General features: G+C 60.3%; 9 protein-coding genes and 3 non-coding genes across 20 annotated transcripts; 5 read left to right on the top strand and 7 right to left on the bottom strand.

The window, feature by feature from the left end:
• Positions 1–5,963: 5,963 nt before the first annotated feature.
• On the bottom strand, positions 5,964–6,684 carry LOC110579167 (neuropeptide W-like). Its single transcript, XM_021688710.2, has 3 exons — positions 6,674–6,684; positions 6,189–6,468; positions 5,964–6,143 (listed from the first exon to the last, which is right to left on the bottom strand). The coding sequence occupies exons 1-3, from the start codon at positions 6,682–6,684 to the stop codon at positions 5,964–5,966; spliced, it is 471 nt and encodes a 156-aa protein (XP_021544385.2).
• Positions 6,685–14,942: 8,258 nt separating this feature from the next.
• On the top strand, positions 14,943–25,616 carry LOC123323647 (E3 ubiquitin-protein ligase ZNF598-like). 3 transcript variants are annotated; one of them, XM_044912091.1, is made up of 12 exons: positions 14,943–15,220; positions 19,861–19,973; positions 20,528–20,657; positions 20,886–21,097; positions 21,194–21,411; positions 21,729–21,837; positions 22,440–22,630; positions 22,795–22,879; positions 22,979–23,760; positions 24,163–24,313; positions 24,427–24,577; positions 24,668–25,616. In XM_044912091.1, the coding sequence occupies exons 1-12, from the start codon at positions 15,005–15,007 to the stop codon at positions 25,019–25,021; spliced, it is 2,712 nt and encodes a 903-aa protein (XP_044768026.1). In that variant the 5' UTR covers positions 14,943–15,004; the 3' UTR covers positions 25,022–25,616. The 3 variants fall into 3 exon arrangements, with proteins under 3 accessions (XP_044768026.1, XP_044768025.1, XP_044768028.1); XM_044912090.1 differs by having other exon boundaries at positions 21,729–21,846; XM_044912093.1 differs by lacking the exon at positions 22,440–22,630 and having other exon boundaries at positions 21,729–21,846; positions 23,004–23,760.
• A 3,835-nt stretch (positions 25,617–29,451) lies between these two features.
• LOC123323653 (synaptogyrin-3) lies at positions 29,452–32,509 on the bottom strand. The gene is made up of 4 exons (XM_044912104.1): positions 32,411–32,509; positions 29,976–30,213; positions 29,741–29,883; positions 29,452–29,661 (listed from the first exon to the last, which is right to left on the bottom strand). The coding sequence occupies exons 1-4, from the start codon at positions 32,507–32,509 to the stop codon at positions 29,452–29,454; spliced, it is 690 nt and encodes a 229-aa protein (XP_044768039.1).
• A 2,590-nt stretch (positions 32,510–35,099) lies between these two features.
• On the bottom strand, positions 35,100–37,611 carry LOC123323651 (FAD-linked sulfhydryl oxidase ALR). Its single transcript, XM_044912102.1, has 3 exons — positions 37,263–37,611; positions 36,728–36,924; positions 35,100–35,845 (listed from the first exon to the last, which is right to left on the bottom strand). Exons 1-3 carry the CDS (start codon positions 37,521–37,523, stop codon positions 35,683–35,685), a joined length of 621 nt encoding a protein of 206 aa, XP_044768037.1. The 5' UTR covers positions 37,524–37,611; the 3' UTR covers positions 35,100–35,682.
• A 2,556-nt stretch (positions 37,612–40,167) lies between these two features.
• On the top strand, positions 40,168–42,450 carry LOC123323650 (NADPH oxidase organizer 1-like). 4 transcript variants are annotated; one of them, XM_044912100.1, is made up of 8 exons: positions 40,168–40,358; positions 40,450–40,530; positions 40,717–40,789; positions 40,902–41,079; positions 41,216–41,397; positions 41,493–41,597; positions 41,823–41,940; positions 42,030–42,450. In XM_044912100.1, exons 1-8 carry the CDS (start codon positions 40,293–40,295, stop codon positions 42,340–42,342), a joined length of 1,116 nt encoding a protein of 371 aa, XP_044768035.1. In that variant the 5' UTR covers positions 40,168–40,292; the 3' UTR covers positions 42,343–42,450. The 4 variants fall into 4 exon arrangements, with proteins under 4 accessions (XP_044768035.1, XP_044768034.1, XP_044768033.1 ...); XM_044912099.1 differs by having other exon boundaries at positions 40,717–40,797; positions 40,880–41,079; XM_044912098.1 differs by having other exon boundaries at positions 40,714–40,789.
• Positions 42,451–42,595: 145 nt separating this feature from the next.
• On the bottom strand, positions 42,596–49,527 carry LOC123323646 (transducin beta-like protein 3). Of its 3 annotated transcripts, XM_044912088.1 has the most exons (22): positions 49,361–49,527; positions 47,866–47,917; positions 47,688–47,783; positions 47,554–47,601; positions 47,299–47,440; positions 47,120–47,204; positions 46,866–47,036; positions 46,701–46,776; positions 46,529–46,622; positions 46,263–46,444; positions 46,027–46,168; positions 45,871–45,929; positions 45,682–45,785; positions 44,440–44,587; positions 44,128–44,358; positions 43,972–44,042; positions 43,736–43,892; positions 43,601–43,659; positions 43,235–43,338; positions 43,069–43,140; positions 42,831–42,989; positions 42,596–42,749 (listed from the first exon to the last, which is right to left on the bottom strand). In XM_044912088.1, exons 1-22 carry the CDS (start codon positions 49,399–49,401, stop codon positions 42,628–42,630), a joined length of 2,415 nt encoding a protein of 804 aa, XP_044768023.1. In that variant the 5' UTR covers positions 49,402–49,527; the 3' UTR covers positions 42,596–42,627. The 3 variants fall into 3 exon arrangements, with proteins under 3 accessions (XP_044768023.1, XP_044768022.1, XP_044768024.1); XM_044912087.1 differs by having other exon boundaries at positions 46,263–46,622; XM_044912089.1 differs by lacking the exon at positions 46,866–47,036 and having other exon boundaries at positions 46,263–46,622.
• A 300-nt stretch (positions 49,528–49,827) lies between these two features.
• Positions 49,828–54,229, bottom strand: LOC123323652 (RING finger protein 151-like). The gene is given in 6 exon segments (XM_044912103.1): positions 49,828–50,530; positions 50,532–50,986; positions 51,599–51,695; positions 52,012–52,157; positions 53,923–53,973; positions 54,170–54,229. Coding segments are annotated over 6 exon segments (855 nt in total). The 3' UTR covers positions 49,828–50,484.
• Positions 54,083–54,209, bottom strand: LOC123323656. Its single transcript, XR_006539508.1, has one exon. It is a non-coding gene; the product is annotated as a small nucleolar RNA ACA64 (small nucleolar RNA).
• Positions 54,230–54,442: 213 nt separating the features above from the next.
• On the top strand, positions 54,443–56,591 carry LOC123323648 (40S ribosomal protein S2). 2 transcript variants are annotated; one of them, XM_044912095.1, is made up of 8 exons: positions 54,443–54,477; positions 54,647–54,826; positions 54,913–55,002; positions 55,309–55,416; positions 55,680–55,853; positions 55,940–56,099; positions 56,296–56,387; positions 56,477–56,591. In XM_044912095.1, exons 2-8 carry the CDS (start codon positions 54,650–54,652, stop codon positions 56,555–56,557), a joined length of 882 nt encoding a protein of 293 aa, XP_044768030.1. In that variant the 5' UTR covers positions 54,443–54,477; positions 54,647–54,649; the 3' UTR covers positions 56,558–56,591. The 2 variants fall into 2 exon arrangements, with proteins under 2 accessions (XP_044768030.1, XP_044768029.1); XM_044912094.1 differs by having other exon boundaries at positions 54,469–54,497.
• LOC123323654 lies at positions 55,472–55,605 on the top strand. The gene has a single exon (XR_006539506.1). It is a non-coding gene; the product is annotated as a small nucleolar RNA SNORA64/SNORA10 family (small nucleolar RNA).
• Positions 56,107–56,233, top strand: LOC123323655. Its single transcript, XR_006539507.1, has one exon. It is a non-coding gene; the product is annotated as a small nucleolar RNA SNORA64/SNORA10 family (small nucleolar RNA).
• Positions 56,592–56,596: 5 nt separating the features above from the next.
• LOC123323649 (NADH dehydrogenase [ubiquinone] 1 beta subcomplex subunit 10) lies at positions 56,597–59,130 on the bottom strand. Its single transcript, XM_044912096.1, has 4 exons — positions 58,873–59,130; positions 57,480–57,618; positions 57,091–57,230; positions 56,597–56,872 (listed from the first exon to the last, which is right to left on the bottom strand). The coding sequence occupies exons 1-4, from the start codon at positions 59,018–59,020 to the stop codon at positions 56,769–56,771; spliced, it is 531 nt and encodes a 176-aa protein (XP_044768031.1). The 5' UTR covers positions 59,021–59,130; the 3' UTR covers positions 56,597–56,768.
• Between the last annotated feature and the right edge of the window lie 56 nt (positions 59,131–59,186).

Genomic DNA, 59,186 nt, shown 5'->3' with positions numbered 1-59,186 from the left:
GGCTGCCCACCGGCCGGCCACCGGCCGGCCACGGCGCTCACGCCTGCCGCGGGCAGGCAGGGGCGCGGGGGGCGGCGCGCAGGCGGCAGCGGCGGCGCTGGGGACCCGGCGGCGCCCTCGGCTGCTCCCGCTCGGCTCCCGTCGCCTTGGGCTCGGGCTCGGGCTCGGGCTATGGCACCGCCCCCGCGCCCGCCCCTTCCCCGCCTCCTCCGTGGGGCCGCCCCCGCCCCGAGTCCCGGCCGGTCCTGGCTGTGGCCTGGCCTCGGCACCCCGCCAATTCCGGGGGGTGGGGGGGAGGCCGCAGGGCCTAGGGACCACCTCTGTCTCGCCCCGACTCTGGGCAGCCTCCCTGGCGCCAGCATCTTTGCTTCCTAGTCCAGGAACATTTATTGAGCACCTACTGTATTTGTGACACCGAGGCGGGCTCTTGAGGTAGGAGAGGGATGGAGAAAGGGTCCTCAGGCCGAGGAATCCCACACAGGGGCAGAGGGTAAGAACAAGGGACACAGCTCTGTCCACCATCCTCGGGAACACACCCTCCCTTCCCCCCACCTCCTCCCCCGCTGTCCCGGTATCTGGATCTCTCCTGCACCGGGAGCTGCCCTGACCCAACAGAGTCCCAGGACGGTCCAGGAGGCAAAAAGAGGAGTTTGGAAGTAACAAGGCAGCAGCCCTCTCCTATATTCTGGAGGGCAGTGACGGGGGCTCCCTGACCTCCCCAGAAGATCGTTTGTGCCAATCTGTGCTGGGAATGTCTATTAAACATTACAACCCCCCCCCACACACACACACGCACGCACATACCTCTCTCTTTGCCAGGGCCCCTCACTTGTGCCCCTGCTCATTCCAGGCAGAGATGAAATGTATCCAGGACTTTGGCCTCTGACCTCTGGCTTGGGATCAGTGCTCACAGAAGCTGTTCCCATGAGCTGACCCCTGTGATCCCCCTCTGCCCCAGCCCACCCTTCCCTCCATCCTTCTCCCCTAGCATCTAGCCATCCCCAGCATGGGTGCCCCTTCCCCCAACTAGACAAGAATGACAAGAGAAAATCGGTTATGCTTTGTTGTGCCTCTGAGTACACTTTATCTGGAAAAACCCAAGGGTGCTCAGGCCATTTTGCAGATCAAGAAACTGAGTTCTAGAGAGGAACGAGACCCAGGCAAGGTTCCCCAGGTCCTCTTAGGCACTGCTGTGAGATTCCAAGTCCACACTTTATCATGGAACTCTTTCTCAGCCTCAGATACAGGAAGACAGCTGAGCTCCCCCTCAGCCTGCCCCCCCCCCAGCCTGCCCAGGCCCCTGCACATACCTGGTCTCTGGGGGTCAGGCATAGCCAGCCCAGACAGTTCCCCATGGGGGCAGAAGCAGGCTCAGCTCAGGCCCTGTCCTTGCTGCTCCTTCTCCCCTCTCCAGTGCCCTTAGCCTGGGTGCCCAGCCCCCACCCAAGCACAGGGCTCTCCTCTGGGCAGCCTCCTGGGCCGCAGCCCCTTGGGTGTCCACACCTGGCTGCTGCCCCTAAAAGCCACTTAGGCCAAGACTGCATGGCTGCTTCCCCACCCCCACCTCTAAGTTCCTGGCTGATGCTGCCATAGGTTCCTGCCTAGCTGGCCACCTCGATCTGTCTGTTTGCCTGTCCAAGAGGCTGCCTGTCTGGCCTGTGATGGACTCTCTGGACCCAGCCTGGTGCTGCTGCTCCTGGAGGCTGTGAGGATGGGTGCGGTCTACCATATACCACCCCAGATGGGATTTAGGGGTCACCCCATAGCAACCAGGACCAGCCAGGACCTGCCAGGCTCTGGCATGGGGCCACACCAGAGTCTAGGGAGGTAGCTGGATGGGAGACCCCCAGGCTGGGGGTAGAGAAGGTAGGAGCCCCTGGTCCTCCGGGTCTGGGTCGGGAGGCTTGGAGGTCTCCTCCCCCCTCCATAGGACAGACACTCCCAGGATCAGCCTCAATCAGTCAGTGAAGACGGAGGGGAACAGAACACCACTGGAGGGAGGGGTATGGGCATGTGGTCACAGCCAGGGGCCAGAACACTGCATCACAGCCTAACAAAGGAGGCTCCAAAGCAAAAAAGGAGCTGAAGTACCAGGAAGGTAACAGTAACAAAGGCAACATTAGAGAGTAACAAAGGGGGTGGCCAACAGCCACAGAATAAAGGCAGCTCGGAGGAAGTGCAGGTAAATTCCAAAGGGGGAGCAGGAATGAGTGAGAGGGAACAGGGTAAGTATCGGGCCCCGACGAACAGAGAGGCAGGGAAAGCTAACCCAGCTGCTCTCCTGGGCAGACTCGCCCGCGCCCTTCCTTCAGCCTCGGGCCTCGGGCTGAGACAGAAGTGGGAGGCAGAGAAACAGGCCAAGAGAACAGCATGGACAACGACCCAGAAGAGCGGACCGAAAGGTGCTCAGGGGCTGTAAGCTGTTTGGGGTCGCTGAGGAGTGGGCCTGAGGAGGTGATCAGCGAGGCCAGCTGCAGGCGGGGAGGACAGGTGGGAGGTGATCCCCACCCCCACCCCCGACGCCCTCGCTGCCACCTTGCTACACAGGCCTTGAGACAAACGGGAAGTAGATCTTTCGGGGCTTCCCTCTCCTGGGCTGTCCGAGGGTCCACCTGGGGTGGGGGCTGGCCCGGGGCTCCAGTGGCGGGGAGGGGGCTGTCCTCTGAGCTTTGAACCTACCTCCCAGCTGCAACGCCCCCAGTGATGGGCGGAGCCTGAGCCTGGGCGGGGACTCTGGGGCATGGCAGTGGGTAGAGGCCTGGTCACCCGCCAGGGGAAGGTTTGGGGGCCCGTCTGTGGGGTGGAGCCATTAGTCGGACGCCCGGGTAATGGCCCAGAGCTTCCCGGGCCGGCGCCGCCTCCCTAATGGGCATTAATGGCCCCACGGGATGACCGGGCCTCGCTTATGGCCTCCTCCCTCAGACTACCCCAGGCCTCTCTTCAGAGCCCGCAACTGGAGCAGGCGGGACCAGCGCGACGTAAAGAGAGATGAGAACACGACACCCGGAGCCGAGAGGGAGAGAAAAGGGGAGAACGGCGCGGACCACCGGAGGGAGGCGGTGCAGGGACCCGCCCACCAGCTCTGGGCCCGCCCACGCCCCGCTCCTGGCCCCTCCCACCGCCGCAGGCACCGGCTGGGGCTGCAGCCCGGAAGAGCAGCCGCGCAGCGCCGCCTGCCGGCTCGCGGTGGGATTGCTTCGTCCGAGGGGCTGGCCCAGGCCCCGCTCCTCTGGCTCCGATGCGGTCCAGCCTTGCCCGGCCTGGTGGGGATTGCGGGTGAGGCCCGCGCCTTGGGGCTGCTTGCACTTCAGGGGCACAGGGGTGCCATGAAGGTGGTAGGCAGAGAAGCCGGGCCTCTGCCAAGTCCCTAATCAGCACTGCTCTTTCGCCTTGGACCTGGCACCAACCTCCCTGGACTGGGGTACCTCCAGGCAACGTGAAATCCAGCGCCTCGCCAAGTGTCCAGCACTTGTGACCAAACATATGCAGACCACTTGGCACCCGGCGCTGGTGAGCACTGGAGAAACATTAGACCCCTGGAAATAGATTTATATGCCTGGGTAAGGGCGGGTCTAGGGCTGGTGCAGCCCTGAGGAGGGCATTTAACATGGCCTGAGGCCCTGGAGTCTTTCTTCTGGGTGGACCATGGGGCCGTTCTGGAATCTGCCCACAGGTCCTGCACTCTGTGTGAGGGAGGGGAAGGAGCAACGAGACTGGGGGACAGGGCAGCCCTGGGGCCCAGCCCTGGAACGTGGATTTTTGTGCCATCGGTGGTGCAGAGTGAGGTGTTGTGCCCTGGAAGTGAGGTCGTCAGGATGCCCGTGCTTTGAAAGGCCGAGTTTGGCAAGAAGCAGGAGCAGGAATGGACTCGGAGTGCAGAGAATGGGTTGACCTGAGGAGTCTGTGGCCACCCCTTCCCTCAGTGCAGATCCTGGAAACAGAGTCAATATAGTCAGGGGTCAGTCAGTAAGATTTGGGAGGGTGGAGAAAAAAGAGCACCCACATTAGGGGACAACATGGGGAGAAGGGTGCACCCAGGAGATGAGCAGGAATTGCCAGTAAGGAGAGGTGGGGGCTTCCAGAGGCCAAGGAGAACGTGGGGGCTGGTTCCATGTATCTTTTTTTTTTTTTAAGATTTTATTTATTTATTTGAGAGAGAGAATGAGAGAGAGCACATGAGAGGGGGGAGGGTCAGAGGGAGAAGAGACTCCCTGCTGAGCAGGGAGCCCGATGCGGGACTCGATCCCGGGACTCCAGGATCATGACCTGAGCCGAAGGCAGTTGCTTAACCAACTGAGCCACCCAGGCGCCCCCATGTGAGTATCTTGAAGCTAGCCAGCTCGACAGGCATGGGACCACCCCTCCTCTGGTCCTGGCTGGGTACCCTAGTGGAAGGCCTTGCCACATGGCCAAGGGAGGGCTCCAAGGGCAGACAGCATCAGGGCACAGTGACTAGGCGCATCAAGGCCCAGGACAGTTGTGGGAGTCAGAGCCCACACCGAAGAGGGTTGACGAGGAGGCAGAAGGGTGGAGGGGCCCACACACTTGTGAGCAGGAGCTGTAAGGGGGCCCAGGGGTCCTTATTCATGACAGCAGAGCATATTTTCGTGGGGGTTGGAGCCAATAACTGAAAATGCAGAGGGGATAAGAGGTGGAAGGGTCTCTGAGGAGGCAAGGGGCCCTTCCTCCCTAGAAGAGGAGCAGGACCTTGAAGAAGGGGGCCAGGGCTTCTCACTTCCTCTCCAGAAGCCATTGGCTGAGGGGAAGGAGGGGGGTGAAGGAGATCAGGTTTGAAATGAATCCTGGGAGACGTGGGAAAGGCTGGGTAGGCTGCTGGTCTTTTTTTTTTTTTTTTTTAAAGATTTTATTTATTTATTTGACAGAGAGAGAGAGAGCACAGATAGAGTGGCAGGCAGAGGGAGAGGGAGAAGCAGGCTCTCCGCTGAGCAGGGAGCCTGATGCGGGGCTCAATCCCAGGACCCTGGGATCATGACCTGAGCTGAAGGCAGACACTTAACCGACTGAGCCACTCAGGCGTCCCAAGGCTGCTGGTCTTAAGGTACCTTAAGGAAGACATTCTCCCCAGCCTGGTCAGGAGGCATAGTGAGGGGGCACTCTGGGGCTCCCGGGAGGCTGGGGTGGGAGCTCTGGCTCAGCTAGTGGTGTGTGAGTCGTTTTCCTCTTTCTGGTGGATGGCAGTGGGACCCAAGGTCTGACTTGTGCCTACCTCCCATGAGACCTCTCCTCTCCTGTGGGACCCTGGGACCTGGTGTGATGACCCCACCCCAGAACAGGAGGGGCAGTACTGGCAGAGAAGGAAGGGGACCTAGGCCCCAGCAGTGTCTCTGCCTCTGTCCCCTCTCCCCCACCCCGCCCCACAAGGACTTACAGATCGAGATGGTTAGGAGGGGGCATCCCCTGGCCAGGGAGAGGGCTCCTGTAATTGCCAGGGTGTGAACGCAGCTGTTTGCACCCCGAAGCTAGATGCCAAGTATACAGCGTGGAGGAAAAGGGTCACACGCGGGAACACATGAACCAGGCAGTTTTTATTGACCAGACCACCTGGCCTGGCCTGAGCTGTTCGCCCAGGAGGAGGAGTAGACTCCTGGGTCAGAAAAGGGGGCATCACCAGCAAGGGCTGCGTTCAGGATGGCCCTGGGGAGAGGTGGGGGCCAGCGAAGATGGTTCACTGCGCGGACCATGGCTGAACACGAGACACTCCGAAGGCTCTAGAAAGAACAGAGCAGGACCTTGGGGAGAAGGCTGTGCACCCTCCACTAACCCTTACCTCCCCCCCCCCCCCCAAGGCTCCTGGAAAGCTTTCTGGGCAAGAAGTGGGAGATAGGAAGGTCGTAGGGTGTCTCGTGGGCACGCGGGCGTGCGCTCCGGGCCCAGATCTCTCCAGATATCCTCCACCCGCTGCTGTCCCGGCCCCCTTTCTCTCCCCACATACCTGGCCTGCTTCACGGAGGTCCAGGAATGGGCGCCCTGCCGCGGCTCCAGTTCAGGCTCGGGCTGCGCAGTTCGCGCCCTGCGCGGGAGTACCTGCGTCCCATCTCCAACAGTTCCCGAACCCCCGAGGAGAGCAGGAGAGCACCGCGAGGGACGGGCGCCGGAGAGAGGGTGTCTTTGGCGGATAGCCCCTGGGGGGACGCGCCCAGGCCTTGGGTGTCCCAGGCAAGGGACGCGGCAGCGGGGCGCAGCGCTCGGCGCCACATGTAGGGCGAGCGGCGCAGCCCCATGAGCAAGCCCGCGGCGCGGCCCACTGTGTGGTAGCGGGGACTCGCCACGTGCTTGTACCAGGCGCCAGCGGGCAGCGCCAGCAGCGCCAGCAGCAGCAACAATGCGAGCACCGGCCGGCCCGCAGGGCCCCGCACGCCCGTGCCCCGCGCCAGGGTGCTCAAGTTGACGGCCGCCCGGCGGGGCAGGCCAGGAGCTAACTCAGATGGGGCTGGGCGCGCCGCGGGACTGCAGCGTCGGGGAGCCGGAGCGTCGGGGGCGCAGCGCGGCGAGGCCAGCTATAACTGCTCGCCGGCCCCGCCCCGCTCGCCCCCGCGGTACTCGCTCAGCTCCCAAAAGGTAGGGGGAGGGATGGAGAGGGAAGAGGGGTCCAGGCTGCTGGGGCAGGGGCGTGGGTTATCGGAGTATCTTCTCTGAGTGGGTGGGCCTTCACCTAGAGCTCATCTTGACGCTCCGCTGGGGGCGCCCCTGCTCCCCCTCAAGAAGAACTGAGGGGATGGGCGGACATGGGCAAAGGGATGCCTCCTTAGCCAGAGCTCTTGCAGGTTGGGCACCAGCAGAGGAAAGACTGGGGGGCTATAAGAACCCTAGTGGGGTCAGAAGCGCTGACTGGTGGGGGTCCTCTGTATCATTCAAGAACTCTCTGTGTATCTCCTCTCCTGAGGGCTGTCTCTTTTCCCCCCACCCCTCCCCCACCCTCTCCCACACTAGCAGGTGGGAGCCCTCCAACCCACTTCCCAGCTGTGGCTGGATGCTTGCAACCACAAGCTTGGTCACATGGAGCCCTCCCTGAGATGGTTAGTGGTTTCCCATGGCTTCCACAATAAAAAGTAAACCCCTCCTCTTACCCCAGCCCTGGCCTGGGCAGGAGAAGGCCCTGTGGACCTCCAGCCTACTCTCTGGCTGTGACCCCCCCCAAGACCACTGTCTCTGGCCAGTTTTTATCTTTCTGCCTTACCTAACAAACTGCGATTCTGCCCGCCTCTGTGTTTCTGTCCTCGAAACGTCCTTCCCTTCCTTCCCAACCCAGCAGACTTGCACTCATCATTCAGGATCCTGCCTACATGGCCCTCATCTGAATAGTCCCCTGGAGTATTCCTCTGTGGCTGTATGTGTTTAACAACCTCTTCCAGAGGGCAGAGCCTGACCCATTCTTGCCTGAGCCCCAGCCCAGGACGGATGCAAACCCCGAAATAATCAGGCCTCACCCCACCCCCAGCAACCACACCACTCATGGAACATTTTCTTGATCCCAGACGCCAGGGATCCTGAAATGTCTTTCTTCTTTTTTTTTTTTTTAAAGATTTTATTTATTTATTTGAGAGAGAGAATGAGATAGAGAGAGCATGAGAGGGGGGAGGGTCAGAGGGAGAAGCAGACTCCCTGCTGAGCAGGGAGCCTGATGCGGGACTCGATCCCGGAACTCCAGGATCATGACCTGAGCTGAAGGCAGTCGCTTAACCAACTGAGCCACCCAGGCGCCCCTTCTTTTTTCTTTTTTTAAAAAAATTTATTTGTCAGGCGCCTGGGTGGCTCAGATGGTTAAGCGTCTGCCTTCGGCTCAGGTCATGATCTCAGGGTCCTGGGATCGAGTCCCGCATCGGGCTCCCTGCTCCGCGGGAGGCCTGCTTCTCCCTCTGCCTCTCTCTCTCTCTCTGTCTCTCATGAATAAATAAATAAAATCTTTTAAAAAAATTTAAAAAATTTTATTTGTCAGAGAGAGAAAGAAGCTGGGGTGGGGGGGAGCACAAAACAGGGGTAGGGGCAGTCAGAGCAGGCAGGGGGAGAAGCAGGCCCCCCGCTGAGCAAGGAGCCTGACACAGGACTCGACCCCAGGATCCTGGGATCATGACCTGAGCCGAAGGCAGACGTTTCACCGACTGAGCCCCCCAGGCATCCCTGAAATGTCTTATTTTGATCTCCAAACAATGCCACGAGGTGGGATAATTTTTTTAAAAAGATTTTATTTTGGGGGGCGCCTGGGTGGCTGTCATTCAGTGTCTGCCTTTAGCTCAGGTCATGATCTCAGGGTCTTGGGATTGAGCTCCCTTATCAGCCTCCCTGCTCAGCGGGGAGTCTGCCTCTCCCTCCCTCTGCCTCTTCCCTGGCTTGTGTGTGCACTCTCTCTCTCCCTCACTCTCTCTCTCAAATAAATAAATAAAATCTTTAAAAACAATTTTAGGGGGGCGCCTGGGTGGCTCAGTTGGTTAAGCGACTGCCTTCAGCTCAGGTCATGATCCCAGGGTCCTGGGATCGAGTCCCGCATCGGGCTCCCTGCTCTGCGGGGAGCCTGCTTCTCCCTCTCCCGCTCCCCCTGCTTGTGTTCCCTCTCTTGCTGTGTCTCTCTCTGTCAAATAAATAAAATCTTTTAAAAAAATTAAAAAATAAAATTAAAAATTATTTATTTATTTACTTATTTTAATGAAAGCCCTTTCTAGGACTTCTGATCTTTTTTTTTTTTTTTTTTTAAGATTTTATTTATTCGAGAGACAGAGAAACAGCACAAGCAGGAGAGAGGCAGAGGGAGAAGCCGACTCAGATCATGATCTGAGCCGAAGGCAGACGCCTCACCATCTGAGCCGCCCAGGCGCCCTGATAAAAAATTTTTAAAAAGATTTTATTTTTTAAAGTAACCTCTATACCCAACATGGGGCTTGAACTCAGAAGTCCAAGATCAAGAGTCGCATGCCCGCCAGGTGCCCCGAAGTGGACGATTATCGACCTCCTTTATCAATGAAGAAAGTAAGGCACAAGGAAAATGGATTTGTTCAGATCACCTGTTGGGTAAGCAGTGGTGCAAATGGGGTCCAACCTAGATCCCCCAGCCTGACAGCACCAGTTTGGGGACCTGAACTGCAGTTCTCCATGGAAACTGCCCCTCGCCCTCTGCCTGTCTCTGCAGCAAAAGGGAAGGCGTGATTCTGGGAGTGAAGGGAACAAAGTCCTTGCTCCCAAGTCTCCCTATCGAGGGGCCACAGAGGGGCTGGGAGTACAGAGGATGCACCTCTAAGGCAGGAGGGGCCCAACTTGGTTGTGGGGAGCCCTGGGGGGGCAGTTAGAAGCAATGGCAGCCCTCCCTACAAAGGCCTTGTGGAACGGGGGAGAAGTGAGCCGAGCCCAGCGCCCTGGGCTTGGTGGTGGGAATGGGGGGGGTGTGCACCTCAACCTCTCCCGTCTGCTTCTTCAATTGCAAACTGGGATGATAAGAGCCCCTCCTCAGCTTACTGTGAGCATTAATCCAGGCACGGGTCTTGGCATTACGCCTGGCACACGGTAGCTGCTCAAAACATGGTCACTACCATCTCTTGCGGTTACTGTTCCCAAGGCTGACCAGCCTCCTAAGCTGTCAGTAAAAACGCTTTGATGGAGGGGTGACTGGCGCAGGGACTGGTGGGGTAGGGGATGCAGAGGGGGCTGCGGGCACACCTGGAGGGGCCTGGAGGACCACAGGGACCCCAGAGTCGTGTGGAAAGCAGCCTCCCCAGGGGGGCCCTTGGCCTGGAGAGCTGCCTGGAGTGTGCAGTGGGCGGGCAGCGCAGCACGACGCGGGTCACCAGGGTCCCCTGACGCTGCACATCCTCCGGGCTAAGAGTACTTGGTGGGGGTGGGAGGGGGGAGAAGCCTGCCTGGAGCCCCCCACTCCACCCAGCGCAGTGGGGGAGAGTCCGGCACCCCCTGGAGATGGCCCAGTAGGATCACTTGTGGCTAGGCGGTAACGGGGTCTGGAGCCATTAGAACACTGAAGTAGAGCTACAGATACCAGACGGATGAATCTCCAAAACAGTATTAAAGAAAGTACCCTGCACGATACTACGTTCCGTATCTAAAGTTTAAATACCCGTCTTGCTTGTTTATGGCTGTGAAACGCAGGGGATGATGAAGGCCCCAGTAAGATGGAGCGGGACTCCTGCTGGGTGACTGTGCAGAAGGCACGTGGGGAGGGAGCCCAGGGCCGGGCTGGGGGAGCAAAGCACACCCTAGTCCTGGGAACTCCCAATGTGGGGTACAGAGGAGGAGGGGCTCTGAGCCCCGCCCAGCCCGAAGCCCAAGGGTCCAGTGACAAAGGCCTCCCCCCTCTCCCTGCTGCAGGGGTCTGGAGCCAAAGCTCCACTCTGGGAGGAGGGGAGGAGGTGACGGGCCCATGAGAGCTGACTCTCCTTTCTGGGACTCACCTCTCCCTTCATCCACCCAACACCCTCCTAGAAACCAGGGGAGCGTGGCTTTGGGCCTGCACACCACCTTTCTCCAACGGCACCAGGCTGCCCGTGGGCCAGGACCATTCAGAGCCTGGCCCCAACAAGGACTCCATCCTAAGGACGCAGTGACCGAGCAAATCTGTTTTGTCTTTTTTTAAAATTATTTATTTCTATCAAGGTAATTTACATGATTAATACAATGCTAGCATAAGGAAGAAATTCAAACTCCCTGACCCACCCTTTCACATCCCAGTCGTGCTCTCCAGAGGCAACAGCTTCCAGGTCCTTCAACTGTTTCTTCTAGTATTTACCCCCTACTTAAAAACCATAAACTTAACTATTCTAAAAATCTGTGGTCTTTTTAAGAAGCCGTAACTAACGTACCCTGAGTAGTGTGCCCATCTCATGTTTTATGCATACATCTGCATGCCCACCGCCCAGAACAAGAGAGCAAGAGTTCAGCTCCCGGGGAGCTCCCTTTGCAGCCCCCCCGCCCCCCTCACCCGCACCCCAGCCAGAAGCCCCCAGCATAAGTTATGACCTCATCAGGGTCCCTACCCTCAGCCGCACCAACATGTGGGGGCGGTCCTGTGCGGTGGAGGACGGTCAGCAGCATCCCTGGCCGTCACTCACCTGTACAGGCAGAGTTAACAGCCCCTGCCCAAGATGTGCCCCAGATATCCTGGAACCTGGGCACACCTACTTGACGTGGTAAGCGGGGGGTGGGGGGACACTGAAGCAGATGAAATTAGGGACGCTCATCAGCGGACCTTAATGGAAGCAGATGGTCCTGAATTATGCAGGTGGGCCCAGCGCCACCACGTCGTTGGTGGAGGGGGGGCAGCGTTGGAGGAGGAGGGGTGACAAGGACGAGGCTGGCAGGGTGCACCTTGCAGATGGAGGAGGGGGCTTCAAAAGCTGGAGAGGAGATGGATTCTCGCCTGAAGGCGTGCACCCCACCTGCATCTTGATTTTATCCCAGGCAGACCTGTTTCGAACTTCCAAATTTCCTAACTGTAAGATAATACATCTGTGTTGTTTTGAAGCTGAAAAGTTTGTGGTCATTTTTTTTTTTTAAAGATTTATTTATCTGACAGAGAGAGAGACAGCGAGAGCAGGAACACAAGCAGGGGGAGTGGGAGAGGGAGAAGCAGGCTTCCCACGGAGCAGGGAGCCCGATGCGGGGCTCGATCCCAGGACCCTGGGATCATGACCCGAGCCGAAGGCAGACGCTTAACGACTGAGCCACCCAGGCGCCCTTGTGGTCATTTTTTAACAGTGGCCATGGGAAACTAATGACCCGGTAGATGTCAGTAATGCTCCCACTCTGCTGTGACCACCACAAACGTCTCTTTGGGGGTAAAACCACCCCCAATTGAGAACCACAGACCCTTAGATTATAAATCGACACTTTCTGATTTATCTGTTTTAGGCAGCACCAGAAGGCTTCCTACAAATTTAGATGAAGCTTTGGCCCTCTCACACCCTCTCCATCCTTCTAGAATTTTGTCACAAATTTTGGTTAACTCAGTAGCCAGCGTTTATATTGTTATGGCTGCGTAGATATTGTTCTCTGCTAAGTGTACTATGATTACATTTCCTATCTCACTGATTGCTTTTTTTACATACTTATTGTGCTATTTTCCCCCAAAGGTTCTGAGAGATAGGTCGAGTTCCTCACAGTACCTTTTCCAGATTCTCAAGCACGCGAGGGCACCCTGATCGGTTCCATGTCTGCTCTGGAGGCTCCCTGTGGGAGATGGTGGCCTCCTACTCCAGCCTGCACACCCCCTTTCCCACACATCCATGTTGGCGTCTCCACACGGGCATCATCCCACGCTCTGCTTTGGCTCTTGTCTGGGTTGGAATCCGTTTTCTGGATGCCAGGTCATCTTCCAACTGGTACTCCCTAACATTTTGGAGACACGAACGCTCTGGTAGTTTCATGTGAATGGGGACATAGGACCTAAATAATTTGTCCCTTTTATGTCAGTGTTTTTATGCCTAATGGAAAGATTTTCTGGTTGTAGAATTTGTGGATGGATATCCCACTCCTTCAGAAATTTGAGGGAATCTCTGGCTTCCAGTTCCAGGAGTAAAGTCCTATTCTCAATCCCTCTTCTAGGATCTTCTCCCTCCTTACCCCCTCCTCCCTAAAGCTGTCCGCCGTACGCCAGGATGATGTCACTTGCTGGGGGCCTTTCTTCCGTGGCTGGGCCCTTCCTTTCAGTGTGAAGACTCACGTTCTTCAGTGACAGCCTGTACTGTCTTATTAGTTCTTGGATAATTTGCGCCTCTCCACTTTCTGTTCTCTCTCACATTCGTATTAATTAGATATTGCACCTTCTAGATTCAAAGTTCCAGCTTCTTTATTTTGTGTTCTGCTTGCTGGGAGATTTCAACTGTATCTTCCCAATTTGCTCTTGAATTTTTACTTATATTTTTGATTTCTAAGAGCCCTTTCTTGTTCTGATTATTTTGTGCTTGTTATTATTCAAGGCATCCTATTCTCATTTCACGGAAGCAGCATCTCTTCTGGGAATATCAAATACAACTCTTTTTTTCCTTTTCTCAAGGTAGGCTCCCCACCCAACACGGGGCTGGAATTCACCACCCCAAGATCAAGAGTCATGTGCTCCACCGACTGAGCCAGCCAGGCACCCGAAATACAGTTCTTTCTAAAACTTCCTTTTGCTCCCTGGGTCTGCTTAGTTTGGTCCATCTTTCACACTGCAGGCTTTCCTCCTGAGTCTGGAGATCCTTGGCTGCCCGTCTGTCCCCATGTGTGAGTGAGACCTGATGCTTTTCTGTGGGGACATGGCTCTGCCAGGCAGTGGGCTTCACTGCAGGAATGGCTTTTCATTCTGTAATGGGGCAGGCAGTGAAGCTTTTCTCTGGAGCTGGTCAGTTTCTGGAACCTAAGCAAGGAAGGGGGGCGTGGACTGGATACAGAAGTCAGGGCAGGGGAGGAGGGCCCAGGTCACCGGGTTCCATGCACTGACTTGCAGGCATTTGTTTTCAGTGCCCTGCCTCAGTTCACCCTCAGTGAAACTTCTTATCAGGGTTCCCCCCAAAGGTCTTTTTTTTTTTCTTAAGATTTTATTTATTTATTTGACAGAGACACAGCGAGAGAAGGAACACAAGCAGGGGGAGTGGGAGAGGGAGAAGCAGGCTTCCCGCGGAGCAGGAAGCCCGATGCGGGGCTCGATCCCTGGACCCCGGGATCATGACCTGAGCTGAAGGCAGATGCGTAATGACTGAGCCACCCAGGCGCCCCCCGCAAAGGTCTTAAGGATGCTTTATAAAGTGAGTCACTCATCTTCCTGTCGTTCCAAAGTCTGTTGACACCTTTCACTAGCTGCCTCCTCCGTTCTTCTCTTGGCACTTGTGGATTGGCAGTCTTTTATTCCTTTGCTGTCATTTAGTGGGGTTGTGTGACAGTGAGAAGGCATGTGCATTGGCCCGTCCACCAGATTCACTTGGTGTGATGATGCCCACTTTCCAATTGAGGAAGTCAAGGGTTCAGTGAGCTAACCAAGTTCACCAGCAAATAAGTGGCTGAACTGGGGTTTCAAGCCCATTTCTGTCTGATTCTAAAGTCCAGGCTCGCTCCCCAACAACACACTGCCTTTTTCTAGAAGGCTTCAGATTTGACTTGCCTCCTTTAATGGCAGAAGGGAGGTCGGGAGTGTGCCTGTCCCCCAAGGATAGGGAGGAAGCCTACCTGCAGGGACCTGAAGCCCAGTATTCACCACCGTCCATTCAGCAAACCTGCCCTGAGGCTTCTCTGCGCCAAGCCCCTGAGCTCAGCTGGGTGTGCCCAGTGAAGAGCGCAAGTTCCCTGCGTGATTTTCCCATCAGGATCCGGGGAGATAGCCCCCAGCTTGGAGAAGGATGTCACCAAAAAACAGTATTTTCTGATAAGGATTTGCAGGAAGTTCTTATTTGGGGAGGCCGGGGCGGGCGGGGGGGGGAGGGGTGCGCCTGGTGACCAGGCCCGTGTACGCGGCAGATACAAGCGGTCTGGCTGGTCAGAAACGGTGGGCTCCCAATACGGCGGCTATATTTAGCACATAAACTGCAGGACGTGCGATTCAATCTGCATTTCAGATCAACGCAGGGTAGCATGTCAACACAAGGACGGCCTGCCTACAGCAGGGGCGTACTCACCGGAACCACAGAGTGCCGTCCGTGGTTGCTCTGAATTCCAAGCTACCTGGCTGGCGGCGCGGCGTCTCACCGGGCGGGCAGCCCCCGCAGAGGCAGCGGAGGGGGACCGCGCTGCGGACCGCGCCCCTCGCCCCCCGCCCGCGGTCCCGCCCGGGCCCCCAGTTCCCAGCCCGGGCTCCGAGCCCCATCCCGCGGTCCCACGCGGGCCCCCAAGCCGCCCCCCGCAAGCCCCATCCCGCGGTCCCGCCCGCGCCTCGCTGGGGCGGAAGTGGCGGCTCGCGCTTCCGCCGGGCGGGGCCGTTACTGAGCGGGGCGCTGACGTCGCCCGGAAGGGGCGGGCCCGCCGGGAGCCAGGCCGCGCCGCGCTGCCCCGGCCGGAGGGGTCCGGAGCACGGACCATGGCGGCGGCGGCGGGCGCCGAGGGGCGGCGCGTGGCTCTGGAGGCGGCGGCGGTGCCCGAGCGGGGCGGCGGGAGCTGCGTGTTGTGCTGCGGGGACCTGGAGGCTACGGCGCTGGGCCGCTGCGACCACCCGGTGTGCTACCGCTGCTCCACCAAGATGCGGGTGCTGTGCGAGCAGCGTTACTGCGCCGTGTGCCGCGAGGAGCTGCGCCAGGTGCGCCGCGCCGGCCGGGCCGCGCGTTCGGGGCGCCGGCCGGGCACGGGGCGCGGCCGGAAGGGGACTTTGCCTTCCTGGTGTCCGGCCGCGAGCCTGGCGGGGCCCCCCGGGGCGGGATCCTGACTGTGGGGCCGACTGTGGGGCTTCTGGGGCCGGCAGGCAGGAGCTGGCCCCGCTGGGTCGAAGAGGGAGCGGTCCCTATGGGGAGGTTATGGCAGTCCGGGAAGCAGAGGGTCAAAGTGGGTATTTCCAGCCCAGCTGTGTGTCTGGGCCCCTCGGGGTAACCCCGGCAAGGTCCTCCCGAGACTGGTGCTTTCATCTGTTGAGGGGCGGTGGCACTCACACCTGCCCACCAGAGGGGAGAGGCTGAACCATTGAGGTTTCCTTAAGATTGTAGGCGGATGGGGTTAAAAGTGTTACGAAGTTTTTCTCCTCCTTGCCAATTCCAACGGGGGGTGGTGGTGAGGGGGTCAGCTCCAGAGTGGAGGTGGGGAGGTGGGGATGTTTCTGACTCTGTCCAGATTTGGAAGCCCTGGAGGGGGTCAGAGGGCACTGTGGAGATTTCCCCCATCGTCCCCATAATGCCAGATGCTGGCTGGAAGCACCTAATTGGACCTCCCTTGGTTTGCTTTGAGATATGTTTGCTTCCAGTGTTGTGAAAGTCCTCTGGTTTGTTCATGGAAAGCTTGGGCTGGTGACATCTGCCAGGGAATCTTTCTTCTTCCTAGAAGTGACGCAGAAACGGCATTGTTGAGGAGTAGGTTTCTTTAGTTGTGTTGTTTTCCTTTTTTTTTTTTTAGGTAGACATTTATGTTGGGGGAGCCAAGACGATCCTGTAATTCCATGAGCTCTCCCATGAGCACCTATTCTGTGCTCTTTTCAAAAAAGACACTTGGAGACGCTGTTAGTCTGTAATGGGGTGGACAGAGACGGGCCTGGGAGAGATCTGGGGTGCACAAATTGTCGGGAACTCCTTGGGCCTGTGGCTTAGTGAGCGCCTCCCAGCTCTGCCCAAGGCTGCCATGCTGGCCAGTCTTGCATGGCATGAGGTCACTCTTGAAGGGCCAGGTTTTCCAGTGCACCAATAGTTCCTTCCAGGAAGGCAGGGGCTGCAGATCTCACTTGGAAGTGAGCAGACACCTCTGTGTGGCTCCTGTGGCCAGCACATGGCCTCTCTCGCTCCCTGTGGGTCCCACACCCTTCCAGTGCTCTGTGTGGCAAGCAGCTCTTGACACGAGCTGTCAGCAGGCTCCCGCTGGAGTGTGCTTTGGCACTGGGTGCCTCTGGCCGATTCTGGCGTTCCTCTTAGGCCTGCCCTGAATTACTGGGCAGCAGGAGGGTGTCCTGGGAACTTTGGGAGATGACGATCCTTTCGATTCATCTTGCTTGCTTCCCACTCTTGAACTTGCAGCTCCACCCTAGCTCTTCCTGTTCCCTGGCTGAGTCCTGCACTGTTCTCTGAATGTGCCATGCCCACTTAGGAATCCCACAGCTGCCTCCAGGGGCTGCCTCTGCTCTGTCCTCCCTTATGGGACTCGGTCTGTAAAAACCCTGAGGAAAGCATGCCAAGATGCTGTGCGGAACAGGCGCACACCTCGGCTCGGGGCTTCCCTGTGCCCGCTGTGGGGCAGGCGTTGCAAAGAGCAGACGCAGAGCAGCCCTGCAGCTGCTGGTCAGGCAGGGAGCCAGATCCAGCTGGATTGCCCAGCAGGTGCTCCGGGTGGAGGCCAGGCCGGCTCCCAGTCAAGACCAACATCAGCGCCCCCCACCTTTCTCCCTGGTCTCACCTTTCGCAAAGTCCATTTTCTTCTTTTTTTTTTTCCCCAGCCCATCTCTGTCAAAGAGGCCGGATGGGGCTGCTGTACAAAGTGGGGTGTGTCTGAGCTAGTACGGCCTCCCTTCCACTTCACAGGCAAGACGTGGGAAGGAGGCTGATGGCAGGTCAGGGGGTGGGACCTGCTGACCGCCCTTGCTTGTCTGGTGTCAGGGCCCCTCCCCACCAGCCTGGTCCACCTGGGCTCCTCTGGGGCCTGTACTTCCTAGGTGGGGCCCTCACTGCGCACCCTCACCATCAGTTCACTCTCACCAGGGGTCTCTGCTGTCACCATGCATCCTCTCTTCCACTCACTGAGTGCCCAGTGGATACTGGGAGTGGGGAGTAACAAAGCCCCAGGCAGGAACACACACCCACCCCTGTGGGGCTCTGAGTAGAGCCCTCATCCCATCTCCCTCTCTTCAGGGACTGGCCCAGCCATCCTGGGGCCCACCCAGGGGTGCCCTTTCCCCCTTGGACATCGACTGCCTGGCCGATCCAGGGGCTTCCCAAGATGGTCCATTCTCAAGTGTCTAGGCCTGGCCTGTGCCTCTGTCTTCGGATCCATGACCCTGTCCCATCGGGGAGATCACCAGGGTGGGTGGGTCTTGGGCCATGCTGGTTGGATCCCTGGTGGGTTCCTTCCCATCCCTGGTTGGGCCCCCATGCCCTGGTCCTTGTTCAGCGACTTGGTCTCGCCATGTGCCTCACCCTCTGCTGGGCCACACCGAGCCACACTGCTACCCTCTCGTGTACTCATTACTGGTCCTGACGCCGGCGCAGGCCTTCAGGGGCCCAGTCCTGGTCTTATAGCCTGTCTAGGAGGGGCCCTTAGCATTTCGCCATTCCCACCCCCAGCTCCAAACCTGCTCACCCTCGTTCTCAGACAAACGCAGCCTTTCCCTTCCTCAACCTCTTCCTGAGGTTCCCAGTGTCCCCCCTCTCCTGGCTTGGCTCAGGTGTGCCCAGAATTGGCTGCCCCATCAGACTGCTCAGGAGAGACAGACGCCCCTGAGAACGGCACCCTGCCTCTGTCCACAGCGAGGGTGCCGGCAGTAAGACACCCCCCGCCCCCCAGTGGATCCGAGCAGACCTCTGAAACTAAGGCGCTGGAGCTGGGGGAGATGGTGGTTGACAGTGGCATCGCGGCACGGGCTTCCTCTGGGGAAGAAGTTGTTCCTCTGCTGAGTTGCTGGACTGGCTGCTTTTTGGCAGGGGGCTCCCTCACGGGAGGACGCTGCCCCTGCTGCCCGTGATGCCTCAGTGTAAGCAGGGCCCTGAGTCCCGGCAGCCGATCCCACGACAGACCCTGTGATCTGTGGCCAGCTCGTGGCCCTGCGCGTGCAGGCGCTGGTCCCCTGGCAAGAGGCAGGAGGAACTGGGGTCAGGGCCAGGAAGGCGCCCTTGTGAGTGGCGTGGGGCAGGGCTGGTGTGGCCTTGTCCTGGAAGGGCGGGAACCGTGGGAAGAGGCCAATGTGAGGCCCAGGGGCCTGGGAAGGGAATGGGAGGGGGGGGGAGGAGGAGAAGCCATGGGAGCTTAGTTGCAGTGAAGCACCCACCCGAAATACGAATGGGGCAGGGGCGGGAGCGGGCAGCCAGTTCACCAGACAGGATGACAAGGGGAAGAAAGGCCTGCTGGGGCATTGCTCATCCTCCTCCTTCCCCCAGAATGGGTGTGGCTGGACCATGATGCCTCCCTTGGGCTGGAGGGGGGGGGTGCTTGGGGGTCAGCGTGCTCTCCCCACAGTAAAGAAGTGGAGACTGAGCTCCCTAGCTTCTCCCCCAGACCCCCAGGGAACCAGTCTTAACCATCCTGCTGCTGGGGACAGTGTGACCACCATTCTCCCCAGTCAGTCCCCTGCTTTCCCAAGTGCATGGCCATTGTGATCCCAGACATCCTCCCTGGCTGAGCCTAGCTGAGCCTAAACAGAGCAGGGATGACCTTGACATGACCCTTCCCAAGGTGAGGACGCTGAGCAGAGGTGAGCGACCAGGCCCAGACTGTGGGGGACAGTAGTGGAGTGGGAAGGGTCATGGAGAGAAGGAGACGGAAGGTGTGGTCTTGGTCCAGGGATGGGGAGTGGGGGCCAGAGAGGAGGGAGCCCTGGAGGGAGCTGTACTCTTGTTGGCACAGAGGGGGGACCTGAGCCTGTGAGAGGATCCTGGGGGCGCTGGGATGGGGGTCTGTGGAGGGGCAGCCCGGCAGGCTGTACCTGAGCGTCCCCGAGACCCCCTGGGAAACAGCCAAGCTGCACGGGTGTTTGCACCCAGGCCCCCCCCCCACGCACCCCAGCTCGGCACGTTGGCACCCTTGGTAGCTGGTTAATAGGCAGGAGGCAGCCAGGGGCTGTGACCGAGGCCTGCGGGGGAATCCCTCTCCTGTGGCATTGCGGGTGGACAGAGGGTGGCCTGGCATGACGTGTGGTCACCTGGCTTGTCCTGGTGGCGTTGTTTCCATAGCTTCTTCTTGGACGTCATCTCTACCTTTTCTGCCCTGTGCTCAACACCCATGTGTGGTCTCTGTCAACTGCCCCCGGGGGTCACTGCTGACCCCTGTTCCTCTGGGGTGACCTCCCTGGATGAGTGGGGAACCTGCTGCCCCCTGGTGGCGAGGCTGGGTGTTGTGTCTCCACATGGGTCACCCCAGGCGCGGGCTGCAGGTGAGGAGAGGGGCCTGGGCAGCCCAGGATGGCAGAGAGTGCTGCCTGCGGGGCCGGCCTCGGCCTTCTCAGCAGGGGCTGAGTGCCTCCCTCTTCTCAGCCCGACGGTGTCCTCCACTGGGTGCCCACAGTCCTGCTCACCAGCCCCCCTCACTTGGTTCTAGGTGGTCTTCGGGAAGAAGCTTCCTGCCTTTGCCACAATCCCCCTCCACCAGCTGCAGCACGAGAAAAAATATGACATCTACTTCGCTGATGGAAAAGTTTTTGCCTTGTACAGGTGCGAGAGATCCTTAGCCCGGGATTCCGAGGGCCTGTGGCCAGCCCTGCACTGGGGATGGGCACATCCCTGAGCCCTCCTGTGCTCCTCACAGCCCTGGGGCGCAGATGTCAGGGCCCGTGCTCCTGTTTCCTCTCCTGTAACAGGGATCTCATAGCAGCCCCCTGGGGTGGCGGTGGGGACAGGGGCAGCACATTCAGGGAAAACACTCTGGTGGAGTGCACAGTGCCTACTTTCTGGGGCTCTGTGAGGTGCACTCGAGCTCCTGGGAGTTGGGCTCTTAGTCTGTGGCAGGAAAACCCCATAAAGTGGTACAGTTGTCTCGGGAGTGATCCTCCTCATCCAGGTGAGGGTGTGGGCCCAGTGTTCGTGCCCCGCTGATGCGGAGCTCAGCCCTCCTGGCCAGGAGCAGCACTGACTCTGGGCGGAGCCCTGGTGGGTGCGGGTGGGAGTGCCCGTCCGCCGGCCCCTGCTCCTGAGCGCATGCAGGAGCTCGCTCCGGACGGTGACACTGAGTGCCTGCGGGGTCGGGGGGGTCCTCGGTGTCTCTCCAGGCAGCTGCTTCAGCACGAGTGCCCGCAGTGCCCTGAGCTGCCGCCGTTCGGCCTCTTCGGGGACCTGGAGCAGCACATGCGGAAGCAGCACGAGCTCTTCTGCTGCAAGCTGTGCCTCAAACACCTCAAGGTGCGCCCTGGGCCGCGGAGCCCGCCCGGGGGCCCGGGGAGAGCTGGGTGCAGGCGGTTGGGGGTAGGCCCCTCGTCCCCTTAGCTCTCCGGCCTCACCCAGCCCAGGCAGGGGGGTGCTCCTGGTGTGTACGGTGCTGTGTGTGTATGGCCGGGGGGACCGAGGCAGCCCTTTGTTGTGGGGCCATGGGAAGGGGCCTGCCCACGCCCAGCACCCTCTTCCCTGCAGATCTTCACCTACGAGCGCAAATGGTACTCGCGCAAGGACCTGGCGCGGCACCGCATGCAGGGGGACCCCGACGACACATCACACCGTGGGCACCCGCTCTGCAAGTTCTGTGATGAGCGCTACCTGGACAACGATGAGCTGCTCAAACACCTGCGCCGCGACCACTACTTCTGCCACTTTTGTGACTCCGACGGGGCCCAGGACTACTACAGGTGGGCGCGGGCCTGGGGCACCAGAGCAGGTTGGGTGGGGCCGCTGGCCGGGGTGGCAGGGCCTGCAGATTCCTGCTGACACCCTGGCCCCGCCAGCGACTACGCCTACCTGCGCGAGCACTTCCGGGAGAAGCACTTCCTGTGTGAGGAGGGCCGCTGCAGCACGGAGCAGTTCACCCACGCCTTCCGCACTGAGATCGACCTCAAGGCCCACAGGACAGCCTGCCATAGCCGGAGCCGCGCCGAGGCCCGCCAGAACCGCCAGATTGATCTGCAGTTCAGCTACGCGCCCCGGCACTCGCGCCGCAGCGAGGGTGAGTGAGCGGGGCTCCATCGGGCTCCAGCCTGGCACTCCCCAAGGCCCGGAAACCCCACAGCCGGGCCCCGGTCTGGCCCATCGTGTGTCTCCCATCTGCCGGCTGCGGGTGGGGGGCTCCAGAGTTGGGAGCACTGTTGGGAGAGCTGCTGTATGGGGTCGTGGCTGCGGCATACTCTTCTCCCTGCCCACTTCTTGCTCTGAGCCAGTCCTCAGGGCTCATGAGCTGGGGGCGGGGGGAAGTCTCTGCTGGGCAAGCTGGAGCACCGGCCTCGGGCTGGCCCAGGCCTTTGACAAGCTGTGTCCCGGCCGCAGGGGTCATCGGGGGTGAGGACTACGAGGAGGTGGACAGGTACAACCGTCAGGGCCGTGCCGGCCGGGCCAGTGGTCGTGGAGCCCAGCAGAGCCGTCGAGGAAGCTGGAGGTACAAGAGGTGGGAGGATTTGCGTGCCGCTGACATTCTCCTGGCGCCACCCCTGGGGCGGCGGCGGTGGCCGGCAGCTGGGTTGGGACGGCGCATGGGGATCAGGGGACTTTGGCCTTCTGGTGTCTGGTGTCCTTGGCTTGGCGGTGGCGGGGCCTGCTTAGTGTCCTGAGTAAGCAGACATTTCCCTACTCTTTTACCTAGTTCTAGCCAGAGGCACCAGGACCCTGCAGGTGGGGGTGGGCCAGAAGGGCCTGTGTCACTGGGTGGGGCTTCAGTGTAGGCGTGCTATGAAATGCTCACGCTTCCGGCACATGCTCAGGCCAGGCGCTGTCCCCACTGTCCAGCAGGATGGAGGCATCTTGGACCCCAGACACTGGGCCCACGTGCTGCCTGGGGAGCCCCAGCCTGAGACCCGCTGCGTCGGCAGCGCCCTCTCCTGGCCAGTGAGGGCAGGCGGGCACCAGCTCCACTGGCCCCGGGACAGCTCCCAGTGGCCAGGCTTGGGTGGGTGGGGGAGGCTCCTGCCCAGCTCCTCGCCCTGCACGCCGCCGTGGTCGTGGTCCCTGGCCTTGCCCAGCCTGAAGGCTTCCCCCTCCCAGGGAAGAAGAGGACCGGGAAGTGGCAGCTGCCATCCGGGCCTCAGTGGCCGTGCAGCAGCCGCAGCAGGAGACACGCAGAAGTGAGGACCGGGAGGAGGGCAGCAGGGCCAAGAAGGAGGAGGCAGGGCTGCGGGCGCTCGAAGAGCTCCGCGGCCCCCGGCGTCTGCCCCGGACTCAGGGCGAGGGAGCAGGTGAGCTGGCTGTGCCAGCGGGCACCTGGGAGGGGAGAGGCAGGCTCCTGGTGAGCACGGTGCTTGGGAGTGACAGGGCTGAGCCCTGAGCTCACCCTGGAGGGTCTGCTCCCACCCCCTGCACGTTGCTCAGCCCTGACATAGGGTCCTTTCGTGCCTCCTAGGCCTCAAGGAAGCCTCGCCCAATGGTCCTGTAAGCCAGGAGGGCCTCCCAGCAACTGGCCCGGCCACAGGGGCCACGCCTCCGAGGTACACTCGTGCACAGCTGGGGGGTCTTCCTGCGGAGGGTGGGTGCGCAGTGGGCTAGGGCCCTCAGGCCACTGACGCCACTCCCCTCCTTGGGCTCAGCACCCTCCCACCTCCCACTTCGAAGCTCAAGGATGAAGACTTCCCCAGCCTCTGCGCCTCTGCGTTCTCCTCCACCTCATGCTCTGCTGCGGCAGCCCTGGGCCCCGTGGGGCTGGCACTGGCGTACCCCATCCCTGCCAGGGGCAGGAGCACCTTCCAGGAGGATGACTTCCCCGCCCTGGTGTCCTCCGCCTCCAAGCCCAGCACCGCCCCCACCAGCCTCATTTCCGCCTGGAACAGCAGCGGCAGCAAGAAGGTGGCGCATCCCACCCCAGGGGCCCAGACTGCTGGCGGGAGCAGCCAGCCCCCCAGGAAGGCTGGGAAGGGGGGCAAGGGTAGCAAGAAGTGCGCGCCACCGCCCTCAGAGGAGGAGGAGGAGGACGGCCGCACCGGCCTCACCGCCCAGGAGCTGCGGAGCGTGCCCACCACGGTAGCCGTCTCCTCCCTGCTGGCGCTGGCCTCCACCCATACCCTCCCCAAGGTCGGCAAGAAGAAGAAGGTGGGCTCGGAGAAGCCGGCTGCCGCCTCACCCCCCCCACAACCCCCTGACAAAGATGGGCGCCCTGGGGCCGAGCAGGCCCCCACCACAACTGCCAGCAGAGCCGAGGGACCCGTTGCCCTCATCGTCAATGGACACACAGAGGGGCCGGCCCTGGCTCGGAGTACGCCCAAGGAACCTCCTGGGCTCCCACGGCCCCTGGGCCCCCCCCCCTGCCCCACACCCCAAGAAGACTTCCCAGCACTTGGAGCCCCCTGCCCACCCAGGACGCCCCCTCCCCCAGGTATGTGTGTCTGGCTCTGGCCTGCTTCTGGGCATCTGGGAGGGGGCTGGGGTAGGAGAGTCAGACTGGAGCCCCGGGATTGAGGGGAGCACACCCTGAGGGGCAGTCACAGGCCAGCAGGTGGGGGGAGGGAAGCCTAGTGGCACCGCTGACTATGAGCAGGGCACTTATCCTCCACATCCCTTGCCTCCCTGTAAAAGGGGGCAATCCTAGCGCCCTCTGGAGATGGGGGAGTAAGTCGCCCTAGGCCAGGATTGCCGCGAGGGAGCTCAGCGTGTGCATCATCGGGTCCTGGTCCTGCTGGACGGAGCCCGACCTCGGTGGGCTGAGCAGCCTGGGAAACCACGGCAGCATGTGGCAAGCAGGGCTCATATTCGGGTCTTGCTGTGCCGCCCCCTGCAGGCTTCAACGCTGTGGTGCTCCTGAAGGGCACCCCACCCCCACCTCCGCCCGGCCTGGTGCCACCCGTCAGCAAGCCACCCCCCGGTTTCTCGGGCCTCCTGCCCAGCCCCCACCCAGCCTGTGTCCCCAGCACTGTCACCGCCACGAAAGCGTAAGTGGGGGTGGGCCGCCCGGCCTCGTGCCCCTAGAGGCCAGGGAGTGCCCTCACCTTGGTCCACCCCAAAGGCTTAAGCCACAACCTCCTGCCCGTGTTCCGACCCTCAGGCCCAGACTGACACCTGCAGCACAGGCCTACCTGGTGCCCGAGAACTTCCGGGAGAGGAACCTGCAGCTCATCCAGTCCATCAAGGACTTCCTGCAGAGTGATGAGGCCCGCTTCGGCAAATTCAAGAGCCACTCGGGGGAGTTCAGACAGGTCAGCCAGGCAGGGGTGTGGGGGGCCAGCACGGCCACTGCGGGGACTCAGGCCCGGGCTGGGCGTGACTGGTTTGGCTCTGGGTGGCAGGGCATGATCTCCGCAGCCCAGTATTACAAGAGCTGCCGCGACCTGCTCGGGGAGAACTTCCAGAAGATTTTCAACGAGCTGCTGGTGCTTCTGCCCGACACGGCCAAGCAGCAGGAGCTGCTGTCCGCACACACTCACTTCCGGGGCCGGGAGAGGCCTCCTGGCGCCAAGGCCAAGAAGAACAGGAAGAGCGCATGGCAGGCCAACACCCGGCCAGCGGGCCTGGACTGCTGCGTGTGCCCCACCTGCCAGCAGGTGCTTGCGCACGGTGACGTCAGCGGCCACCAGGCACTGCACGCCGCCCAGGACAACGACTTCCCGTCCCTGCAAGCCATCGCCAGGATCCTCACGTAGCTCCCCCCAGCATGGGCAGGAGCTGCCACACCCACGAGCCTCCTTCCTCCTCCCTCCTTCCTGGCTGCCCTGCAGCCAGGTAAGGCCCTGCTGAGGCCGCCGCTCAGGCCCCTCCTCCGGCCAGCCCGCCCGGGGTCGCCAGGAAGGCCCACCCGCCCTGTCCGCACACCATCACGTAGGAGTCCATCCAGTTTCCTCCTGGGAGGTGGGCAAAGACCCCTGCCTCCGTGCTGGGCTGGTCTGGGTTTGTGTTTTCCTGCTTTTGGAAGGTGCAAGGGGAGGGAAGGGTCAGGACGCAGGAACCTGTCCATGCTCTCAGAGCTGGTGGCAACAGCGGGCCCTCTCCAGGCCCCCTGAGCCCGAGGGCTACAGCGCCGCCGCCCCCGAGCCAGAAGCTGCGGGGCCACCAGGGCTGGAGTCAGATGTTGAGTGTGTTGTGTAAAGTTGGCTATTTCGTGATTCAAGAACGTTCAGGATTAAAAACAGACACGAAATTGTGCTACTTGAAGTGGAATCTTTGTATGAGACAAGCTGAATCTGGGATCTCAAATTGCCTCTGACCTTTTATAAGACCGTGTATCTTCAAATAAATTTATTTTGCAATAATGCACATAGCTGGTGTTCTGAGCTTCTCTGCCCTCCCAGGTCACCCTCAGGGAGGGGGGGGGGGCTCAGAGCCATCCAAGGCCCCAGCTCCGATGGATAGCCAGGTGCCAGCTGGGGTGGGGGACGACCTGTGTGCACAGCTGGGTAGCTGGGCTTTGCTCTCGGGACACAGCCGCCGGTCTGGGCCCGGGGCCCAGTCCTGGACATCTTGCACTGCCCAGGCTTTCCAGGAATAGACACAGCCATGTTTGACCTATGTTTATGTCCCCAGTAAAACCGTCCTTCCAGAACGTGGGAGTCCTACAGACTCCAGGTTTGCACCCACAGACTAGTAAAGAGCTCCTAACGATAAACAAGAGCGCTTCAGAAGCAGTGGAGGGCGCATCTAAAATTCTGCCAGAGAATAATTTGTGCTTAATTATTTGGATGCAGTATCTCGGGAGGGGACCAGACCGAGAAATCGCCCCTTTCTGCCCTAAACACACGTAAATAGTAGAAGACAGTTCTAAACACATAGCCACATCCAAATCAGGCAAAGGAAATGTCCTCACATGAGAAGAAACATGTCTTTGGAAGTGGGTACCCCCTGGGATGGGGGTACCCAGGACAATGAGGGCCAGAGGCGCATGGCCGTGGGGCTTGGCTGGCGCTTGGGGCCCGGCGCAGACAAGAGCCTTCAGACTCTTTACCCTCCCCTGGGCTGTGTAGAGGTCACCTGCCTTCCCCGGACAGGCCGGTAGCCCCTCACAGCCGATGCCCCCTTTGCAGACCTGAAGACAACCAGCCCCATAGAAGAGTAATCTGGAAAACGGGGGATCTTGTTGACAACGTTGAAAATAAGCTCTTAACGAAGCAAGAACCACGCTAACACACGGCAGTGCTGAGGTGGTGCTGGCCGCGTGCCAAACCCTGCTCTGGGCTCTGCCCCTGTGTTGGCCTGCCCCCCAGCCCACCCGCATGGCCGCAACCATTCTTTTGGAAGGGGAGCCCGGGGCACCGACGAGAGACTTGCCTGAGACAGCCCTGCCTGCTTGGATGTGGCATAGCCAGCCCTCCAGCCCCAGGGACGGTTCTCAGCCCCGCTGCCCTCAGCCGGGACATTATTAAATAGTTAGACGTGAACAAGTAACTGAGCTAAAAATCCCAGTGGATGGGTTCAGAAGCAAACAGAACCAAGCTGGGGAGATCTCCAGAGGTTGAGTTAGCTAGCCGGGGAACGTGGCTCCGGAAGCTGCCTGCAGCACCTGATGGGGGTCCCAGGAACAGAGGTGACACGTAGAGACATAATGACTCCTTTTCCGTGTGGTGAAGAAAAATAGAAAACTAAACAAGCACTGGACGCCTGGCTGGCTGTGTCGGAGGAGCATGGGACGCTCAATCTCAGGGTCGTGAGTTCAATCCCCATGTTGGGTGTGGCGATTACTTAAAAATAAATAAAAGTAGGGGCGCCTGGGTGGCTCAGTTTGTTAAGCAACTGCCTTCGGCTCAGGTCATGATCCTGGAGTCCCGGGATCGAGTCCTGCATCAGGCTCCCTACTCAGCGGGGAGTCTGCTTCTCCCTCTGACCCTCTCCCCTCTCTCTCTCATTCTCTGTCTCAAATAAATAACTTCTTTATAAAAAAATAAAAATAAAAGTAAATGGTTGTTTAAAAAAAAAACAGGACCCCTGGGTGGCTCAGTCGGTTATGCGTCTGCCTTCAGCTCAGGTCATGATCTCCAGGTCCCGGGATCGAGTCCCGCATTGGGCTCCCTGCTCAGTGGGGAGCCTGCTTCTCCCTCTCCTTCTGCTGCTCCCCCTGCTTGTGCTCTCTCTCTATCAAATAAATAAATAAAATCTTAAAAAGAAAAAGCACTAAGAAGGATAATTTTTTTTTAAGATTTTATTTATTTATTTGACAGAGAGGGCAAGAGAGCACGAGCAGGGGGAACATTAGAGGGAGAGGGAGAAGCAGGCCCTCCGCCAAGCAGAGAGCCCGATGCAGTGCTCGATCCCAGGACGCTGGGATCGCTTAACCATCTGAGCCACCCAGGCGCCCCAAGAATAATTCTTTAAAAAGCCACATCTCGACACAACACAACTTAGAAAAAAATCCCAGTAAGTTTTACCAAAGGGAAAAAACAGATAACCCGCTAAAGAATACGAATCATACTGTCATCACTGCTCTCGTCAACAGTATAGGATCCTAAGGAGAAAACAGAAATACCTTCAAAGTTCTAAGGAACAAGACTTCACATTTATAGTCCCAGCAAAACAATCCTTGAAGAACGTGGTAGTAACATGAAAGAAGTTCACATCCACAGACTGATGAAGGAACTGCTAAAGATGTGCGGCGACAAAAAATAATTCCTAGTCCTGCTGTTCTAAAAAGAAGAGGTGGGCATCTCCCCAGCATTTCCGAGAGTTGGCTCTGAGCAACCCAGGGGCAGCCCAGCGGGATGTGCAGTGGGGGCCTCAGGGACCCCCAGAATGTGGACATCAGCCTGGCCACCACCTGCTGCCCCTTCCTGGGTTCTGGGCCCCAAGGGGGCAGATCCCAACCTCAGGCACCCACAGGGGCAGGGATAGAAATGACTCGGCCAGCCTCAGCACCAGGTAAACTCACTTACAGTCTTTTATTGTAAAGAAGTTGCAGTTGAAACATGGGACACTGAAGATACACAGTCACGGAGTGTTCTTTCAGAAGAGGAAGAGAAAGATTCATATATACAAAAACTGTAAACATGTTCACTTCAATACCCACACAGAACTGGTCTATGCTACAATGTAAAGGGTAGTCACCCAACTGCAACTCCAGAGGGAGGTGCCTCTCTGTGAGAACGGAGCCCGGCAACTGCGTTTGGTATTAACATAACTTTGAGCGATGCATGAGTAGTCAGCTATGCAGAGGGACCCCAACCTCGGGCTGTGCTGTAAAACGGGGTGCAGGGCAAGTTGCTGAGGGGCTGGCCCAGGAAGCGGAAGGTAAAGGGGTTTGCACAGATGGGCCATGTCCAGGGCACTGTGGGCACACAGAGCCTCTAGGCCTCCCTCCTTGTGAGGCGCCTGTCTTGCCAGGCATCCAGGTGCCCCAAGCCTCCCTCAGGCAAGGTCTTACTGAAGGGGTGGGAGAGGGCTGGTGCCCAGGCCTACAGCCATGTTGTGCCTTCCTAGCCCAAAGTGCCCGCATCCGCGCAGACTCCTGGGCCGAGGCAGGTAGGGGCAGGAGCAGGGGCCACAGACAGTGGGGCTGCTTGCGGGGAACTATGAGGTGAAGCCCGAAGACCTGACCACAATCACAACATCAACAGGACCAGGCTACTCTAGCGAGCCCGTGAAAGCAAACGGATGGAGGCTCCAGACAGTGTGCACACAGCCCCGCAGGGTGAACCACCACAACTCCGGAGCAGGGACCGTCACTACCCCTAGGGACATGGGATGGGAGCAGTGCCCATGCTCCAGGGGACAGCCCCTGCACCTAGCTACGGAGGGCAGCTAGACCCCTGACTCCAGAGTGGACAGGTGAGCCACAGGCTAGCTGGCTCATGAGAGGAATGACCCGCTCGCAGGCTGATCCACTAGAGGCTGGAGGATACATGTCCAAGGCTGCACTGTCCCCTCCTCAGGACCTCAGGCCTGGGGTCAGCGACTAAGGGGACAAGGGGAACTTGGGGTGAGGGGGCAGCCTAGGCACCCTGGGAGCTACCGTCTCTCGGCCCCAGAGGGCCCACAGTGGCCACCCTCTCTGTCCCCGGCACTAGGCCAGGAGGACCTGAGGGAGGTCCCAGGAAACCCTGGACCCTGGCTTGGGGGCAGCCTTCCAGCCCCGGTGGGGGCCTGCCGGCCACTAGTAGGCAGGCACCTGGTACCCTTTGGGGCTGGTGTCCAGGGTCTCGGTGAAGGGAGGGCTCTGGTAGGTCTCGGTGCCCTCCACGCCGCTGCCCACCGGGTAGCCAGGGTAGGCCTGACCCGCCCCGGCGCCCAGCTGTTCGGTGGCAAAGAGCGACATGTCCGTGCCCAGGCGGAACCGCTTCAGGGCCTTCACAGTGAGCGCCACCTGAGGGGGAGCCCTGGGTCAGCCAGCACCGACCCCGCCCCACCCCGGCCCAGGCCCGGCCCCCGCCGGCCGCACTCACCCAGCTGAGGATGGAGAAGAAGCTGAAGGCGATGGCGGCCCGCGCCGCGTCTCCCGCCTGCAGCGTGGCGGGCCCGGGCGCCGTGCGCTGCCACTGGTTGGTGAGGAAGCAGAAGCCCACGAACCACAGGAAGGACCAGAGCCCTGCGGGCAGGCGGGAGGGTCAGGGGAGGCCCCGCCCCCCGCCGGGCCTCGCCCCCGCACGCGCGGGCAAGCCCCGCCCCCGGCCCGCCCACCTGAGAAGCCCAGGTCGAGCAGCACCGCGCGGCGGCGGTCGCGGACGCTGCTGATCTGCTGGAAGCGCAAGTCGAGCAGCAGGAAGGCGGCGCAGGCAAGGAAAGCCCCAAGGCCGAGCGCGACGCCGAAGCGGCAGGCGCCCGCGTTCCCGTTGAAGACGCAGCGCAGCTCGGGCCCGCTGTCGGTGTTCACGTAGCCCTCGTTGATGATGGGCCCGAAGACGGCGATGGAGAACACCTGCGGGCGGCGGGCGGCGCTCAGGGCCCTGCGGTGGTCCCCTTAGCCGCTGTCTCTGTCACCCACCGCAACTGCTCACTCCCTCAGGCCTGTCCCCACGTTCCCCGGCAGCACGGGGCCCATTTGTGGGTGGGGTCTTCGGGCACCCCTCCCTTAATAGCTGCCTCAGGTATTTTAAATTTATGGACGGCATTACTAGTGAGCATCTACTATGCCCAAGCACTATGCTTAAAACCGCTACTTTACATGCATTCCTCCTAGAATCCTCCCCTCAAACCACAAGGGGGCCGTTGTCATCCCCTTTATAGATGGGGAAATTGGGGCTTCAATTAGTGAAGTCACTTCGCTGATAAAAGACGGGGCTGACTTTCAAACTGGGTCACTGGCACTGTGTGGGGCCCACAGGGTGTCTGCATGGCCCCCTCGAAACTGTAAGAACAGGAGCCTTCACCTGGACCAGTGATTCCTAGGCTCCAGCGGGTGACGCTATGGGAGGCAGGTGTGGAGAAGGGGGAGGCAAGAGCACAGGGGGGAGCAGCGCAAGGACAGGGGCACAGGTGTCACCCAGCCCCTCATGGAACCCACCCTCAGCATCTGGGAGCTGTGTGGCCCTGCTTCCTAACATGCCAAATATAGTAACAGGTACAGCTCATGGAGTGTTGAGGCCAGAGAAAATAATGCCCACCCAGCATCCTGCACTTGGTGGGCACCCAATGGATGATAGCCCGTGTGACTGATTATTAGCATCATAAGTGTTTGGGCTCAAAGGCGATAGTATTGGGGCACCTAGGTGGATCAGTTGGGTGAGCGTCTGACTCGATTTCGGTTCAGGTAGTGATCTCATGGGTCATTGGATTGAGCCCCGAGTAGGGCTAGGGCTCCGGGCTTAGGGAGTATGCCCGAAATTTTCACTCTCCCTCTGTCTTCCCCCAACTCGTGCGCTCTCTAATAAACAAACAAACAAACAAGTCCTTTTTTAAAAAGGTGATACTGTTGAACTCTGGGGCTCAGCCAACTTCAGCATCCCCTTACCACAAGGGCTGAAAGGCAGGTAGGTGGTAGACCATAGTCATTTTACACTTTTTTTTTTTTAAGTAGGCTCCACGCCCAACGTGGGGCTTGAACTCATGACCCTGAGTTGCATGCTCTGAAAACTGAGCCAACCAGGCGCCTCTGGACCAGTCATTTTAAACCAGATGCTGCTCTTTTAGCTCTGGGCAGCCTGTGTTTCTAAAAAAAGACCTCCAGTTTCAACTTCATTTCTCCTCCCCCTCTCCAGCTCCTTGAGATGGAGTCAAGAGGGAAACCCAGGTGCAGGGCATGGACATGTGCCCCCGGAGTGGTCCACAAGTCGGACCAGAGCTGGCACCAGAACACAGGGTTCCTCCTTCCTAATCTGCACAAAGTCACCCCACCCTGGGCACCGCTCTCCTTGAAGACAAGCCAGTAGGTGCAGCTGGCTGGCACCAGGTGCCACCAGCTAAATAAAACCCAGAGATCGTCACCCCACCTTCTCATCTCTCCTGCCTGGAGAGGTGGGAAGGAGGAGCAGGCCACCTGGCCTAGGGATGCCCCAGTAGTCTAAGTTGTCCCCAAATCTGCCCCTCCCACACCACCCCCAGGAAACCCTCCCCGTGCAGAGCCCCTTCTTGCTGCCCCACCCAGAGGAATCCCAGCGCACCCCCCACATACACACACAATTGCAACTGGAGGGCCTGGGAAAGGGCCAGCTCCCTTGGAAGGAACCTGGAGGCTGTGTGTGCGGGAGAAGCAGGTGTAAGCGCTGCCTGATGGTACTCGGCTTCCACAGCCCCCTCCTCGTGCTGAGGCTGAGTGCTCAGACCCAATCCCGTCCCCGCCCCTGTGTCCGCTTCCAGGTCGTGAGAACAGGAAAAACGGGGCGAGGGCTGAGGAAGGGGACGGAGTTAGATCTAAGGAGAAATTGCAGGATGGGGGCGGCGGGCGGTGACCTCTCAAGGTCCCGGGCGGTTGCCGTCGGCCCCTCCCCCTCCCGCAGGTGGGCGCGCCCAGCCCGGTGACGTCACCCCAACCTGCGGCTGGCGGGGGAGGGGCCGGCGGGGACGAGGATGCGGTTGAGGGGCGAGGGGCGAGGGGCAGCGGGGAGGGACGAGGGATGAGAGGCAAGGCGGGACCCGGGACCGGGGCGGGGGCCGGGACCGGGACCGGGGCCACTCACCCAGGACGCGACCCGCAGTAGGGTCTGCGGCCGCCGCGCGAAGCTCACGGGGTCCATGGCGGCCCCCGCGCGGCCCGCGCCGAACGAGCCTCCCTCCATGGCCAGCCCAGGAGGGACGCGCGCCCCCGGCGCCCTCTGTCTGTCTGTCTGTCCGGCCGGCCCCGCCCGAGGCCGCCCGGGTGTGCTGCCGAAGGTGCTGGTGCTGGTGCTGCCGCTGCCTCCCGGGAGCGCGCGGCGGGGGCGCGCGGGGCGGGGCCGAGCCCGTGCCCCCCGCCAACTGGTCCGCTTGCGGGGCTGGAGCCCGCCCCTCCCTCCGCCGCCCCGCCCACAACCCCTTCACCTGCTAGACCCGGGTCTGAGATGCGAGACCACCCCCCAGGCCCCAAGAGGGGCAGGGGCTCGGGGCCTGGGGGCTGAGTCCACCACCGCCCGTCACAGGTGAAGTCAGGAGTCAGCAGGGAAGGTGGACGCTAGGCTCAGCCTTTGCGGCAGCCAGGCGAAGGAACAGATAAACCTGACTCCGCCCCTCTGAGCTGGGCCCTTTCGTGAGTAAAGGGGTAACAGAGGTCCAGGGGCTCCACGTTTTCCCAATGGCTGCAGCTCCCCGTTTCAGCCCTCAGGAAAGGGGAGCCCGACTCCCTGAACCTGGCTCCCCCTTAGACCAGTTATTGGGTCCTTTCCTATGAACCCCCCAATTGCACCCTAGCTTCTCCTTCAGAGGGTTCTAGCCTCCCTGACAGGGAGGGAGAAGGCCTCTGCCCCCCAGGGGCACTTGTCCAGGAGGGCAGAGCCCACAGACCAGCATGGGTGGGAGTTGGGACATCTCTGCTCCTTTCTTGTGGGCGGATGTTGTCATTCCAAGGGTGTTCACTGAGCCCTTCACACTCCTGGGTCTCCCCAACTGACATGTGGCTGGCATGTTTAGTCGGGGGCTGAGGGGTGGGAAGAAGCATGAGAGATGGGGAATTTGGCTAAGCTGGGGGTCCTTGCTGGGTCTCTTCCGCAGATCCCCCAGCCCAAGTTCAACAGGGTCCCTCCCTTGTGTTCCTGGCCAGCCTGGCAGGGTCCCGGACGACTGCTATGTTTCTGCCTAGGGCATTGAAAGAAACATTTGCATCTGTTGAGCATTTACAGTGCCAGGCGCTTCACAAGGCCCTGTGGGGGGTAGGGACTGTCTTCATACCACACACAGACAGCCGGTTGACTTCTTCCACCACATCAGGAAGTCAAGAGCTGGGACTCAAAGGGTCCCTGCTGTGCTATCCGTGTGGACGGAAGAGGACGCCTGGTCCACCCCCTGTGGAACCCGCCCCAAGGCAGGTGTGGCCAGATGTGCCACCCACGAGTCTTCCTGCAAGTCTCCGACACTGGGTATCCAGTCTGTCCTGAGCAGTAGCCACTTCCCCTTTGGTTGCCCCCTTTAGTGCTGGGGCGATCCAGACATAACCACCCTCCTGGAAATGCTTGTGGATGTCACCCTCTCCTCACGTCCCTCTTTCACCAGTCCTTCTCATCGCCCTTTCGGGGTTCTCTCTTCTTGTCCACCCTGTGAGCTCCTGTAACCTCTGAACCTTGGGAGCCCTAGGGTATGATCCTGGGGCTTTTCTCCTCCCTCTCTGCCCAGTCCCTTGGTCTGCGAGCTGACAGCTTGAGCCAGAACCTCACCTCAAACTACAGTCCCACTTGTCTTAGCCTGGATTAGGGGGTGAAATCTCCAGGAAGCCAGAGTCAGGGGAAGAGGGAAGGGAGGCAGGACAGGAGAGCACATCCAGGCGCTCTGTTCCTGAGCCAGGCACGGCTTCCTTGGAGAAGTTGACTGGTTCTCCAACTAGCGGCTGACTTCGGAGAGGCCAGAAGAAAACCACGTGTTGGGAACAATTCCTCAATGGGAGGAACGAGGAGCAATTCCTCTGTTGGCTGCTCCCTGCCTCCCATTTCTTTGCATCGCTGTCCTCTCTGGGGAAGGCCCTGCCGAAGCCAGAGCCCCTGTGGCGCCCGCTGGGTGAAGGTGCCGAGGAAGCCGAGCCAAAGGGAGAGGCTACGATGCTACCAGGAGAGAGACGACCAGTGCATGACGACCACAGGGAGGGCATACTGTTGCTGGTCCGTTTCAGCTGGGAGCCAAGCCTGGAAGCAGGTGTGGCTGAGCAGACCTGGCAAGGCCCAAAAGCTACATGCAGGTCACCCCTACGCCTGCCCCACCTACAGCGTTCTCCAGAGCACAGATCCCGAGAGCATCTTCATCCTCCCAGTGCTAGGGCCCAAACCCCCCAGTCAACCCTGGCTCCTTTCTCTCCGCCTGTCGATCTGCTCTGACCCACCCAGGTGCCACAGGGGTACCTGCCGTCCCTGCTCCCACCCATACCTGCCTCATCCTAGCTCAACAGCCAGAGAAACCTTTCGGAAGTCATCGTGCCATTCCTCAGCTCCAAATCCTCCAAGACCTTCCTGTCGCGGGAGGAGAGTATTAAAACAATGTCCTTGCTGGGACATGAAGACTTGGTGCCATCCGACCTCCCACTGATCTCTGACCCTCCCTCAGCTCCAGCACTCGGCTTCCCAGGCTGCCCCTCCTGCGGAGCAGAACCTGGATGGAAGGAAGCAGCAAGGGCAGGTCCTGCCCATCGCCGCAAGTCCCAGCACAAAACACACCAAAGCCAGATCCTCAGTCACTTCTCTACCATTTTATTTTGGTCTCCAGCTCTGAGAAGGCTGGCCCCGCAAAGCCTCTTGACAGGCCTGGTACAGATACGTGCAACTGGAAGCGGGCAGCAGCGCTGGCAGGCCCTCAGAGAAAGCCTGCCTGTGCTTTCCTCGTAGGCTCTGAGCCGGGAGGAGAGCTCAGCCCCCGGGCCTCTTCTGCGAATGGCCAACAGCACACGGCCTATGTCCCTTGCTATAGGGTAGAGAGACAGTGGCCTAGCCCTCCCTCAAGGAGCAGGACAGGTGACCCAGGCGGGCCTGTCACCTTCTTGCGCAGGGAAGTGGGCACCAGGGTGCAGGGTGGGCAGCAGGCCACCCAGCCCGGGCTGCTCCTGTCTCCTTCACCGGCAGCCCACGGGGAGGAGCACAGGCCGCTGGGGTGTCTGCAGCAGGCACCTCTGCTTTTCCTCCAAACCTAAGAGGGAAAGGGCCCCCGAGCAGTGTCTGGGACATCCAACTGACACACGACAGGCTCTGGCTCTGACGCACTTTAATGAGTGCCCCGTCCCCCTCTGGCCAGGCTGCCCGGAGGCCCCGGGCTGCTGTCCCACAGCTCTGCCGGCCACCATCTAGTCACAGGAGCCATCCTTCCAGCCATCCCGCCAGCGCTCGTCCACTTGCGAGCAGTCGAAGTCCGGCTTGCCCAGCTTGCGGTTCACTTCATTGTGCAGGCGGCACAGCCACTGGCTGAAGCATGCCCGAGTGCGTGTGTCTGGCTGGTTCCTGCGTATCCTGTGGCGGAAGCAGGTGGAAGGTGGGGACAGGCCGCGGCTCCTTGCCGGCTCCATGCAGGCGGGAGAGCTGGGGCGGCTGTCGGCTACAGCCAGGAGGGCCTTTGTGCTCTGAGAGACAGGCATTCCCAGAACAGGGCTGACCCTGCACTGTCCAACAGTGGCACACTCCTAGGCCTGCTCAACCCCTCACCTGGGGAGCTCGGCAAACCCGGAGGAGAACTCAAAGCAAGACAATAAGGCACCAATCATGCAACTTTACCACCTCATAACAATCAGGAAGCCTCACCCCAGCATCCCTGGCCCCAGGCAGTGTGTGAAGGGGTGGGGCAGCACAAAGGCATAACTGAAAACCAGACCTGTTTCTAGCACCTGGGGCCCGGGGGCCTCGGCCTAGCAAGAGAGCTGTTCTAACTGCCCAGGCTTCAAATGGCAAGGGCTGCTCTGGCCCCCACATTCAGCGCAGAAACACTTATAGGTACCAAACAACAGCTCTTGGGCTCCCCAGGGAGGAAAAGGTGGCTCCCAGAAGCAAAAGCAGTGGGTTCTCAAGGCCTTAAAATCAGCAGTCCTGCTCCAGAAGTCAGGCAAAGTGGACTCATTAACCTGCCCGAGCCTCCAGGAGTACCAAGCAAGGGACTCTGTAAGTGAAGCTGGGCCGAGAGCCTCTGGTTGCAGGAGCAGCAGCCCCAGGCAGCTTGGCCCTTGAGGGGAAAGGAGACCGCTTAGTTGATCCAGTGCCCACTGTTGGTGGTCCCTGCTCTGGGCGACCCTCTGCACCTGCTTCTCCAGGCTCCCCTTTATGACATCAGCCAGGGGGGCCCCAGACCCTGGCTCCAGGAGGGATGGCTCTGCTGCCCACAGACAATGCAGACACACTTACCTCTTCCTTATATCTTCGGCACACTCCTCACACGGATAAAACTTGGAAAATAAATGTATGAACTGCGCCATGTCTTGCTGCTGTTCAGGGGTGGGCAGATCGGGGTAGTAGGCGGCCAGGGTGTGGAGGACAGCCCAGCTGTGGCGGCCCAGTTCCTCGCGGTCCTGAGGACAATCTTCCCTAAACTTGCTGTCCCGCTGCGGAAGGAGGCCGACCAAGGGTCAGGTTCGCTTCCCCGGACCGGAAGCCCGCAGAGCTCCCGTTTTCCCCCGCCCCAGTCAGAGGCCAAATGACTCGAGACGGAAGCCCGGCGGCCGCCGATCCCGAACACGAGTGGCTGAAACCCTAAAGGCCGGGCCTCCCTTGGGAGCAAGGTGTAGGGACAGCCCACCCTGGTTGGGGAGGGGGCACAAGTCTGTGAGGCATAGAGCCCGTGAGACCGCTCGGCTTGGGCCTCCGGAGGGTCGGCGCAGACGCCTGAGAACAAGGTGTGGGGGCCGGGACCAGGGGAGGTGGCGGCCCCGGGCATCTGCACCTTCTGCTGCGTCCGCATCCACGTCTTGAAGTCCACGCAGGCCCGGCAGGGCCGCCTCCGGGAGGTGTCCTCGGAGACCTGAGGATCTGGGGTCGGCGTCGGGGCTGGCGTCGTGGCCGAGGCGGCGGCATCTCTCCGCCCCGCGCCCCGGCCGCGCGCGTCCGTCACTAGATCGTCCATCACCTCCGAGCGCGCGCCGCCGGGCAGGAAGGAGAAGAAGCTCCCGCCGCAGAAGCGGCCCCGCTCGCCGGGCGCCGCCATGTTGCCCGCGCAATGCCTGCCGGGCCAGCTCGGCCTCCAGATGGGCCTCCAAGTCGGTCTCCAGGCCAGCGCGCGCGCCGCTGCTAGGGCGCGGCCACAGGAGCCGGTCGCGCGCGCCGCGGGCGCGGAGGCCGTGCTCGAGCTGGGGCCGGGGCTGGGGGCGGGGGCGGGGGCGGGCGGAGGGGTGGGGCTCTGGCCCGCGGCGCATGCCCCATAGGCGGCAGAGCCCGTGGCCGGGGTCTGGGCCGGCGCGGGCGCGGGGCTGGAAGCCCGGGTCTTCGCCGCCCGGGTCCTGGCCGCGCCCCTGAGCCTCGATCCGCGTCCCGAGCCTGACTTGCGTCGCACGTGGCTGCGCTCCCGCTTCCTCCAGTAGAAGAGCAGCGTGTTGTGGAAACCACGCCGCGGCCGCGCCGTGGACTCAGGCTGCGGCGGAGGCGAAGTCCGTGTTCCGGCCCGTGACGCCCCCATCGCTCCGCTCTGACCGCCCCGCGTGCCCGCGGCCGGGCTCTGTGCCCTCAGCTGGGGCGCGCCCAGCGGCCGGCCGCACGGCGCCCTGGCAACGCGGGGTGGCGCGGTGAGCGCACAGAGTGGGGCGCGCGCTAGGGCCTGGGTCCCGCGGGTCCGCCCGGGCGACCGGCACCATGGCAACGGGCGCCGGCGGGTCTCTGGGCTCCTGAGGGCAAGGAGTAGCCTGGATCCCTATAGCCTGCCTGAAGGGGTTATAGCCACGTCGGGAGTGGCCGCAGCTTCTATACGTACATTTCATTCATCCTGCAAATATTTGTGTAGTGTCTAATCTGTTCCAAGTACTGGTCCAGGCGCTGGGCAGGGCGGGGCACAAGATCCGTCCCTGACCTCCTCTCTGGGCTCATTGTCCATTGGTCAAGACGGAAAAAGCAAAAACAAAACAAAAAAGGAGTCACACTAACAAATATTCCCTGACAAACGGGTGGGAACCATGAACAGGGGTGTGGTAAATCCGGGAGGCTTCCTTGAGGAGGTGACACTTAGGCAGAGGCCTGAAGGATGAGGAATCAGCTGAGGAGGGCAGTCAAGGCCACGGCTGGAGGTGGACATGGGCAGAAAGGCCAGTGGAACAGGACTTGGGGAAGGTGGTGAGAGGAGAGGTCCAAAGGTGGGCAGGAGCACATGGAGCTGCCATGGGAGCTGGGAATTTAAGGACCATAGGAAGGTGCTGGACAATTTGGGGCAGGTCCACCCCAACCTGATCCCCTTTGTGTTTTGCAAAGATTTCTCTGGAGGGTGGATTTCATAGGAGCTAGTGAGGAGTACGGGCGCAGGGCGGGGGGGGGGGGGGGGGGGGTTGCCCAGGGGTAAGATGAGCCTGTGGTCTATGGAGAGAGAGAGAATGAAAAGGAACCAGGGTTGCTGGGGGTGTGAAGCAGGGGCTGTCAGTTGGGGCAGGGAGGGGGCCTCAGCACCCTTTAGGAGGTCCCTGGCTGTGAATAAACAGGCCCTCTCCCAGCTTTTCTCCTGGTCTTCCAGGGGAGAAGTGTCTGCCCCACCCTGGACCCTGCCAGGCCAGGCCAGGCCACTGAGGTCGGGGAGAGCGTGATAGCTGGGCTGAAGGCACGCTGCAATTCAGGCCTATGTCAGCAGGTGTTTGTTGCTTGGGCCAAGACCAGGGAAGGTTTGAGAGCCGCTGGTTGGACAGGTGCACAAAGGCCCTTTGTCAAGGCTAGGGTGATTTCCGGGAGGGATGTCCTAGAGGCTAACCCCTCCCTGGACAGCTTAGGGTAGGAGTCCCAACCTAGAGCTGGTGGCCCCAGCAGCACGAAGAGCCAAAATATACCAGGGTTGGATGGAGCTCTGGAAGTCTTTCCTATAAGGAAGCAGCCCAGACATGTGGGGCACCTGAGCATACGCTCTCTGGGGATTCTAGGGTCCAACCCCGCTTCACCCCAGTTAGTGGGGGAATTGTGACTTCTGATCTCAGGCTGTGTTTGCAGTAAATTGTGATAAATCATAAACTTAGAGGCAGCTCTCAAAACAGTCCTAGTCACCAACCCCCCTCCCCAAGTGCCAGTGACTGCAGAGAGGGACCCTCTTTGTCCTGCCCCAAGTCCCCCCACCACAGGGGAACCTCTGGGGTGAGCCTGTGAGGTCAACCCCCACATCCAGAAAAACTGACATTAATTATCTATTTAATACAAATTTCCTCCTCTGTGATTTGGAAACATTAAGAGACCTTTCCTCCAATGTGAGCCAAACAAAGTACATAAAGCTTTTAGCACTGTGTCCTTGGTTCCTGATGACAACAGCAGTCAGCTTCCAAGGTGAGTTCAAAGACAGAGCCATGGGGGCATGCCCTGGAGGAGGCTCCGCTAGTCCCAGCATCACACCGGGTGTGGGAGAGCCAGGAGAGCCGGGCCAAGCCTGGCGGCACTTTGAGGACTCTTCCTTTTCCTCCTCCTCCCACAGGCCAGACTCATGCCTGAGGGACTCAGGCCGCAGTCCCCACCCTCCACCGCCTCTCTGCCCCCCCCCCCCCCCAAGCCCTGTCCTGTCCCTCTACCCGGATCTACTCTGGGCACGTGAGGAAGCTGGGAAAGACCCAGGGGCAAGGCAGCGATACAAGGACCTGCCAAGTCTGGGGCGTAGCCGGGGAATTCCAGTCAGTCTTCCGGGTGCCCGGAACCCCCTGCCTTCTCCCCCCACCCCCCACCGTGTGAGCCAGGACGCAGTGGGACCCTTGGCCACAGTTTGCCAGCTCCAGAAGCCCAGAACTGGAACCCGTGAGGCACAGCGATGGACGGCCCCCGGTACCCAGTGTCAGTGTGCGCAGCGGCCCTAGTGCAGACAGCGCGGCTTCAGGTATGACGGGTGGGGTCCCTGCCAGCCCCAAGGAAGAAGGAAGGAATTCCTGGCCCAGCACCTCCAAGGCGCCCCAACCTTTCTCCAACAGACATTTGCCTTCTCTGTGCACTGGTCGGATGACAGCGACACTTTCGTGCGCAGGAGCTGGGATGAATTCAAGACGCTCCAGGTGAGTGAGCCTGGGGCGAACCCGACTGCCCCCGCTGCCGGAGGGACCAATGGCCCGCGCCTGGGCATTTGCCCTTGAGCCCGTGAGGGCGTCTAGCCCCTACGACCCCCATCCCGGCAAGGAACCCTCACCCTCCCAACGGAACCGGTGGACTCTGAGACTGATTCGCTGGTTCTCCCTTAGAAGACCCTCAAGGAAACCTTCCCAGTAGAGGCGGGCCTGCTGCGGAGATCTGACCGCGTTCTCCCCAAGCTTCCCGGTGAGGCCGTTAGGGAGGCCCGCAAGGATCCCGGGAGGGGCAGGGGCACCAGCGGCCTGGCGGAGGGAACCCTGGGGCGGGGTCCCACAGTCCGTTCCTGTCGTGTCCGCAGACGCATCGCTGTTGGTACGCGGGGGGCGCACGGGCCGCGGCCTGGCGCGCCTGCGGCTGCTGGAGACCTATTCGCGGGCGCTGCTGGCTGCGGCGGCGCGCGTGTCTCGGAGCCCAGCGCTCACCGGCTTCTTTGCACCGCAACCCCTGGACCTGGAGTCCGCGCTGCCACCCGGCAGGTGCCTGACTCGTCCCCAACTCCCTGCCCGCAAAAGCCCTTGGAGGCTGGGGGAGGAGCGAAGGCTGGGCGGACTGGGGAGGGGTGGCAGGCCCTCACCACACTTCCCACCCGCCCCTCGCCTGTACCCTTCCCAGTCTGGTGATCCTGCCCGCTCCTGAAGAGCCTCTACCCCGCCCGGCTGACAGCCTTGCCATCCGTGGCCTGGAGACTCAGAGCCTGCGCTGCCTGCAGCCCTTCAGCACCCAGGACACACAGGGCCGACCTTTCCATGCACGGGCCCAGGAGATCCTAGACGTGCTGCTGCGACATCCCTCAGGTGGGCCTGGACAGGACTGAGAAAGCTTGCCCATTTGCCCCCAGGACCCAAGAGGGCTTGGGGGGTCTGAACCTCCGGCCACCTCTTGCGCACAGGCTGGTGGCTGGTGGCAAACGAAGACCAGCAGACAGCGTGGTTTCCTGCTCCCTACCTGGAGGAAGCGGCCCCGGGCCAAGAACGACGACCCCTAGGGAGTAGTGGTAATTACCCATCCCACCCCCGCCAAGCCAGCCACCACCACTGGGCAGTGTGCGGCAAAGCTGGCTACAGGAAACAGCTGAGCGAGCGCTGGACATGGGGACAGAGTGTTCTTGGTCCCATCATCTGGGGGATGCCTGAAGGTGGTGACTCCATGGGCGGAGGAGATAGAGGTGGGAGTCCTGGTCCCTGAGGCCTCGCAGTGACCCCCAAATACCCACTCCCAGGGTCTCAGTTCTGCGCTTTTCAAGCCTATGAAAGCAGCCACTCAGATGAACTGTCAGTGCCTGCGGGGGCGCGCGTGCGCGTGCTGGAAACTTCGGATCGTGGCTGGTGGCTCTGCAGGTGCGTGGGGGTGGGACTTGGGCGGGGCCCAGGATGGGGGGAGGATCCAGCAACCGCCAAACCCCACCCTCCTCCCCGCCCCCTCGCAGGTTCGGAGGGCGCTGCGGTCTCCTCCCCGCTGTGCTGCTGCGACCCGACGGGCTGGGCGCGCTCCTGAGTGGCGCAGGGCTCCACCGCGAGGAGGACCGTGAGGAGGACAGGGTGGGAGAGGCCCAAGGCTCCCCAGAGAACCCCCAGGCCACAACCCCTCCCCCTACCGTGCCCACCCGCCCTCTGTTGAGCGCCATCCAGAGCCGCTGCTGCACCATAACCCGCAGGGCACTGGCACGCAAGGACCCCCGCGAGGGCGTGTGGAGCTGCACAGAGGGCAGGCCCAAAGCCCCAGACCCCAGGGATGACTGACACCAGCCATGCCGCCACCACCACCACCACCACAGCTGGGGGAGGAGTATTTGAGGGTGGGACCCCGTGGCTGGCAGGGCCAGGAAACCATACTCTCCCATTTCCAGAGTAAAGCTCTTCTGACTGAGGCACAACCCAGTGTCTGTGCTGAGAAGCAGGGCCTTCTGGGTCTTGGCCAGGCCGGGGCACCCGTGGGGCAGGTTAGGGCTGGGGGCTGGGGACCTGGAGTGAGAGACAGTCCACACATGGGGAGTCTGGATAGAAAAGGACAGCCTTCGGCATGTTTCAGAGAGCTGAGGGAGCCACAGAGGGGGCCGCAGGGAGGGCGGGCAGCTTCATGTTGTGCCACAAGAAGTCCAGGAAGGTGGCTGCCTGCAGTGTCCGGCTGAGCCGCTGAAAATGTCGCTCTGGGGGAGGACACAGGGACGTCAGGGGCTTCGTGGGGGCTGGCCAGCAGCTCCCACCCCGCCCAGGGCCGGCCCATATACCAGTGTAGGGCAGTAGGGCCTCGAGGGAGGTCTGCACGCCAGGGTAGGCCAGGAGCTCTTCCGGGGCCTCGTGCCGCAGGAGCACCCCCAGCACAGCCTGTGCGTCGTGACAGTGCCTCGAGTTGGTGTTCCACGTGACACAGAAGCGCAGCAAGGCCTCTGGGGGGACAAGGACAGTCAGACCTGCCCACTGGCTGCCCTGCCTGGCCATTGCCCCGCCTGCCCACCTGCCCCTGACCTTTCTGATCTCGCCGCAGCTGCAGCACCGTTGCTCCCAGCTTCTCGCAGGCCTCAGGGTCCCTCCGGATAGCTGGGGGGGGGGGGGGGGGAGACTGAGCCCCACGGAAGGGCACAAGATGGACCCAAGACCCCCGCCCCCCTCCACGGTCCAAGGCAGCACTGACCTTGGATGACAGTCAGCACAGTGTGGGGCCGGTCCAGGGAGATAGCCAAGCCCAGTGCCCGCAGGTACCGTTTCTCATGGAGCAGGTTGTCCAGTTCTTGCTGCCTGGTGGGGGAAGGAGGGAGGACAGGGTCACTGGGGGACCTGGCTGGGACTGAAGGCAGAGCCATCAGGGGGCTGGCCCAGGAGTCCACAGCCTGGCCCTAAGCATCCACTGGTGGTGAGCTGTGTTGCACTCCTAGCCTCAGTTTCCCACGCCATAAAGCAGAGGTGACAGCTGTATGTCCCCACTCCAAGGGTGTGACGTATGGGATGGTAGACATATGCGTGGCACTCAAGGGGACTGGGCAGGGACCCCCAGACTTACTTGACCACCTCCTCCTCCCGCTTGGCCTGCTCTTCTGCCTGCTCCACCTCGGTCACATCCTAGGGTCAGAGCGAGGTCAGATGGGCACCCTGATGCAGCCCTGCACAGTCCCCATGACCCCCCAAACCTCCATACCTTCCAGAGGATGACACAGGAGTCACCAGCACCGGTGAGGGCGCGATCGTCCAGCCGGCTACAGTGCAGCCCCCAGACCTTGTCCTCGTGGGCGTCCAGAGTCTTTACACACTCGTTGTTTTTGATGGTCCAGAGCTTCACGAGACCATCAGAGCCACTGGGTTTGGGATCGGGAGGAGTTCAGTGCTAGGGCCCATCCTGCAGCTCATCCCAACCCCTATCCCCAGCCCACTCACCTGGACAGCAGCTGGGTACCACGGCTCACGAAGGCCACCTTCAGCACAGAAGCATCATGCCCCTCGAACGTCTGCAGGATGGGGAGGGGAGAACGTGAGACAACCCCAGGGCGGCGGGCAGGGCCTGGGGATGAGGGGCCTGAGGCAGGCGCTCACCTTGAGGCAGCTGAAGTCCTGCAGCGCCCAGAGCTTGACCGTACCATCAGCCGAGGCTGTGGCCAGCACCTGGTCCGTGGGTGAGAACTGGACGCACCAGAGGCCGCGCCGGTGGCCCGAGAAGACACCCAGCAGCTGGCACTGCGGCAAAGCCCAGAGCTTGGCTGTGCGGTCCTGTGAGCCTGTGGCCAGCAACTTGTTGTTGGGGGCGACGGCCACACTGTTGATGTCCTGGTGATGGGAGCAGGGGGCAGCTCAGAACCCCATCCCAGCAAGGGCCCTGGCCCTGCCCCTGCCCCCGTGTCCCATCACCTTGTCATGGCAGCGCTGTGTGGCCTGAGCCTGGAGAAGGACAGGACTGCCGTCTGGGGCTGCACCCTTGGAGAGCAGGGCTTCAGGGACGGGCCACACCTTCACAGTGCAGTCCTGGCTGCCCGTCACCAGGAACGTCTCCTTCAGCCTGAGGCCAGATGTGGGGGAAGGGAGACCCCTGCTGAGCCCCGGGCAGCCCTGTCTGCCAGGGCATCACAGCCTGGGCCTGCAGGACCATGGTCCCGACCAAGGAGGGGCAGGGTGCACTTGTCTACTTGAGCCCCCACCACCCACCCTTGGTCCACCATACCTGGTGACTTGGTAACAAGACCTCAACCCCCCTAGCAGGGAATGTCTTTTCTTTTTTTTTTTTTTTTTAAAGATTTTATTTATTTATTTGAGACAGAGAGAATGAGAGAGAGAGAGCACATGAGAGGGGGGAGGGTCAGAGGGAGAAGCAGGCTCCCCGCCGAGCAGGGAGCCCGATGCGGGACTCGATCCAGGGACTCCAGGATCATGACCTGAGCCGAAAGCAGTCGCTTAACCAACTGAGCCACCCAGGCGCCCTCTTTTTTTTTTTTTAAGATTTATTTATTTATTTGACAGAGAGAGACACAGCGAGAGAAGGAACACAAGCAGAGGGCGTGGGAGAGGGAGAAGCAGGCTTCCTGACCATGAGGGAGCCCGATGCGGGGCTCGATCCCAGGACCCTGAGATCATGACCTGAGCCGAAGGCAGACGCTCAACGACTGAGCCACCCAGGCGCCCCAGAGAATGTCTTTTCTGCCTGAGCTTTGTTCAATGTCATTCTTTCTGCTCTAAAGCCTCTCCCCCCAGCCTTTTTTTTTTTTATTTGAAATACAGGGAGAAAAAGCACGAGCAGAGCAGCGGGGAGGGGCAGAGGGAGAGGGAGAAGCAGACTTCCCGCTGAGCAAGGAGCCTGACACAGGGCTTGATCCCAGGATCCTGGGATCGCACCTGAGCCAAAGGCAGACATTTAACTGACTGAGCCACCCAGGCACCCCGAGCCTCTCCCCTTTAATTCCCCCAGCCCCAAGAACAGTTCTGAGGAGCCCCTACCAAGAGAGCAGCTGGGTAGCCCTGGCATTCTGTTACACATCCCTAGCCTGGAGCCTCGAAGACCAAGGCCGAAACCTCCCCCTCCACATCTCCCTGAGCTGGAACCCCATTAGCAGGGTCTGGGCCTCTGTAACACCACGGACCCCAGCCCTGACCCCCTACCTAGAGCAGCAGATGGTTCCCACGCTGTGTGTGTGCCCGGAGCCCTGAGCCACACAGGCCACCTTGCCAGCCTTGTTCATCCTCCAGATACAGATGCTCTGATCCTGGGAATCAAAAGGGTGAGGACAGAGGCGGGGCTGGGCTTCCTCCACTGGGACCCATACCTCCACACCGCTCCAGATGACTCACCTTGGCACAGCTGGCAAAGAGCCACCCCTTCCGGAACACGTCCAGGGCCAGGACAATGTCTGGGAGAAAGTAGAGAGAAAATGGCCATCAGTTACAGTAAAGGAGGGCATTCTAGTCCAGGATAGAGTGCTGGGGGCATCAGCTCAGCTCCCTGACCTGTGTGGCTGTGGAGAATCTGGCAGGCCATTGTCTGCAGCTCAAACACTTTCAGGCTGGGGCTGTTGGAGGCCACGACAACGTGGGAGTCCTCGGGCCCAAGAAATCGGACGTCCAACACCTCCTCGCTGTAGCCGGCAAACTGTGGGGGCGGGGGCCGGAGGGACACAAGCCAGAGCCTGCATGAGTGGAGGGCTGGCAGCCCCACCTCTGGGCTGAGCAGGGGCAGCGCTCACCTGTTTCTGCAGCCGCAGGGAGTGGGCCTCATAGAGCAGCAGGTTATGGTCGGCAGTGACAGCGAGGAGCAGGCCGGCACGGTGGGCCAGAGCGCAGTGGGTCAGTTCCTGCCCGGGGCCTGGCAGCCGCCGTTGTATACACACGCACTGCCCAGAGGCTGCCTCCCACACGCGCAGCAGGCCTGTGAGGGGACACAGGCTGCTGGCACTCCAGTGCACGGACCTCCCCCAGCCTCTGCTGCCCACCCTGGCCTGGACACACATACCTTGGTCTCCGGCTGTCAGGAAGTGCAGGCCCTTGGACTTCACACCCAGCCCAGGTGCTGGCTCCTCTGGCAGCAGCACGGCCGCCTCCACACTCTGAGGGTAAGCGGGTCAGAGGCAGCAGCCCACCCTCCCCCTGCCCCCTCGATTGGCCCGGCCCCCTGGCATCCCCACCTCAAACACTGGCACCGTCCTCGTAGCCTGGTGGCTCCGCACGTCCCAGACGACACAGATCTTGTCGCGGCCTGAGCTGGGGGGCGGGAGGGACAGCCACCTCAGTCCTCGGCCTCAGCTGCGGCCCTCCCCTTCCTGCCATGGCCTGGGTGGCTGGCCGCTGACCTAAGCATGGTGTGGCCATCAGTGCTAAAGGTCAGTGAGGTGACGGCACTGTAGTGGGCAGTCATCACAGCCAGGCACGACTGGTCCTGCAGCGACCACGCGCGGATAGTGGCGTCTGCAGCTGAGGAGAAGAGCAGCAGGCGTGCGGGGTCCGGGTGGAAGGCCACCAAGCTGCGGGTGGCGGGGGGGGCGGCAGGTGAGTTGTGCGCCCCTGGGCATAAGGCCCTGTCCACCCTCTGCTGCCCTCTACTCACTGTACAACCCCTGGCGAGCCCCGAAAGTGGTGTGTCCCATAGTGCCGCACAATGTCCCAGACACGAACTGCCCCGTCACAGCCGCCTGTGGGAACGTGTTCAAGGTGAAGGGGCTGGTGTGCCTGAAGACCCCTGACTGTGTGCCCTCCGGGGGCCCAGCCACCCAGCCAGGGCCCTACCTGTGGCTAGCAGTGTGGAAGTGGGGTCAAATGCCATGGTGGCCACAGGGGCTGTGTGTATCGCCTTCCACAGGCGGGTGATATTGCCCTCTCGCCAGGCCCACTGAGCCAGAAGCAGTGCCCGGCTGGCTGTTACCAGCACCTAGAGAACGATGCAGTTCAGCTGGGAGGGGAGAGGCACGGCCACATGTCCTCAATGGCTCAAAGTTTGGCTGAGAGGTACCGAAGCCCGCCTCCTATCCCTGCCCCGTATACCTCGTTGTCAGGGCTGAGATCAAAGGCAGTGATGTCCTCCTGGTCCTCCTAGAGGTGAGAGTTAGCACACAGAGCACCATGAGAACAGACTGCCCTCCACACTAGCCCCTTGCCCTGGCTCTCCCCACCCTCACCTGCTCCAGGCTCCGCAGCACGGCCCCTGAGGCCACATCCAAGATGTTGACTTTGGTACCACAAATGCAGAAGAGATGCTGCCCAGTCTGGTCCAGCTGGTGACAGAAGGGTCTCAGCCAAGATAACTCTGTGCAGCCCCTGCCTGCCCCACCACTCTGCCCCTCCCTGGGCTGGTACCTGCACCTTCCCGCCCTTGTAGAAAGGCTCGATCTTGCGCTCCACAGCATAGCTAGAGAGAGAACAGGGGGGAGAGAGTGAGTCACCCACCCCTTGGTCCCCAGTGCCCAGCTCTGTGCTGGGTGCTCTCCCAGAGCTCAATCCAAAAGGCCCCTGCCTTGAGGAGTTCCCAGGCAGAGGCGGGGATGCAGGAGGTTGGAGATGGCTCTTCTCACTGTCCTCTCTCTGCAGCACTGTGAGGTGGGTGTCACAGAGGATGCGAGACCCAGAACTGGGCAGTGATGCACACCAGGTTCTGAGGCAGTACCAGCAGGGTGACACCCCTGTCTTCCCAGATTCCCCCAGAGTGGAGTAGGCCAGACCTCAGGGGCCCTCTGCTGGCGGCGGGAGGCCAGCCCAGGGTACCAGCCCAGAGCAACACCCCCTCAACAGCTTCCTTCTCAGCTGCAGCCTGCCCCCTCCTCAACCCTAGCTCTTTCCTCCCACTCCCCAAGTAACCCTCATTTCTGCAGCCTCATGCCGTCCTCATCCCTCCCCTCTCGGCTGCCTCCGCAGTGGTCCAGGCCACCACACGCTCATCTGGACAGCCGCTCCAGCCTCTTCACCAGGCCCCCTCTCTACCATCTCAAACCCTGCTGCCAGAAAGACCTTTCCAAACCTAAGTGTTTTACCCTGTCTTAAAACCCTCCCCTCTCCTTATGTGTTTCTAAGACCCTGACTTGGAGGAGCCTCTGCTATCCTTTTGTGTCACACAGGCTATTCCCCGTATGTGGCTTGGGTCTCTCTTCCCAGATTTCACTGGTGCCTAACTCCACTAGGGGAGGCTTGGCTACCAACATGAGATGGAGCCCCCAACCGTGGAGCCCTGGTGACTATGCCACAGAGACGCTCTTGACCCCAGGCCTTCCCTTTGGTATTGCTCATCACTCCCACTGATGAAAATGAGCTGCTTAGTATGCTTATTCCATGAGACCGAGCTCACTGGCAGGGAGGAGTCCATCCCGTCCTGGGCCCTAAGCACTTAGATGTTCCCCAGAGTCCTTGGGGAACTGAATCAGCCCAGGATTCAGGGTCTCCGGGGCCACAGCAGACCGCCCATCTCCTGACCTCTCTTCCTGCTCCATGTGGAAGAGGGACAGGAGGTGAAAGCCCCGGGGCTGCCTGCCCAGAAGTGGTTCTTCTCCCAGTACCTGAGGGTGGGGGCCTCCCGCTGTGGTTCAGGACCAGCCTCCACCTGCGCTCAGCCCGCTCCTTCCTCCTTTAGAATTCTTCACCCACAACCCCCAAACCAGCTCCTAATTTAATAACGGACGCTGGCTCTCTCACTTTGTAATAACGCAACCAACACGACTCCCGCGGGCCAGTTCGTACACCGCCCTCAGGCTCTGCCCAGACCCGAATGGGCGCCCGGTTCAGGGCGGGCACATTTGCCACTGGGGCTGCGAACCCCGCTCCCTCCCTGGGTGGCACCCACAGCCGTAGCGCCCCAGCTCACTTGGCCTTGAAGCGGCCCACTCCCGCCACGGGCTCCGCCATGTCGCCGCCGCCGCCTCCGCCGCCGCGTGAAGGAAACAGAGGCGCCACTTCTCACTGCCGGCGCGCTGCAGCTGGCGTCACCGCCCACGACTACTGTGACGCCATCAGTTGCGCGCTCGGCGCCATCTTTGCTGTGGGCAGTGCCTGCTGTGGCAGGAAGCGGAAACTGGTGGCGGCGTTTCTGGCCTGGAGGCGGCTGGGGCTTCTGGGGCGGAGGACTGCGGGGCACGGCGTTTGCCCGCTGTTTGCCTTTTAGTGGAAATTTTAAAAAAGGAGTCGTAGGAAATGTTTACTAAAGTCATCCCGAGACCCTTGCCCCTCGGCCTTCTGGGATTTGGGTACAAGCGCAGTCAGGTGCTCATGGTCTGGTGTGATATATATTGCAGGTAAATGAATAAATCGGGTAACTTCAGAGACTCTCAAATATTTATTGATCACATTCTATGTGCAAAGCACTGTTGTAGATATTTGGGAGGCACAAGAGCAGGAGGTGCTAGAGGAGAGAGGGCTGGCGGAGGACGGGCAAGGAATAATCGGGAGCCTTCAGCGATTAGTGCTGTGGAAAGAACAGATCAGGGTAAGGGGCTTTTAAATGGGGTGGTGGGGGAGGTAAGGTGTCGCCTGAGTGAGTAAAGCGGGGATCCCTGTGGCTGTTTGGGGGGACAGTGCTTGTGGCTACAGGGAGTACTGAGACGACAGGGGCAGGAGGTCAGAGATAATGGCAGTTCCCTGTGAGTCATTGTGAGGCGTGGGCTTTTCCTAGGAGTTCAGGGTTTTGAGCTGTTTGTGTGACTGGCTGGGAAGTTGGTTAACAGACAGGTAGAAGTAACAGGAAGGAGACTGGGAGGGTTTCAGGGATAACCTCTGCGAGGAAGAGGTATCTGAGGGAAAAGAAACCAGGCAAACGGAGAGCAGGGAGAAGAGCCTTCCAGGCAGGAGTGGCCCAGGGAGAAAGGCCAGTGTCCCTGCGTGGTGAAAGCAGTAGTGCCTGGGGCGGGGCGGGGGTGGGGGTGGCAAATGGGATAAAGCTGTGAGGCCGGCAAGCACAGAAGTGGCAGGGCGGGCCAGGCCTGGGCTCTGCGTTTATTTACCCCTCTGTTTACAAGGTATCGTGGCCCTGGGCCCCCCACACCTCGGCCCCAATGCTGCCTTCTGGGGTGGCCTCGGACTCCCCTTGCGGGGCGCCCACGAGCAGCGCGTCGTCCTCCTCCAGGAAGTCTCCGAGCTGGGCCAGCTGCCTGCGGATGAGATTGGTGGTGCGGTGCACTTTGCGCATGCGCCGCAGCAGGCCCAGCACCAGGGTCCGGCTGCGCTCCTGTCGCTGGGTCCAGGCGTCGCGCAGCTCACGGTAGCAGTTGTGGCGTGCACGCTCCACCGGGCCCAGGGCGGCCCCACAGCCCAGTGGGCAGCGCTGCTGGGCCCCACGTTGGCAGTGCTGCCAGTGCTCAGCCAGGGCCCCACGTGGCACCCGTGCCGTGCAGCCCTCATTGGGGCAGGCCATCAGCTCAAAAGGGCATGAGTCCTGGTGCCCCCTTCGATGGGCCAGGGGGCACGTCACCAAGCAGCCAGCTTCCGCGTTCTTGCACTGAGGGTGGGGGGAGAGCACCATGTGAGCCAAACCAGGTCAGACGTGGCCAGCACTGGAGCAGCCTACTTTACCCAGAATCCCCCATCCGGGATGTTCCTAATCCGGGAGCCTGCCAAGCCCTAATGGCATCAATGATATGGAGGGGGAAGAATCTAGACCTCTGAGACCAGGTGCACAGGGCCAAAGGCTTGAGGGATGGGGGGTGGGGGGAGGTACATGGCTGGGTTGATCTTACAGTTGTACACAAGCCAAGTTTGTCTGTTTTTTTTTAAACCTCAGTTTCCTCATCTATAAAATTAAGGGACTGGGGTGGTGGCCAGCACAGCAGACACTTCATCCTCTAAAAATCTTGTATAATCCCCATTTTACAGCTGAGGCCCCAGGGGCTCAAAAAGGTTAGGTAACTTGCCCAAAGTCACACAGCAAGTAAGTGGTAGAGATGGGACTCAAACTCAGGCAGGACTGATGACCCTGAGGCTGCAGTCAGTGTTGCTGGAGCAGAAACCCTCAGTTCTTTCTGAGGATAGGATTCTCCTTACCCCCTCTCCTGGCTCTGTCCCTCCCCTGGCAGGAGCGAGAAGGGCGCTGGGAGTGGGTGCTTCAAGCTACCTTGACTTCCAGGCGGCCGATGGTCCTCCGGAGTTTATTTACATGGACCATCTTTTTCCATTTCACCTCTTTCCTGCAGCATGGACAGGTCTTCTGTCTAGGAGGCAGGAGGAGGGGGGTGGGGAGTGTTGGGAGTGGAAAGGGACCAAGAGACAGCAACATGCCTTCCCAGGTGGTCCCTTCTCTCAAGCTGGAAGAGGCCGGAGTACTTCCTGGGGAACTCAGCTCTGAGGTTGGGGCCATGGGCTGTAAGTATCCCAGGGTGCGGGGACACACGTACTTTAGTGTCCTAGATTTGGAAGCTCTTATGCCCGCTGTGACCTAATGCTTGGCCCACCTTCCTCTGTTCTGGGCCACAGGGATGGACACAGCCCTGCCCTTGTCCTCCCAGCCTCTTGGGTGCCCACTAGCACCTGGCTAGCCACCGGAGGATGCATTTCTTGCAGAAGATATGGCTGCATGGCAACCTCACTGGCCTCTTGAGAACCCCGTGGCACACGGAGCACAGGAAGTTGCAGTCGGGAGGGCTGGCGAAGAGGTTGAGATCATATCCGCCACTCTGCAAGGGCCAGGCCAAAATCAGTGCCTGGCTGGACCAGGTTCCAGCTACATACCCCAGGGAAACCCCAGGATGGGGAGGTGGGCCCCCCAAGTGGAGGGTTGGGTCAGGACCCACTTTGAGGGGGCAGCTGTGAGAGGGTCAAGGCCTTCCAAGACTACCAGTCCCCAGCTGGAGAAGCTGGCCTTGGTCTGGAGTTAGACGTGGCCAGAACCCTTGCAAAGGTTGGTTTCCTTGTCTTGGGGAGCCTGTAACCCACTGTTCACCCTTTCTCAGAGTGAGGAATGGGTTCCAGCTCTGGACAGGTCTCGATTTAGGAACACATTTAAGGGCCAGAGGCAAAAGGGTCCCAGGCTCACCATGATCTGTGTCTGGACAGCAGCTCCACTGACCCCCAGGGCTCAGGAGCCTCCATTTCACAGTAGGAGTGGACCGACCTCACAGTGGCATTGTCCAGCTCAGGCCAATCACAGCCCTGGCTCAGGGCCCACTGGGATCCTGTACCATCTGGCCCTTGCTCAGAGTTGAGGGATAGGTAGTCTGGACCTGGGCAGGTCCCTGAAGCCCCCGTCTTGGGAGTGGGTGATAGCTGATCCCCAAGCAGCACTAGGCTGGGAACTAAACTTCTGAGGACTCTTTCCCCAAAGCTGAGGCTTTGGCAGGAATGTAGGAATCATTCCCTTTCCCTCCTCAAAATAGTGCTGCCCAGGCCAGATCTCCAAAGCCCAGGGACTTTTGACATCGACCCACCATCAGGTCTCCTAGGATCTAAGACTCATGGCGCTAGCTCCAGAGTACAGATCGGAGGGAAGTGAGGACCAAATTCCCATGCAACCTGTGGTACCACCATAGTGGGGGGCCTAGTATGTGGGAAAGCTTTCCAGAACAGGTAGGCTCTGACGATGTGGGCACGCCTCTGAGAAGACATGGGGAAATCAGTCTCCACCTGGGAAACCAGCAATGTTCCCACGCATGAGGCACATAATACAGAACTGCACGTTCAGTAGCACCGAATACCAAGGTCACCAAATCCTATCCCAGACCCTATCCCCCTCCTGAGAGCAATATGGGGCCCATGCAAGCCCTTGAGCTGGGAATCTTAAACTCTCATTCTTGGGTTAACTTTAAAAATAAGAGTCCATTATTTCACTGGCAAAAGTATGTTTATTTGGGAATAACCAGAACTGCAATTCAGGACATGCAAAAAGACTACAAGCAAGCCCCCAACAAACAAAGGAAAGGAACTTTATTTCATGGAGAAAGAAAGTTGGGAGGGATCGAAGTCCCCTGGAGAAAAGCAAGAGTTCAGAGTGATGACAGTTTCTCACAGGCTGAGTTGCAGGAGTAATCAATCCCTACATCCTTCCCTGTTGGGGTCTGTAATTGATGTTGAGCAGCAGAGCTCCCCCTTCTAGCCTTCCAACTCCACCTTAGGGATGTTTCCCTTCATTGTCACACTCGCTAGTGGGTTGGTGACCCAGCTCAAAGGTACTTTATCTGCTACTGTGGAAGCTATCTGGTGTGTGAAATACACCAGGGTTTCAAATCTGGCCCTGCCACTCACGGGATGCCACGGAGGAGTCACCTGCCAGCCCCTGGGACCCAAGTTGTACCCCTTTGTGGCATCCGACGCGGAATCCGGCAGGCCGGCAAGAGGTGTCCCATAGGGTCTCCCCTCCACTGCACACCTTGCTCCCCGCGCCCACAGATGCACCTCCAGGCGGATGGGTGGGGGGCCAGGAACACCCAAACATGCAGGACTCACACGGACAACTTCACTGGGCGTTGGGAGCAGAGCTCCCCTCTCCCCGCGGTCCTGGCGGCGTGGGCCTCACGGTCGGGGCGTCGGCGTCCTGCGGGCAGAACACGGGGTCAGGGATCAGAGGCCAGAGGCCAGAACACACGCGGGCCGGGGCCGGCGGGGCGCGTGTCGGGGCCTGGGTTTCACCTGCCCACACGGACGAGTGGGCGGTAAGCTGAGGCCCCCGGTGGCTGTAGGCGCCGAATCTCACCCGCGGCCACGGCCAGAGCCGCGGGTGATTTTCAACCAACGCCGACCTCCCAGCTACCATCCAGGGACGCGGCGGGGCGCGGGCCTACCCGCAGCACCGGGTAGCTGGGCCGCCGCGGCGCCCGCACTCAGAACCGCACACGCCCAGTCGCACGCGGAGCGCGGGGAAACCCGGGAGTGCGCTTCCACGGTTCTTATAGGCCCGTGGCGAACTCGCGCCTGGGGCGGGGCAGCCGAGATCTCGCGGCACTTGGCCGTGGTATAAATACTCCCTCCGCGCGGCCTCGGTCTTCTTTTCCGAGAGAACACGTGAGTTTCCGTGATGGTTGGTGCGTGCGCGGGCCCGGGCGCCAGGGATCCGCGGCCATCTGGCGGGGCTCGGTTCGGCGCGTTGGCGCTTCTGGGCGGGAGCCCTGGCCCCGGGCGGCCGCAGGTGCCAGGGCCTCGCTGACTGGTCCATTCTCGATGTTCTTTTCAGCAAATGGCGGATGACGCCGGTGCTGCGGGAGGGCCCGGAGGGCCCGGGGGCCCTGGAATGGGAGGCCGCGGCGGCTTCCGCGGAGGCTTCGGCAGCGGCATCCGGGGCCGCGGTCGCGGCCGTGGTCGGGGCCGGGGTCGAGGCCGTGGAGCTCGCGGAGGCAAGGCCGAGGACAAGGAGGTAGGTTCGGGCCCTTGCACGTGAGACGGGCCCGTGGGCGGCGCCGATCGGGCGACCGTAGTTATCGGCGCCTTTTCCCCCTCCAGTGGATCCCCGTCACCAAGCTGGGCCGCCTGGTCAAGGACATGAAGATCAAGTCCCTAGAGGAGATCTATCTCTTCTCTCTGCCTATCAAGGTAACGAGGGGGTCCTCCCCCCGCCCCACCTCCGGACAGGGCGTTGGCAGGTGGAGTCCCCGGGAGGCTCATTTGGCCTTGGGTCCAGGGATGGGATCTGTCCACCCCAGCCAAGGCTCCACGTCTGAGGAGGGTGTGAGTGCCTAGGTGCCCTATCTCTGACTTAGGGTATTCGACTTGGAGACAAAATGTGGACAGTTGGAAAACTAGTTCTAGGATCCGGGTGGAGGTTATCTAGGGAGAATGGTTACAGACGGTTCCTGAGCTTTCTAGTGAACGGTTTCGTTGCAATCTCTCATCCCATAGGAATCTGAGATCATTGATTTCTTCCTGGGAGCATCCCTCAAGGACGAGGTTCTGAAGATCATGCCTGTGCAAAAGCAGACCCGTGCTGGCCAGCGGACCAGGTTCAAGGTATCCTAGTCACCTCGTGTGTTCCTGGGCTGCACCTGCCAAGGGGCTGGGTGAGACTCTCTCAGCTCTGCGTGGTCACGCTTGTCACTACACGCGTGGCTTTCGTAACGGGGAGAGAGAGAAAGGATCTCCTCGGGACCTCAGAGTGGCCTCACGGTGGCCACTCCTTCCTCGAGGGGCGCCACAGGCCCAGTTGGTGGCTGTTGGTGGCTGCTGGTGCCGTGCCGGTCAGTGGACTCCTAACCATGTCAGGTTCCTCACAGGCGTTTGTTGCCATCGGAGATTACAATGGACACGTCGGCCTGGGTGTCAAGTGCTCCAAGGAGGTTGCCACTGCTATCCGTGGGGCCATCATCCTGGCCAAGCTTTCCATCGTCCCCGTGAGGCGAGGCTACTGGGGGAACAAGATCGGCAAGCCCCACACTGTCCCATGCAAGGTAGGCTTGGGGGGTGGGGGGGTGATGGGGCCTGCGGTGGTGCCAGTTCCCCCTAGGCCATCTCCTGACTCCTCCACGTTTTGCAGGTGACTGGCCGCTGTGGCTCTGTGCTGGTGCGTCTCATCCCCGCCCCCAGAGGCACTGGCATTGTTTCAGCCCCTGTGCCCAAGAAGCTACTGATGATGGCCGGTATTGATGACTGTTACACCTCGGCCAGAGGCTGCACTGCCACCCTGGGGAACTTTGGTAGGTGGCCCTCATAGCTCAGCTTAATCATACTCAGTGTGTGCTTGGCGTATTTTGAGAGAGAGAGGAAGGCCCTCCTAAGGCACGGCAGACTGGCCCCAAGTGGCCTCTCTGTCCCTAGGAGCGCAACATCTTTTATTGTATCTGGGGTGTTGTGTCCTGTGTATCTGCCAACCTTCTATTTTCTCTCTTCCAGCTAAGGCTACTTTTGATGCCATCTCCAAGACCTACAGCTATCTCACCCCTGACCTCTGGAAGGAAACAGTGTTCACCAAGTCTCCATATCAGGTACTGGCTGCCCAGCCACCCCCTTAGCCTGGACAGGTGCACCGGGTGCTGAGGTGTGGCTCCAGCTAAAGTCTTGTCTCTTTTTCTAGGAATTCACTGACCATCTTGTGAAGACCCATACCAGAGTTTCTGTGCAGAGGACCCAGGCTCCAGCTGTGGCCACCACCTAGTTTTATACAAGAAAAATAAAGTGAACTAAAGCTTGTTAGTAGTGCCTTTTGTGTATTTCTCTTACGAGCTTAGTTGTAGCTGGATTTAAAGGGAGATGGGACCAGTGAGGTCAACAGGTCCAGGTTGGGAACTAAAGGTGACACCAAAAACAGGTTTCTTAATTACTCTTTATTTTAATAGTCATTTTGTGAAGGTGCTCAAGGAGCTGCTTTAGGCAGTGGCGGCCTCTTTAGCCGCCTTCCTCTCTGCCAACATCCGCTGCTTCTGTTTTGCCAGGCACTTCCTGGCAGAATAATGAGCCCCCAGGTCGTGATCTGGGAAAGAGATAGGGGGAGGGAAGTCATGGGCCAAATCTACCAGGATATAGACCAGAGTCTTCTTTAAAAGTGGGGAGGAAACAGCTAAGATACTGAGCAGAAAAGGAATCTGGGATACAGTGATTCTCTTAACCACTCTCTCCCCCAACCAACTGACACAATTTGGGCAGTGAAGTTAGCGTTGAAGGATCAGGCCAGGGTGGGGGCTTGCTTACAGCGGTCCTGGTAGGCCTTGGCCACCTGGGTGAATTGCTCCAGCTCCTTGGCACAGTTCTGCCTGTAGCTCTCACCTTCCCTCTGCTGACAGGCCTTCAGCCTTTCCTGGATAATGTTGACGATTTCTTGATCAACTTTACTGGAAAAAAAAAAAAAAAAGGCGGTTTACGAGGAATCCTTTCCCTGTACCCAGAGATAGCAGAATGAAAGCAAGACCTTAGGGCCCTGTTGTCTGGCCCCTCCACCCTCAAGATCTGGGCGAACCCCAGGAGGCCTTCTTGGCGGCTGACCACCATCCCATGGTATCCCTGGGGGATAAGAGCCCAACAGAGGTGCTCACTGAGTGAGGCTCAGTGTTTCCTAAGGGACACACACAGGCAGGACATACTAGTCTCTTCTCCATTGCATTTCTGCTTCGAACATGCACAAGATATCCTTTTCCCGGCACTCGGTGACGTCTGGCACACGGCGGAACTCCCGGTGATAGTAGTAATACCTGTTCTTCGCGTGCTGCCGTTCTATAAACTCTGTAAAGAAAAAACCCCAGACTCAAAAGGCCCCGTTGGTTTGGACAGGCCACAGAAATTGCTCTTAGCTCTCTTCTTTCTCACAAGCCACGGAAGGGGCAGACTGCTTTTACAAACACTGCTAATTAGACTCTCAAAGAACAGGTGTGGCTGGTTGTCCTGGGTTACTAATGGTGAGGTCCACCGTTTATGGTTTACGGAGGGCTTCCTGGGAGCCAGGCACCATGAGTATTATACCAGGGGTAGCTCCCGGTAGAGTACGTAGGCCCAGAGAGAATTCAGGATTCTGAACCCATGCTCTGCAAGCCCACACCCTTCTATAGGTCCTACCTGCTGGCCAACCTCCCCACAACACAGGGTCTTTCCGTGTAGGCAGAGGCCCCAAGCCAGTTTTGCTGCCACTGACCTTCTGGCCTCAGCATCCCCACCCAGAAATTGATAAGTTGGAACCAGTGAAATCTTTCCAGACACATAAAACACTTTCTAAGAAACAGTGGGTTCACTGCTGTGCCTTTTCCAGATTTGGGGTTCTGATCTGCTGACTTTATCCTAAGAAAGGAGCCACCGGGGCATCGCAGCACGTCGGTGGCTGGGTTGTTTGAACGAATGAATGAGTTAAATGCATGGATGAACTGCCAGGCAATAGTGACTGAGGGCAGAGTGTGCTCCTGCTGCTGCCTCTACTGGGCTAGCTGAATAACAAACTGGGCCACAAAGAGCGGTTTTAAACATCTGCCTGGTTTGGACCAGAGATGGGATCTGGACAGTTCTTAAGCATAAGCACACACGGAGTACAAGTCACAGCACATCTAGGTTGAGGGGACCTCGGCCAGCACTTGACCACCCCGGTCATTTTGCAGCAGGTGTGCAGAAGGCTGGCAACACCCGTTTGCTGACTGCCTTCTGTGCACAACGTGGGATGCAAAGCGTGCAGGGAGAATGGGGTTTATTAAGCCCCAGGCTAGACTGCGATCCGCTAATATTTGGGCGAGGCCGGAGACCAGGGGTGTGTGGAGGGTTCCCCAGGCGGCGGGGGCCGGAAAGCAGTGAGTGGTCTTGGTGTAGGAGTGAGGGGCGTTCCTAGAGTGCAGTGAAGGTGGGGGGCGGGGCGTCCAAGGAGGCGACGCGGCCCGCAGGTGCGGACGGCGGGGGATGGTCACGGGGCGAAGCCCGGGGTTGCGCGAAGGGGTGCGAGGATCGCCGAAGGGCGGCGAGGGGCCCTGGGGAGCGGCGAGGCCCGGATAGGGTCCGTACCTCTCGCTAGGGTCACGGGCCGGTCCACGAGGAGGTCGAAGGCCTTCGTCAAATAGGTTATGGGGTTGGGCAGCGAGGTCTGCGGCGAGGGCGCCGGCGTGCGGCGCGGGGGCTCGGGGTACACGTCCTTGTCCCAGCTGTCCGGCATGGCGGCCGCGCGCAAGGGGTATCCGCTCTCGGACGCACAACCCCGGCCTCTGCCAGGGTCCCACGGCCTACTTCGCCCGCCGCAGAGGACGCCCTCCGGGGCTGCGCCTGCGCGGGATTGGGGGGGCGGTGCTCGCGAGGCACCATGGGACTTGTAGTTCCCTCGG

Source organism: Neomonachus schauinslandi, unplaced genomic scaffold (assembly GCF_002201575.2).
Source record: "Neomonachus schauinslandi unplaced genomic scaffold, ASM220157v2 HiC_scaffold_135, whole genome shotgun sequence".
Taxonomy (NCBI): domain Eukaryota; kingdom Metazoa; phylum Chordata; class Mammalia; order Carnivora; family Phocidae; genus Neomonachus; species Neomonachus schauinslandi.
The sequence above is the reverse complement of the archived record's forward strand: the minus strand, read 5'-3'. Positions and strand labels throughout refer to the sequence as shown.

Excerpts from the sequence above, each read along its gene's own strand:
- LOC110579167 (XM_021688710.2), bottom strand. Across the intron at positions 6,144-6,188 it reads GAGCGCTGCGCCCCGCTGCC|GGGCTATCCGCCAAAGACAC; the intron begins GCGTCCCTTGCC and ends GCGTCCCCCCAG.
- LOC123323647 (XM_044912090.1), top strand. The coding sequence starts at position 15,005 with ATGGCGGCGGCGGCGGGCGCCGAGGGGCGGCGCGTGGCTCTGGAGGCG. Across the intron at positions 19,974-20,527 it reads AAAGTTTTTGCCTTGTACAG|GCAGCTGCTTCAGCACGAGT; the intron begins GTGCGAGAGATC and ends GTGTCTCTCCAG. Across the intron at positions 21,098-21,193 it reads GGGGCCCAGGACTACTACAG|CGACTACGCCTACCTGCGCG; the intron begins GTGGGCGCGGGC and ends TGGCCCCGCCAG.
- LOC123323653 (XM_044912104.1), bottom strand. The coding sequence starts at position 32,509 with ATGGAGGGAGGCTCGTTCGGCGCGGGCCGCGCGGGGGCCGCCATGGAC. Across the intron at positions 30,214-32,410 it reads TACTGCGGGTCGCGTCCTGG|GTGTTCTCCATCGCCGTCTT; the intron begins GTGAGTGGCCCC and ends CGCCGCCCGCAG. Across the intron at positions 29,662-29,740 it reads TCTTCTCCATCCTCAGCTGG|GTGGCGCTCACTGTGAAGGC; the intron begins GTGAGTGCGGCC and ends GCTCCCCCTCAG.
- LOC123323651 (XM_044912102.1), bottom strand. The coding sequence starts at position 37,523 with ATGGCGGCGCCCGGCGAGCGGGGCCGCTTCTGCGGCGGGAGCTTCTTC. Across the intron at positions 36,925-37,262 it reads GGATGCGGACGCAGCAGAAG|CGGGACAGCAAGTTTAGGGA; the intron begins GTGCAGATGCCC and ends CTCCTTCCGCAG. Across the intron at positions 35,846-36,727 it reads GCCGAAGATATAAGGAAGAG|GATACGCAGGAACCAGCCAG; the intron begins GTAAGTGTGTCT and ends CTTCCGCCACAG.
- LOC123323650 (XM_044912097.1), top strand. The coding sequence starts at position 40,293 with ATGGACGGCCCCCGGTACCCAGTGTCAGTGTGCGCAGCGGCCCTAGTG. Across the intron at positions 41,398-41,492 it reads GCTGCTGCGACATCCCTCAG|GCTGGTGGCTGGTGGCAAAC; the intron begins GTGGGCCTGGAC and ends TCTTGCGCACAG. Across the intron at positions 41,598-41,822 it reads ACGACCCCTAGGGAGTAGTG|GGTCTCAGTTCTGCGCTTTT; the intron begins GTAATTACCCAT and ends ACCCACTCCCAG.
- LOC123323646 (XM_044912087.1), bottom strand. The coding sequence starts at position 49,401 with ATGGCGGAGCCCGTGGCGGGAGTGGGCCGCTTCAAGGCCAA. Across the intron at positions 46,169-46,262 it reads CCCTGCGGCTGCAGAAACAG|TTTGCCGGCTACAGCGAGGA; the intron begins GTGAGCGCTGCC and ends CCGCCCCCACAG. Across the intron at positions 43,141-43,234 it reads TGTGCTGACTGTCATCCAAG|CTATCCGGAGGGACCCTGAG; the intron begins GTCAGTGCTGCC and ends CCCCCCCCCCAG.
- LOC123323648 (XM_044912095.1), top strand. The coding sequence starts at position 54,650 with ATGGCGGATGACGCCGGTGCTGCGGGAGGGCCCGGAGGGCCCGGGGGC. Across the intron at positions 55,854-55,939 it reads CCCACACTGTCCCATGCAAG|GTGACTGGCCGCTGTGGCTC; the intron begins GTAGGCTTGGGG and ends CACGTTTTGCAG. Across the intron at positions 56,388-56,476 it reads TCACCAAGTCTCCATATCAG|GAATTCACTGACCATCTTGT; the intron begins GTACTGGCTGCC and ends CTCTTTTTCTAG.
- LOC123323649 (XM_044912096.1), bottom strand. The coding sequence starts at position 59,020 with ATGCCGGACAGCTGGGACAAGGACGTGTACCCCGAGCCCCCGCGCCGC. Across the intron at positions 57,619-58,872 it reads GCCCGTGACCCTAGCGAGAG|AGTTTATAGAACGGCAGCAC; the intron begins GTACGGACCCTA and ends TTTTCTTTACAG. Across the intron at positions 57,231-57,479 it reads ATGCAATGGAGAAGAGACTA|TAAAGTTGATCAAGAAATCG; the intron begins GTATGTCCTGCC and ends TTTTTTTTCCAG.